At 44.4% G+C, this 72,089-nt stretch overlaps 3 protein-coding genes across 3 annotated transcripts; all 3 read left to right on the top strand.

Moving 5' to 3' along the window:
* The first annotated feature begins 34,237 nt into the window (after positions 1–34,237).
* On the top strand, positions 34,238–36,686 carry LOC125506293 (protein NRT1/ PTR FAMILY 5.7-like). Its single transcript, XM_048671144.2, has 2 exons — positions 34,238–34,782; positions 34,871–36,686. Exons 1-2 carry the CDS (start codon positions 34,635–34,637, stop codon positions 36,451–36,453), a joined length of 1,731 nt encoding a protein of 576 aa, XP_048527101.2. The 5' UTR covers positions 34,238–34,634; the 3' UTR covers positions 36,454–36,686.
* Positions 36,687–40,666: 3,980 nt separating this feature from the next.
* LOC147973559 (MEIOTIC F-BOX protein MOF-like) lies at positions 40,667–41,992 on the top strand. Its single transcript, XM_087524720.1, has 3 exons — positions 40,667–41,446; positions 41,543–41,704; positions 41,786–41,992. The coding sequence occupies exons 1-3, from the start codon at positions 40,667–40,669 to the stop codon at positions 41,990–41,992; spliced, it is 1,149 nt and encodes a 382-aa protein (XP_087380846.1).
* A 4,257-nt stretch (positions 41,993–46,249) lies between these two features.
* Positions 46,250–47,160, top strand: LOC125506292 (NDR1/HIN1-like protein 1). The gene has a single exon (XM_048671143.2). The coding sequence runs from the start codon at positions 46,382–46,384 to the stop codon at positions 47,024–47,026; it is 645 nt and encodes a 214-aa protein (XP_048527100.1). The 5' UTR covers positions 46,250–46,381; the 3' UTR covers positions 47,027–47,160.
* The last annotated feature ends 24,929 nt before the right edge of the window (positions 47,161–72,089 follow it).

Here is a 72,089-nt window from a genome sequence, read left to right as displayed (position 1 = left end):
AAGATGAGTAAAGTTGAGCCTAATTGCCACTTGTTTGTGCGCATTGAGCCCCTTGTATTGTAATAGGGGTATAGCCATCAAACCTGTATCAAGTACATATAGCTACGCCGGACTCGTCTAACCGCGTCCGTGGTCTTAACGACCTAGCAGATGCATTAGTTGGTGAGGCCGTTTAGTGTGCGGCTGCCAAGGCAGCCACACGGTCTTCCGCGCGCAAGGAGCGCTCAATATTTCCATTTACTAAAATGATGCCACGTGGACCGGGCATCTTAAGCATGAGAGAAGCGTAATGCGGTATTGCGTTAAAGCGAGCGAAAGCTTCGCGTCCGAGTAGTGCTTGATAGCCACTTTGCAACAGAGCGATATGGAACGTTAAATTTTCACTGCGGAAGTTATCGAGAAAGCCGAATATAACCTCTAGTAGCAGGGAGCCCGTGCAATGGGCCTCTGGGCCTGGCGTTACTCCTTTAAAGGTAGTATTGCTGCAGCTAATTTTTGTTGGGTCTATCCCCATTTTGCAGACTGTGTCCTGATATATCAGGTTTAGACTGCTGCCGCCGTCCATCAGGACTCGTGTGAAGTGGTATCCGTCAATAATTGGGTCTAATACCAAGGCAGCCCATCCTGCATGCCGGATACTTGCCGAGTAATCCCGATGGTCGAAGGTGATCGGTTGGGACGACTAGTGGCAGAACTCCGCGGTGATAGGCCCTGGGGCATGTGTCTCTAGGAGTGCTGCTTTGTTTCTCCCATTTGTCACGTGTAACACGTTTACTATTTTGACTTCTGGTGGGAATTTCTTCTGTTCCCCCGTGCTTTGCTTGCGAGGCTCGTCCTCGTCTTCGCTTGGTGTATCCTGCCCCTTATGTTCGGCGTTGAGCTTGCCGGACTGCTTGAAGACCCAACATTCTCTATGGGTATGATTTGCAGGCTTATCGGGGGTGCTGTGGATCTGACATATTTGGTCCAGAATCTTGTTTAGGCTGGAGTTCGTCTCTGTTGCCTTTGGAGGGCAGCTTTTGCTAACCTGGCCGAGAGCTTCTGAATCCGGCGTTTACCGTCGTGCTCTTCGGGCTATCTTCTTTATTCCGGCGCTTGTTTTTGCTGCGTCGTGATTTCCCATTTATGTCCCTAACTTCGGATGTACTTGGGTCGCTGGTGCTGCATCGGGCTAACCAGTTGTCCTCACCCGCGCAAAAGCGGGTCATGAGGCTTGTTAATGCTGCCATTGTTCTCGACTTTTCTTGGCCGAGGTGTCTGGCAAGCCATTCGTCTCGAACGCTGTGCTTGAAAGCTGCTAAGGCTTCGGCGTCCGGACAGTCGACTATTTGGTTCTTTTTAGTGAGGAACCTATTCCAAAGCTTTCGGGCTGACTCTCCGGGCTGTTGAGTTATATGACTTAAATCGTCTGCATCCGGTGGTCGGACATAGGTCCCTTGAAAATTTGCCCGAAAGGCGTCTTCGAGATCTTCCCAGCTTCCAATGGAGTTTTCGAGGAGGCTTTTAAGCCAGTGCCGAGCTGGCCCTTTGAGATTGAGGGGTAAGTACTTGATGGCGTGGAGATCGTCTCCTCGAGCCATATGGATATGGAGGATGTAGTCCTCAATCTAGACCCCAGGGTCTGTCGTTCCGTCATACGCCTCTATGTTTACGGGTTTGAATCCCTCTGGAAATTCATGGTCCAGCACCTCATCGGTGAAACATAGGGGGTGTGCGGCACCCCTGTATTTGGGTGTACCATTGTGTTGGGATGTTTGTTGTGTTGCATTGCATGCTGGAGCGCGCTTGTGTGGCCCGTAGATGGATCTGGTTGCGACGTCCTTTTGATGTGAGCCTTCACGCGGATCGCGTACTGGCTTATGTGCGGCGTTGTTTGCCGCTCTATGTTGGCCACGAGGTCGTCTATCCGATCGGATGGCCGTTTTGATTTTTGGTTGCAGGGGATCTAAGGCCTCCTCATTGAATTCAGGTAGCAACTTTCGCTTCGGGTAGCTTTTGGTGTGGCGATTACCGCCGTACTTCGCTGCAGTGTTGAGTACTTCACTCCATCTAATTTTGAGTGTGTCTTGTGCAGCCCTGAGCCTTTGCTTCTGCTTTTTTAGACTCCTCGCAGTGGCAACCAGCCTTTGATGGGCATTCTGTTGCTCCGGGTGCCTGTCCGGTGTGATGTCGTCTGGACTGTTATCTTCGATGGGGTCGGGTTGTTCGGTTTGATTCTTCGTGTTGTCGTGGTCGGGCGATGGTTCACCCTGCTCTATCGCTGGGTCTATATGATCGTTGTTTCTGCCGAGGCGGGATTTGGAGCGGCGCTTACGCCGCCGCTTTGACTGCTTCTCGAGGGAACAACCCTTCACTGCGTCCTTCCGTTCCTCGTCTTCGTTTTCTTTGGGTGTGTCCACCATGTATACATCATATGATGAAGTGGGCGTCCAGTGCCCTGTGGGCAGTGGTTCCTGTTCGTCTCCTGCATCGTCGTCCATACCGTCGATGTCTTCGGAGTCGAAGTCGAGCATGTCAGTCAGATTGTCGACAGTGGCTACTAAGTGGGTGGTGGGTGGGCGGCGAATTCCTTTGTCATCCGCATCCCCATCCTGTCGAACATAGTTTGGCCAGGACTCTCTTCACAGGGAGAGAGACCTTAATGAGTTAGTATGTCGCCGAAGGGCGAGTTCTGAAAGATATCCGCGGAGGTGAACTCCATGATTGGCGCCCAGTCGGATTCGATAGGCACGGGCGCAGGCGGTTCGGAGTCCGTGGCCGGGGAAGAATCCAGCAGTTTGGCGTCACGGCTCTCGTGAAGGGTAAGGTCGATACTCGACTCGATCGCCGATGAGAGTGTGGCCTCCGTGGCGGGGTCTATCCACCCGTCACTGGATGGCGCAATTGGCTCCGATTTGAGGGTCGGAGCGGTCGCCGGTGCGATCTCCCGAACATTGTCCGATGGTAGAGCTAATCATGCTCATCGTGATCGTGCGGCGCACTCGGCAAGGGCTCGAATCTGTCGAAGATCAAGTCTCCGTGGATGTCGGTTGTGTAGTTTAAGTTTCCAAATCTGACCTAATAGCTAGGGGTGTAGCTCTCGATCTGCTCCGAATGGCCAAGCGAGTTGGCCTGTAGTGCGGAGCCGCCGAATATAGAGATCTGTCCGAGGAGAAAAGTCTCACCCTGGACTGCATCGCTATCGATGATTGAAGGAGCCATCAAGCCTAATGGTGACGACACAGAGGAACTCTCAATGAAAGCACCAATGTCGGTGTCAAAACCGGCGGATCTCGGGTAGGGGGTCCCGAACTGTGCGTCTAAGGTGGATGGTAACAGGAGGCAGGGGGCACGATGTTTTACCCAGGTTCGGGCCCTCTTGATGGAGGTAAAACCCTACGTCCTGCTTGATTATTCTTGATAATATGAGTAGTACAAGAGTTGATCTACCACGAGATCAGAGAGGCTAAACCCTAGAAGCTAGCCTATGGTATGACTGTATGTTGTCCTACGGACTTAAACCCTCCGGTTTATATAGACACCGGAGGAGGCTAGGGTTACACAAGGTCGGTTACAAAGGAGGAGACATGTATATCCGTATTGCCTAGCTTGCCTTCCACGCCAAGTAGAGTCCCATCCGGACACGGGATGAAGTCTTCAATCTCGTATCTTCATAGTCCAACAGTCCGGGCAAAGGTTATAGTCCAGCTGTCCGGAGACCCCCTAATCCAGGACTCCCTCGGATACATTGGAGACGTATCACTTCTCATTAGGTTGTTTCTCTCGGAATTGCTCGATCAGAACCCGACACTGTCGAGTGGTATGCTTAGGATAAATAAGATTGCCTTCTTCATCCTTCTTGGTGTGAATGTGACATGGAAAATCCATCACATCATTACTAGCTGCATCTTTTACTTTCTTAGGGGTCCAAGGCCCCTTAGGTTTCCCTTTAAACTTTCCTTGAATCACTGCCGCAGTTTCACCAGGTCCTGCAGGTTCAGCTTTACGCTTTTGTTTCCAATTGGAATTGCCTCCACCGGCGTCTTGACCGACTGGTTTGCTCTTCCCACTGCGGAGTCGATCCTCCTATTCTCCATTAGCATACCGAGTGGCTATTTCGATCATCCGAGTCAGAGACATATCCCCTGTCCGACCGAATTTCAGGACCAGCTCTTGATTTTTAACACCTTCTTTGAAGGCGCAAACTGCTTGGTGGTGGGATACATTTTCCACTGTGTGATGCAAAGTGGTCCACCTCTGAATGTAATCTCTCAGAGTCTCACTCGGTTTTTGCATGCAATGCTACAATTCCGTTAACCCCGCTGGCCGCTTGCAAGTACCCTCAAAAAATTTAACAAACACTCGGGCAAGTTCTTCCCAACTGAATATACTGCTTGGCGCTAATTGAGCCAACCATGCTCTAGCTGAACCTTCTAACATCAGAGGAAGATGCTTCATGGCTACTTCATCATTGCCGCCACAGATCTGTACAGCCACTTGGTAATCTTCAAGCCAAGTGTCAGGCTTAGACTCGCCAGTGAACTTGCTGACTTCAATCGCCAACCTGAAGTTGGGAGGAATCATTGTGGCTCTGATGGCTCTGCTGAAACACTCTGGGCCTGAAACATGAACTCTGCTGCCAGTCGGGTGATCTTTGTCAAGGCCCTCCATGTGTGCTTTGTTCCTGTCAACTCGACCTTGAACAAGAATAGATCTCGCATCAAAGCCTGGCTCCCTTGGGTCGGCCGGTATTCTTCTCTCACCACTGCGAGGGAGTCTGTCATCATATTGCCGAGGCACATGTGATCCACTCCTCGAAGGAGGTGGGCACTCGACGACGGTCATCACGACCGAGTTGGTGATCATACTGCTCGTGGTTTCTGTACTGATCTTGCCGGTATCCACGTCCCTCACGCCGCAAGGGCGATCTTGGGTTGTGGGTCGACTGAACTGTATCTGCCATCATAGATCTGCTATGAATCCTATTCCGCGACTGAGACACTCCTGTGTTCTTCTCTCCTGTTGCTTGGAGTAAGGCCCAGATCTGCATCAAACCCCTGCCAGCCTCCGACTGGGAAGGCTGGATTGACTCGGCTATACGGGCTGCAGCTGCGAGATTTTGAATCGGAGTGCGGTATACCCGAGGTTGAGGCGGAAAAAGTTGTCGTCGAATGGACTCAGGGATCCGTTGTCGTGCACGCTCATCGAGAGCATGCTGAAGGTTCTCCAGTCGAGTGCGCTCAGCCAAGTTGGCCAGGCGCGCCTCCTCCAAGGCCCGGGCCTCGGAGGTTTCCCCAATGATGGGTGTGTGAAGTGCATCCATGTTGTGGCGGCGAAGCTCTTCCCTCTGCTGCGAAGAAAGAGGCTCGGGGCGGTATTCCTTGTGAGCGCGTGACAGATCGCCGCCACCATCGCCGCCGTCATCGCGGCGGAAGCCAAGAGGACTATGTGGTTCGTCGACCATCAAGACTTCAGCCGCAGGATCACTGCTATCGCATTCGGATGCAGTCTTGATGGAACCAGTCGAATAGGCCGTAGAGAGTTTCTTTGGGCTCGATTGCCGCGACTTGTGGGGTGGCCGACCGGCGGGCCACCGCGTGTTTCACCCACCGCTGAAGCCGCGACTGACCGGATCACTTGCGCCAGCGAACAGCGAGGAGCGAAGACACCACGGGAGCCGACCGATACTGGGTCGACGGCTCCCAGAGAAGGACGCCGCAAGCGCACGCGCGAAAGTGCGTCGCCCCGCGGACGAGGAGCGCCTCGACGTCAAGGGGAGCTTCCTGAAGCCAGGCGGAGTCGTTGACAACGAAGACGAGCGCGCCGAGACGGATCTCGCGGCCCTCAGTCAATCCTCCACCGGAAACCATGATGATGTGAATCGGAAAAATCGCAACTTCACCAAAAAAAATCGCTAAGACACCTACCCCAAGGTGGGCGCCAACTGTCGTGGTTCTAAGACTGACAGTAGAATGGGGCTAGGTATGAGGAGGCAAGATCTCAGCTATGGTGAAGTTGTACACACAAGATTTATGAGTACAGGCCCTTCACGGTGGAAGTAATAGCCCTACGTCTCGGTGCCCGGAGGCGGTCGACTGGATTATATGTGTGTGGTGTTACAGGGGGTGCGAACCCTTGTCCCTGAGGAGGGGGTGGCTTATATAGAGTTCGCCAGACCCCTCCCGCCCTCAGTTACAAAGGGTTTAAGGTACATAAAGATGGGGCGTTTCTGGTAACGCTAGTAATAAAGTGACATAAATGACCACTAAGTCAACAGAATAAACGCCCGACCGTTGCTTCTCAGAGTGGCTTTCGATCTTCTGTCTATCGAGTGATCATTGCCATGGTCGAGTGACATTGAGTCTTCCGAGTGGAACGTTTCTGGTCGAGTGGATGATGGTATCCCTTGAATACTTCTGACTTTAGGGTGATTTCCTAGGGGAGGGTGTCTAGGTCAGGCCTATGACCTTACCCTAGGTACATAGCTTTATCAGTACCTACTACACCAATGGTTGAAGAACCACTCAAAATCTATCACACTCCTGAAGCTTTTTACTTGGATCATCTTCGATCCCTTTGTGCTCGTGCTGAAACCCCAACTAGCTTAGTTGAGGGAAAATCTTTAGATGAGCATGCTTGTTATGTGCGACACCGCTTATCTCAAAAAGGGAAACTTTTACTAGATCAAATTCATCGTTTGCAATGCTATGCTTGGAATTTATGTGAAATATATGATTTTACTTGTTGTTCTGAAGACCCTAAGAAACACCTTACCTACCAATGTGAGTTTAGTGATAATGGAATCGTATCTTCGTATGCTAAGGGTGTTTATAATTACTATGATGTTCAACAAATTGAAGAATTTGTTGCTTTTAAGGGTGCTTATGAAATTGCTTCTTTGATTGGAAAGTATGATGCTACTCTTTACAAATCTGAAAATTTTGACATACTTAAATATCGTTATGATAATTATGCTTCTAATGCCTATGTTAAACCATATATTGAGGACTCCTCCCCTGTCCAAGAAGAGACTAATATTTTGCAGGAGTCTATGGAAGAAGGAATTGATGAAACTTGGGGCTCATTGGATGAAAAAGATGATGAGGAGAGCGAAGAACAAAATGAGGAAGAGCGGATTAGCTACCCGTGCCCACCTTCTAATGAGAGTAACTCTTCAACTCATACATTGTTTAATTTCCCTTCATGCTTACCGAAGGATGATTGCTATGATGATTGTTATGATCTCGTTGATTCTTTTGAAATATCCCTTTTTGATGATGCTTGCTATGCTTGTGGCCAAGATGCCAATATGAATTATTCTTATGGAGATGAACTTGCTATAGTTCCTTATGTTAAACATGAAATTGTTGCTATTGCACCCACGCATGATAGTCCTATTATCTTTTTGAATTCTCCCGACTACACTATATCGGAGAAGTTTGCCCTTATTAAGGATTATATTGATGGGTTGCGTTTTACTACTACACATGATGATTTTAATAGATATAATATGCATGTGCTTTCTGATCCTACTTGCAATTATTATGAGAGAGGAACTACATCTCCGCCTCTCCATGCTTCCAATAAGATAAAATTGCAAGAAAATGTTTATACTATGCATTGGCCTTTACTATGCGTGCATGAATTGTTCTTTTATAACATGCCGATGCATACGAAGAGAGTTAGACTTCATTGTTGCATGATATATGTTACTTTGTGCTCACTATTAAATCACAAATCATTGTTAATTAAAATTGGCTTTGATATACCTTGGGATCCGGGTGGATTCATTACTTGAGCATTATATGCCTAGCTTAATGGCTTTAAAGAAAGCGTTGCCAGGGAGACAACCCGGAATTTTTAGAGAGTCATTTTATTTCTTTTGTGTGCTTTTGTAAAGTTTAAAAATAAAAATAATGTGCTAAGATTTGCCTTTAGGATGTTTACATTGCTTGTTGGTTTGTACGGTGCAAAACAGAAACTTTGGCTGTAGTGCGCGATTTTACATTTTTTTACTGGATCGTCAAACGGTTCTGAAACGTTTTGAAGTGTCTTTCTATACAAATTTTTTATTTTTCCTAATTTTTTCAGAATTTTTGGAGTACCATAAGTATGGTGAATGTTCAGATTACTACAGACTGTCCTGTTTAAGATAGATTCTGTTTTGATGCATTGTTTGCTTGTTTTTGATGAAACTATCGATTTATATCAGTGGATTAAGCCATGGAAAAGTTATATTACAGTAGCTACAATGCAAAAACAAAATATCAATTGGTTTTCAATAGTAATTAGAGTGGTGATTTGCTTTATTATACTAACGGATCTTACCAAGCTTTCTGTTGAGTTTTGTGTGGATGAAGTGATCAAAGATCGAGGAGGTCTCGATATGAGGAGAAGGAGGAGAGGCAAGAGCTTAAGCTTGGGGATGCCCAAGGCACCCCAAGTAAATATTTAAGGAGACTCAAGCATCTAAGATTGGGGGTGCCCCAGAAGGCATCCCACCTTTCTTCAACAAGTATTGGTATGTTTTCGGATTCGTTTCGTTCATGTGATATGTGCAAATCTTGGAGCGTCTTTTACATTTAGTTCTCACTTTTATTTTGTGCACCATGCTGGTATGATATAGTCCTTGGTTTATTTATAGAATGCTCATTGCACTTCACTTATATTTTTTGAGTATGGATTTATAGAATGCTTCATGTGCTTCACTTATATCATTTGAAGTTTGGATTGCCTGTTTCTCTTTACTTAGAAAACCGCCATTTGTAGAATGCTCTTTTGCTTCACTTATATTTGTTAGAGCGTGGGCATATCTTTTGTAGAAATAATAAAACTCTCTTGCTTCACTTATATCTATTTAGAGAGATGACAGGAATTGGTCATTCACATGGTTAGTCATTAAATCCTACATAAAACTCCCTTTCTCACATTGGTCATTCCTTGCAATCGTTTTGCGATATAAAGATGGTGATATTCGAGTCATGCTAGTGGGTAGTTGTGGATTGTAGAAATACTTGTGTTGAAGTTTGTGATTCCCATAGCATGCACGTATGGTGAACCGTTATGTAACGAAGTTGGAGCATGAGGTATTTATTGATTGCCTTCCTTATGAGTGGCGGTCGGGGACGAGCGATGGTATTTTCCTACCAATATACCCCCCTAGGAGCATGCGCGTAGTACTTTGTTTCGATGACTAATATATTTTTGCAATAAGTATGTGAGTTCTTTATGACTAATGTTGAGTCCATGGATTATACGCACTCTCACCCTTCCATCATTGCTAGCCTCTTCGGTACCGTGCATTGCCCTTTCTCACCTTGAGAGTCGGTGCAAATTTCGCGGGTGCATCCAAACCCCGTGATATGATATGCTCTATCAGACATAAGCCTCCTTATATCTTCCTCAAAGCAACCACCATACCTACCTATCATGGCATTTCCATAGCCATTCCGAGATATATTGCCATGCAACTTCCATCATCTTCATATACATGACTTGAGCATCATTGTCATATTGCTTTGCATGATCATAAGATAGCTAGCATGATGTTTTCATGGCTTGTCCTTTTCTGATGTCATTGCTACACTAGATCATTGCACATCCCGGTACATCGCCGGAGGCATTCATATAGAGTCATATCTTTGTTCTAGTATCGAGTTGTAATATTGAGTTGTAAGTAAATAAAAGTGTGATGATCATCATTATTAGAACATTGTCCCATGTGAGGTTATCAAAATAAAAGTGGCCAAAGAAGCCCCAAAAGAGAGAGAGAGAGAGAGAGGCCAAAGAAGCCTACAAAAAAGAGAAAAAAAGAGAGAAAAGAAAGAAAAGAGAGAAGGGACAATGTTACTATCCTTTTACCACACTTGTGCTTCAGAGTAGCACCATCTTCTTCATATAGAGAGCCTCTTGAGTTATCACTTTCATATACTAGTGGGAATTTTCATTATAGAACTTGGCTTGTATATTCCAATGATGGGCTTCCTCAAATGCCCTAGGTCTTCATGAGCAAGCAAGTTGGATGCACACCCACTTAGTTTCAGTTTGAGCTTTCATACATTTATAGCTTGATACGTCTCCAACGTATCTATATTTTTTGATTGCTCCATGCTATATTATCTACTGTTTTGGACATTATTGGGCTTTATTATCCACTTTTATATTATTTTTGGGACTAACCTATTAACCGGAGGCCCATCCCAGAATTGTTGTTTTTTGCCTGTTTTAGGGTTTCGAAGAAAAGGAATATCAAACAGAGTCCAAACGGAATAAAACCTTCGGGAACGTGATTTTCTCAACGAACAAGACCCAGGAGACTTGGACCCTATGTCAAGACATGAAAGAGGAGGCCACGAGGTAGGGGGCGCACCTGCCTACCCCAGGCGCGCCCTCCACCCTCGCGGGCCCCCTGTTGCTCCACCGACGTACTCCTTCCTCCTATATATACCTACGTACCCCCAAACGATCAGATACGGAGCCAAAACCCTAATTCCACCGCCGCAACTTTCTATATCCACGAGATCCCATCTTGGGGCCTATTCCGGAGCTCCGCCGGAGGGGGTATCGATCACGGAGGGCTTCTACATCAACACCATAGCCCCTCCGATGAAGTGTGAGTAGTTTACCTCAGACCTACGGGTCCATAGTTAGTAGCTATATGGATTCTTCTCTCTTTTTGGATCTCAATATGTAATCTTATTTTTGAGGTGTGTTTGTTGAGACCGATGAATTGTGGGTTTATGATCAAGTCTATCTATGAACAATATTTGAATCTTCTCTGAACTCTTTTATGTATGATTGGTTATCTTTGCAAGTCTCTTCGAATTATCAGTTTGGTTTGGCCTACTAGATTGATCTTTCTTGCAATGGGAGAAGTGCTTAGCTTTGGGTTCAATCTTGCAGTGTCCTTTCCCTGTGACAGTAGGGGCATCAAGGCACGTATTGTATTGTTGCCATCGAGGATAACAAGATGGGGTTTTCTTCATATGGCATGAGTCTATCCCTCTACATCATGTCATCTTGCTTAAGGCGTTACTCTGTTTTTAACTTAATACTCTAGATGCATGCTGGATAGCGGTCGATGAGTGGAGTAATAGTAGTAGATGCAGGCAGGAGTTGGTCTACTTGTCTCGGACGTGATGCCTATATACATCATCATACCTAGATATTCTCATAACTATGCTCAATTCTGTAAATTGCTCAACAGTAATTTGTTCACCCACCATAGAATACGTATGCTCTCGAGAGAAGCCACTAGTGAAAACTATGGCCCCCGGGTCTATCTTCATCATATTAATCTCCTACTACTTAGTTATTTCCTTTGCTATTTACTTTGCCTTTATTTTACTTTGCATCTTTATCATAAAAATGCCAAAAATATTATCTTATCATATCTATCAGATCTCACTCTCGTAAGTGGCCTTATAGGGATTGACAACCCCTATTTGCGTTGGTTGCAAGGATTTATTTGTTTTGTGCAAGTACGAGGGACTCGCACGTAGCCTCCTACTGGATTGATACCTTCGTTCTCAAAAACTGAGGGAAATACTTACGCTACTTTGCTGCATCATCCCTTCCTCTTCGGGGAAAACCAACGCAGTGCTCAAGAGGTAGCAAGAAGGATTTTCGGCGCTGTTGCCGGGGTGGTCTACGCAAAAGTCAACATACCAAGTACCCATCACATACCCTTATCTCCCGCATTACATTATTTGCCATTTGCCTCTCGTTTTCCTCTCCCCCACTTCACCCTTGCCGTTGTATTCGCCCTCTCTCTCTATCCTCCCTCTCTCTCTCTCTATTTGCCTCTATTTGCCCGCTTGCTTTTTGATTGCTTGTGTGTTAGTTTGCTTGCTTGTCACGATGGCTCTACCTAAATTTGGTGACCTTCACCTTAAAAGGTTAGAAGAGATCGAAAGCAATGTCAGGAGTTTCATGGTCTTGCAATTTGAACATAATAGTTTCTTCAGAAACGAGCTTAAAAATAGAAAAGTTTTATGAGTTATATGAATAAAGAGCTTGATGATATGTCTAAAGAATTCAATGGTTTAAAATCCCAAATTGCTCATCTTGAGAAATTAACTGCTGAAATTTCGGATAGGTAGGCTACCTTAGTTAATAAGATGGCCGCTAAACCGGATTGCTATGAAAATAAAGATGAAGATCTAAAAGTTATTGGTGTGTCCCCTATTAAATCTTTGTTTTGCAATATGAATCTTGATAATTATGGGACTGAATATGATCCACCTTTACCTAGAAGGCGTTCCAAGAATTCGGAATTTGTTGATCTTGATGCTAAAATTGATAAAAGTGGGATTGAAGAAATTAAAACCCTAGATGTTGCTAAACCCACTATTATGGATTTCAAGGAATTTAACTATGAAAATTGCTCTTTGATTGATTGTATTCCCTTGTTGCAATCCGTGCTAAATTCTCCTCATGCTTATAGTCAAAATAAAGCGTCTACTAAACATATCATTGATGCCTTGATGCAATCTTATGAAGAAAAACTTGAATTGGAAGTTTCTATCCCTATAAAACTTTATGATGAGTGGGAACCAACTATTAAAATTAAAATTAAAGATCATGAATGCTATGCTTTATGTGATTTGGGTGCTAGTGATTTGTTAGGTTTCCATGATTTTTATGATTGTTCTCTAAACTTGCACCTTGCGGATTCCACTATTAAGAAACCTATGGGAAGAATTAATGATGTTCTTATTGTTGCAAATAGGAATTATGTACCCATAGATTTTATTGTTCTTGACATAGATTGCAATCCTTCATGTCCTATTATTCTTGGTAGACCTTTCCTTAGAACGATTGGTGCAATTATTGATATGAAGGAAGGAAATATTAGATTCCAATTTCCATTAAGGAAAGGCAAGGAACACTTTCCTATAAAGAAAATTAAATTACCTTATGAATCTATTATGAGAGCCACTTATGGATTGCCTACCAAAGATGGCAATACCTAGATCTATTCTTGCTTGTTATGCCTAGCTAGGGGCGTTAAACGATAGCGCTTGTTGGGAGGCAACCCAATTTTATTTTTATTCCTTGCTTTTTGCTCCTGTTTAGTAATAAATAATTTATCTAGCCTCTATTTTGGTTGTGTTTTTTGTGTTTAATTAGTGTTTGTGCCAAGTAGAACCGTTGGGAAGACTTGGGGAAAGTCTTGTTCAACTTGCTGTAAAAAACAGAAACTTTAGCGCTCACGAGAACTGCTGTCATTTTTATTTGGAAAGTGATATTTAGTTAATTATTTTTGCATATGATTAATATATAAATTCCCCACGTCCAGAAATTTATTTTATAATTTTTGGGGTTCCAGATCTTGCGCTAGCTACAGATTACTACAGACTGTTCTGTTTTTGACAGATTCTGTTTTTCGTGTGTTGTTTGCTTATTTTGATGAATCTATGGCTAGTAAAATAGTTTATAAACCATAGAGAAGTTGGAATACAGTAGGTATAACACCAATATAAATAAAGAATGAGTTCATTACAGTACCTTGAAGTGGTCTTTTATTTCGCTAACGGAGCTCACGAGATTTTCTACGTTAAGTTTTGTGTTGTGAAGTTTTCAAGTTTTGGGTAAATATTTGATGGATTATGGAACAAGGAGTGGCAAGAGCCTAATCTTGGGTATGCCCATGGCACCCCCAAGATAATCTAAGGACACCTAAAAGCCAAAGCTTGGGGATGCCCCGGAAGAAATCCCCTCTTTCGTCTACTTCTATCGGTAACTTTACTTGGAGCTATATTTTTATTCGCCACATGATATGTGTTTTGCTTGGAGTGTCTTGTATTATTTGAGTCTTTGCTTTTTAGTTGACCACAATAATCCTTGCTGTACACACCTTTTGATAGAGCCATACATGATTTGGAATTTGTTAGAATACTCTATGTGCTTCGCTTATATCTTTTGAGTTATATAGTTTTGCTCTAGTACTTCACTTATATCTTTTAGAGCACGGTGGTGACTTTTTTTATAGAAACTATTGATCTCTCATGCTTCACTTAGATTATTTTGAGAGTCTTAATAGCATGGTAATTTGCTTAAAATACTATTATGCTAGGTATTCAAAGTTAGTAAAATTTTCTTAAGAGTGTTTTGAATACTAAGAGAAGTTTGATGCTTGATGATTGTTTTGAGATATGGAGGTAATAATATCAAAGTCGTGCTAGTTGAGTAGTTGTGAAATTGATAAATACTTGTGTTGAAGTTTGCAGGTCCCATACCATGCACGTATGGTAAACGTTATGTAACAAATTTGAAACATGAGGTGTTATTTGATTGTCTTCTTTATGAGTGGCGGTCGGGGACGAGCGATGGTCTTTTCCTACCAATCTATCCCCCTAGGAGCATGCGCGTAGTACCGAGGTTTTTGATGACTTGTAGATTTTTGCAATAAGTATGTGAGTTCTTTATGACTAATGTTGAGTCCATGGATTATACGCACTCTCACCCTTCAATCCTTGCTAGCCTCTTCGGTAACGTGCATTGCCCTTTCTCACATTGAGAGTTGGCGCAAACTTCGCGGGTGCATCCAAACCCCGTGATATGATACGCTCTTTCACACATAAACCTCCTTATATCTTCCTCAAAACAGCCACCATACCTACCTATTATGGCATTTCCATAGTCATTCCGAGATATATTGACATGCAACTTTACACCATTCCGTTCATCATGACACATTCATCATTGTCATATTGCTTAGCATGATCATGTAGTTGACATAGTATTTGTGGCAAAGCCACCGTTCATAATTCTTTCATACATGTCACTCTTGGTCCATTGCATATCCCGGTACACCGCCGGAGGAATTCATATAGAGTCATACTTTGTTCTAGTATCGAGTTGTAATCATTGAGTTGTAAATAAATAGAAGTGTGATGATCATCATTAATAGAGCATTGTCCCAAAAAGAAAAAAAAGAAGGGCCAAATAAAAAAATAAAAGGGACAATGCTACTATCCTTTTTTTCCACACTTGTGCTTCAAAGTAGCACTGTAATCTTCATGATAGAGAGTCTCTTGTTTTGTCACTTTCATTTACTAGTGGGAATTTTTCATTATAGAACTTGGCTTGTATATTCCAACAATGGGCCTCCTCAAGTGCCCTAGGTCTTCGTGAGCAAGCAAGTTGGATGCACGCCCACTTAGTTTCTTTTGTTGAGCTTTCATACATTTATAGCTCTAGTGCATCCGTTGCATGGCAATTCCGTTCACCAAGAAGCGACAAAAGTAAGATCACTATATTAAATCCTGATGAACCATTTATGCCGAGATACATATGGAGCAACACATCGGTTAAATTAAATATAGCAATATAGTACACTTGGCACCGGGTAAACCCCAGATTAAACAATGTGGTAGATAGTTTTTTAACTGAATGACTTGCTAGTGAGCTGCTAGAAATGACTTGTTAGGCTTTGTGAGATTTTTCTCTATATACCGAAGTATATGACATTCCTCTCATAGCAAACAACCGATTTTCCCTTGAAAGCAAACAACCGATCCTTCTCTTCTTACCTTAAAAAAACAATTCACCCTCTCACTGATCGCACGATGCAACGGTCACACTCACATCTCAATTCCCTAGCGTGCTCTGCCCACCACGGCTTCTCCTTGTCGCCTCCCCTCGACGCCGCGTCATTTAGCTCGCACCTTGATCTCAGTGCCACGCCCCCTCCTCTCCCCTCCACGACATCCCAGGCCGATTCCCGGCGCCAAGGACAGCACACCATCGTAGCCGAGGGTGACCACCACGATGACACAACCTGCTGCTCACTGCAACGCTGCACCTTCTCCAACAACATATTCCTCTGGTGTCTGTAGATGATGGATGCTGATTTGTAATTGCCAAAGAAACAACCGGTGTAGCTTCCTGTTTGACAGCATAGTAGTCAGAGAAATAACCTTGCATACCTAGTTCACATGGTCATGATATCATGATTAAAATGGATTTCTTTTTCTATGATAATAAAATTAACCATAGTGGACTCTACAGTTTAGAAAGAAGTGGTTAATTTGGCGCAAGATAGATAACATAATTCTGAAAAAATAGATAGGATCAGTGGTCACGACATTCCCGGATGCACAGTTCCTCCGCTCCTTCCCCGCCACAATCCAGAGCCCTTTGTCATGCGTCGCTGTCACCTAGAGCCCTCCTCCATGCTCCACTCCTTAGCAAAATCAAAGAAGGCAAAACAAACCACACATATAAATTTTGTTGTGAAGTTGCTTGTACGCGTGAACATAATAAAAAGGGGTACCATAAACCAAGGTTGGAAAAGGCGCTAGGCGGTAGGCGGGCGGTGACCCTCTGCCTAGCGCCTTGCCTGCCTAGGCGTAGCCTAGGTGGCCCAAGGCATTTCGTATGGTAGTAGGTTAGGAGGATAATTATTTGGGTAGATTTTGTACCATAGCAGGTTAGAAAGACAATGTGGTGATAAAAAGGATAGACTTTGTCCCATAGTAGGTTAGAAAGACAATGTGGTGATAAAAATAACATACATCAGGCAATGTGAAGAACTAAATATAGTCTATTCAATGGGGCAGCACGCCCATAGAAATATCAAATATTCAAATAGATTAGAGGCAAACATCACACAAACCCAATTGGCATAGCATTATAAATTATGAGTTCAACAGGTCACGCATCAAAATGAAGTTCTTTAATTCCTAGAATCTTATTGGGAAGACTTCTCTCACAAGTCAAAAAGGGAAATTCCACATGGACGCACACACAAACGGTTCGACTCAATGACATAAAGATATAATATATAAAAATTACTTAAGAAAAGACACATGTTCATTTGGGTCTCCTCAATTATCAATAGCCATTCTCCTCATCTGAATGCATCTCCTCCTCATCATCAAACTCCTCTTCTTTAGAATCAAATTCTTCTTCTTCATAAAGTTGTCTTGGTCTCGCACTTCTACATGGCTCAAGAAGTTCATCGCCTCCCATTGCTTCTCCAATGCCATTCCCTGGCATCCCTGTACTATTTTTTTGACTAACTACTGCAAGGCACAGCCCCACAGTCTTTTATTCCAAAGAAAACAAGAGTCCAATACAAGTTAACTATATACAAAAAGAAACTAAAAAGGAAGCCCAGGGAGGGCAAACTTACCTATACCTACCTATACAAAGGGAAACTCAATGTAACCCATCCAACCAGCTTAGAAGGAGGGGTCTGACATGAGCCTTAACTCTATGGGAAAGCAAAGTCAAATCATGTACAAATTTACAACGCCAAGCACTAAACGTAGGTCGTTCCCCTTTGAATGTCCTTCCATTCTGAAGAATCCAAATGTTCCAAGCTGCCGTGAACACCACCTCGAAAAAGAAGCTTTTAGCAAATCTTTGCCTGGCCAAAGAAATGCATTGATGCACAGTAGAGCCACCAGACCAATCAATCTGCAAATAGGTCCAGCTTCTTGTACTGAAGTTGCAAGAGAAGAACAAGTGTTGACGATCCTCATATATATGCTGGTGGCACAAAACACAAAGGTTATCAGCATCCCCAGCCCGCCAGTGCCTCCTCACCAGCAGGTCCTTAGTGTTGAGTCCGTCAAAGAATAATAGCCAAGCAAAAACCTTGATTTTCAGCGTGCATCGACTGCTCCTCAACGGGACGAGTTTGTTCAGTGGTTGTACAACCTTTCTATACCCGCAGATCAAAACTGGCTCCTCCTTGGGGATTTTAATTTCATCCGTTCGTTGGATAATAGGAATAGATCTGGGGGTGATGTTAATGACATTTTTTGTTCAATGAGATCATCGGCCACCTAGGTTTGCTTGAGTTACCTCTGAAAGGCAAAGCCTACACCTGATCTAACATGCAGGAACAGCCTCTCATGGAGCAACTGGACTGGTTTTTTACTACTGCTGACTGGATATATGCCTATCCGAATACAGTAGTTCTTCCATTGGCTAAAACCTCCTCTGATCATGTGCCTTGTGTAGTGTCAATTGATACCACTATTCCAAAGTCGAAGATCTTCCGCTTTGAGAATTTTTGGGTGGAAATGCCAGGTTTTTTTGATTGTGTTAGGACCTCTTGGGAGGAGCCCGTTGCTGTGGGTTTATCTGCACCTGCCACTTTGTCTGTTAAGTTCAAGAGGTTGAGATTTGCACTCAAGAAGTGGAGCACTAATCTTTCCTCCTTAAAGAAATTGGCCACTAAATGTTCTGAGGTGGTTCTGTACTTTGACACCCTTGAGGAACTCAGACCCCTCACCAGACCAGAGTTTAACTTCAGAAAAATCGTCAAGCTTCAGTATGAACGCCTTCTGAAACTGCATCATATATACTGGAAGCAGAGGTGCACTATTAGATATATCATGGTGGGGGATGAAAATTCCAAGTTCTTTCATGCTATGGCCTCGGAGAGGCTTAGACGTAACTCAATCTCCTCGCTGCAGAGAGAGGATGGTTCATCTGTCAGTGATCATGACCAAATGGCAGGAATTTTATGGAACTCCTTCAAGTCTAGAATGGGCCAAGCGCAGGGTATCTCCATGGGTTTTGATCTCGCTTCTCTTATTGATCCAGTCTTGGGGATTGATGTTTTGGATGCTCCCTTTTCTGATCAGGAGATTTCTGCGGTGCTAAAAGATCTGCCTACTGATCGGGCACCTGGGCCTGACGGTTTTAATGGTATGTTTGTCAAAAGGTGTTGGACTATTATTGAGAAAGATTTTAGACAGTTAGTTAAAGACTTTTATGAGGGGAGGATCAGCTTGCAGAACATCAATTCCTTCTTCATCACCCTCATTCCGAAAATGTTGGCGCCAATGGGTCCTAATGATTTCCGGCCTATTTCCTAACCAACACCTGTCTCAAATTCCTAACTAAATTGCTGGCTAATTGATTACAGAAGGTAATCCTCAAGTGCATACACAAGAACCAATATGGATTTCTGAAGCATCGTTCTATTTAGGATTGCTTGGCATGGGCTTTCTAGTACATCTATCAGTGCAAGCAATCAAAGAAGCCAATCATCCTCTTAAAGTTGGATTTTGCTAAGGCCTTTGATACTGTTGAACATGAGGCCATTCTGGCTCTTCTTGTTGCAAAAGGTTTTCCTCCTAAATGGATTGGTTGGGTCAAGGAAATTTTGTCCTCTGGTGATTCTCAGGTTCTACTAAATGGCATCCCTAGCAATCACTTTAAATGTAAGCGTGGGGTTAGGCAAGGGGACCCTTTTTCTCCATTGCTCTTTGTTTTGGCAGCAGACTTGTTACAGTCTGTTGTCAACAAGATGTTGCTTGATGGTATTCTCTCTCTGCCGATTGAATGCAATGACAAGGATTTTCCAATAATCCAATACGCTGATGATACAATCTTGCTAATTCCTATGGATGAGGCCCGGTTAGTGGCCCTCAGGGACATGTTACATGTTTTTTGCAGAATCCACTGGTCTGAGAGTTAATTGTGCTAAATCCATGATGGTACCTATTAATGTCCCTGAAGCTGATGCTCTTCGGCTTTCTCAGGTCTTTCAGTGTACTCTAGGATCTTTGCCCTTCACTTATCTTGATCTCCCTTTGGGAACGACCAAGCCCACGATCCTTGATCTGATGCCTTTGGTGGATTCACTTGAGAGGCGCCTGACTGCAACTTCAGCTATGTTAAACCAAGGTTGCAGGCTCCAGTTGCTGAGATCTGTTCTTTCTTCCATGCCTATATATTTCCTCTGTTCCCTATCTATTCCACCTGGCATCATCAAGCAATTAGAACAGATCATGCGCCAATGTCTTTGGAGAGGGAACTCTGATACACCTAGGAAATCCCTTGCTGCGTGGGATATGGTTTGTAGACCTAAAGAAAAAGGGGGATTGGGGGTTATCAATTTGCAGCTTCAGAACCAAGGGCTTCTCATTAAACACCTACATAAATTCTACAATAAAGCTGATATACCTTGGGTATCCTTGTTATGGGATTCATACTATGATGGAGTTGTCCCTCATGCCACTGTCCTATGTGGATCCTTTTGATGGAAAGATATTTTCAAGTTAGCTGATAATTACAGAGCTGTTGCCTCTATTTCAGTTAATAAAGGGGACTTGGTTCTGTTCTGGTCTGATGCTTGGAATTTGGGTGTTTCTTCGATGCCTTTGAGACAAAGACTGCCTCAGTTGTTCTCTTTTGCTTTGGATGATAAGATTTCAGTGGCAGATTTCCTTGACAGTCAGGATAGGGCCTCCTTTTTCAGCTGCCTATTTCCCAACAGGCTGCTCTTGAAATAGATTCACTTACCTCCTAGGTGAACAATTTGGCTAGGGATCCATTGGAAAATGATGTTTGGTCTTGGGTGGGACCCACAGGAGCTTACACGTCAAGGAGCTACTATACCATCATGCATTCTCATATGCCCACCATTCATCCCTGTACTATTCATCTCCTCCTCATCTTTATCCATATAGATGACTTCTGCATAATCTTCTCCGCCCTCAAAAAGAAAACCTTGAGCTTCAGTAGTTTCAACGGATAAGAGGACATCGGTGATCTTCTTCTCCTTGATCATTTGTTTCTTGGCCATCATTCTCGAGTTGAATTGTATGAACACAAGAGAGTTTAGACGTTCTGTAGTTAGCCTATTTCTTTTCTTCATATGTATCTACAACAGGAAAAAACATAAGGATTAAGAACAGGGAATGTTTTGACATGTGACGGACTAATCAAGATAGATGTGAGATTAGAGAGTCAGGAGACTAACATTTTCGAAGGTACTCCAATTCCTTTCACAGACTGAAGAACTTGATGTCAATGAGAGGATTCTCACAGCCATCCTTTGTAGAGCTGGTGCTTCAGTTCCATAGAGCCTCCACCAAGATGCTATGAATTAAAGCACATAATCAAGTTAACAATGTATTGCATAAATTCTGAATATATATTGAATAAATTAGACTTCACAAAATCAGAATGCATACCTGCATTATAATCAAAATTTTGACAACTCCTCGCAAGCTTCTTTGCAAATGATCCTTCTTTAATTCAAAATTGACAGCTTGATCTTGTTTGTCATCATCACCATAATAAAAGGTCTCCACAAAGCTAATGAACCCTTCGGCATTAAACTACAATTAGGTAAAAATTGTGAGTCTTCTTAATCTCATACCTGAAGCTACAAGGCCGTTGTTATCATCAACCATTGCTGTTGTATGTGTGTATATTGGTATTCAACCTCAATTCCTCACAATTTGTAAATCAAGCACATACCAGTAGCAGCCTCTTGATCGTCTTTGTCACTGTCTGCTCCCACGAGGTCATCACGAGGCAGCCGCTGCTCCTTCCCATCATCATCCATCGTCTCCATCTTTCTCGGGCCCACGGGCTCGAGCAGGATGCCAACGACGGCCAGAGGGGCGGCGACGCGCATGCCAGCAGGGGGAAGGAAGAACAGGGGCGGTGGTGCTCCCTCCTGGAGGAGGGAGGAGCAGGGGCGGTGGCATGTGCGCCGGGAGGAGGCCGGGAGGGCATGGGCGGCCGGGAGCGAGGGAGGAGGTGGGGGCGAGGCGGCACCGGGATCCAGGGAGGTTGGGGGTCGGGCGGCGCCGGGAGTGAGGGAGAAGGTGGGGGCGGGGCGAGCCAGGATCTGGGGAGGAGATGGGGCGGCCGCCGGGGAGGGGGTCGGGGGCTTTTTTTGAGGGATATGGAGGAATCGCTAGGTCAGGAGGAACGGCGGGGAATCGCTAGATTTTTTTCGCGGGAGGGTTGCGAGTTAACGGATGTGGGAGGATGACGAAAAAAACCGGAGGTGGGAGGATGATGAAAAAAACCAACGAAATTAAACCGCGTAGACTATTCACCAAGTCGTCCATTAGGAGTAGAGATACACCTACAAAATACTTCTAGTTTTATACTTGTTCTAGGTAAAGCGAACGTCAAGCGTGCGTAGAGTTGTATCGGTGGTCGATAAAACTTGAGGGAATATTTGTTCTACCTTTAGCTCCTCGTTAGGTTCGACACTCTTACTTATCGAAAGAGGCTACAATTAATCCCATATACTTGTGGGTTATTAATATAGCACACCACTTAGAGTGCATTACGGATCCAGGTACACGATGCCCTGCCCACGGACTCGACCTTGGATTGGTGGTTGAGGGAACGAAAGAACTATCACAAGGCGAACAAGAGGGGCTTCGACACCCTAGTAATAGCAGTAATTTGGGCCTTGTGGAAGCATAGAAATGCGCGAGTCTTCCACGGGGTGGAGCAACAGAAGCGACCCATGGAGCTTGTTGTAAACATTCTAAGCGAGGTTGCAGATTGGCGACAGACGGCGGGTCGTGTTGGAGGTTTACAACGTTTCGTGAGAAGTTAGCTTAGAAGTTTAGGGTCGGTGTTGGTGTTGGTGTTATGTGGACACCCGTGTGTACGCATATGGGCTACACTTCTTGTAAATATGATCTATTTTCTATAAAAATATGGTGTGCCATTGGCGTCCTCTCAAAAAAACGTATTATATGTGTATAAAATATTAATATACAAATGTATGAAAAAAATTATTTTATAAGACAAATACCGCGACGTCATTTATACATGTTCAATCCATGTACTTTGATATATATATATATATATATATATATATATATATATATATAAAGTCATGCATTAATGATCATACAAAATCAATCACACCTTATATTTTGGGGAGAAGGAAGTACTTAATCAAGTCATAACAGCATCGCCGGAGTCTGAATTTTACCGTTCGACATTTTGTGAAGAAAAAATGCATATTTTTGGTGTTTCATTCTCCTCTACGGTGAAGCATTACAGTAGTCTAAACTCTCAACGAGATACGTTTTAAAAGTTTGTTCCTGTGACATATTCATCACGGTTGACAGCCTGAGGTCCGCTAGACGTGACGATCATTTCGAAGAGAGAAAAGAAAATGTACCTGCACGTGACGTGAGTAACACATGTAGAGTAGAGTAGTTTTGACGAGCTCGTGCAGGCGTGGCTCGCTTCGGGAATTGCTTCCGCTGTTTTCTAGCACCGTCGGTTTGTGTCACTGACAAATGGAACTTCCCTTGATTTTCACTCTATCTTACCCAGTGGGGGAGAAATACCGCTCGTGGTAGCGAAAGTGTCCTTCGGTTCCCCAGCTCAAATATTTGAGCTGGGTGAACAGTAAAAATCGAAAAACTTCAAATAAATCTGAAAAACTTTTGTCAATGTTTGTCACAAAATAATTTTAGATTTTTTTTCCAATTCACTGTTCATCTGAACTCATTTGAGCTCGGGCTCAGAAATTATGCATCCTCGTGGTAGCCGCTAACGACCGTGATTGATGACTTCGGGGTCCTGTTGGAATTTTGCTAGTAGGCCTTTGGCCCAAAGTCCAACTAAAATTTTGAAATTCTCTTGGTCCATTCATGCACACATGTGAGTGGAGTGAGTGAGGCTAAAGTTTAGTCCCACCCCGGAAGTTGAGAGAGAGTTGCACCTCTTTATAAGGTGACCTCTTCTACCACTTGTATGAGCATGAGAAGAGGAGACCTACACGCGCGTTCCTCCTCCTCGCTCGCCTCGCCACGCCACGCCTCGTCACGACGCGCCGCGGGTTGCGGGATTGAGCCGAGCCGAGGACAGAGCTATGCACCACCGTTCCAGATCATTGCGCCGCCAAGCAAGTCTTCTCCATCCCTCCTTCCGGCGTGCACCGCGAGAAGGGACAGCAGGCCTCCGGAACCCCGCCTCTCGTGATCCTGTACGGGAGAGGGGCGATCAGGTTTTTGGGGAGCGCACTCATGCGACTGCTGGCAGCGACGACTTCGCGAACGACGACTTCTTCCCCGACCTCGGCAACCTCGTCCTCAACGACATGGGCGACAACGTCAACGCCGGCGGTGCTGCACCCGCTGCACCGTATGTGATTCTATCCTTCCTGTTCGAGATCGTGGTAGAATTCATGCTTCTAATATGTGCCCTAGATGTGATATGTTCATCTGCTATGCTAGTTCGCATGATTAGTTTAATCTCTGCTGCTGTGGTCATGATTTATCTTCTGTTTAGTAATTTGCTCATATTTCCAACAATCCAAAAACCTGATTATAGGAAATTTACTCCGGGTGGTTTTGCTGCGCATCTGAAGCCGTCTGCCTTTAAGGGGGCGCAATATAAGAGGTGGCGCACGAGAGCAGTCTACTGGTTTCAGACCATGGGCTGCTATGATGCCACCAAGGGCAAGCCTGAGGGCGATCTTAATCCAGCACAGCTGGAAGCTTTTGAGAAGATCGATACCCTCTTTAAAGGCGCTTTTCTGAGTGTTCTTGATGACTCCATTGTGGATCCGTATATGACGTTTGACAACGGCAAGGACATGTGGGCTGCGCTCGAGGCCAAGTTTGGTGCCTCGGACGCCGACAGTGAGTTGTACGTCATGGAGCAATTCTATGACTACAAGATGACTGATGAGCGCCCTGTTGTACAACAGGCTCATGAGATACAGTCGCTCGCAAAAGAACTTGAGTACTTCAAGTGTGTGTTGTCGGACAAATTTGTTGCCGGAGGCATCATTGCCAAGCTTCCACCTTCATGGAACAATTTTGCTACCTCCCTGAAACACAAGAGACAGGGGTTTTCCGTTGCGGATCTCATTGGTAATCTTGATGTTGAAGAGAAGGCGAGAGCAAAGGACACACAAGCTCGAGTTGCTGAGGGAGGTTCTAGTGCCCACATGGTACAGAAGAAGAACTCCCAGCCCAACAAGTTCAAAAACAATAAGAACAAAACTCAGGGCAAAGCCAAGTTTGATACAAAGAACAAGCCATCACATTCTAGCAACTTCAAAAAGAATTCTCATAAGAAGGGAAAGGGACTTTGCCATGTCTGCGGTGATCCTAATCACTGGGCTCCGAAGTGTCCTAACCGCTTTGAGGAGCGCGAACATGAGAAGAGCGGCAAGTCCGCTAATGTTGTCATCGGTGATACTGATATGAAGGAATCAGGGTACGGTATTTTTCCTACCATCCTTTCAGTATTTCAATCCCCTGATTAGTTAATTGACACCGGTGCCATTATACATGTTTGTGCTGACGCCTCCATGTTTTCTTCTTACCAGGCAACAGGGACTTCACCCGTGCTGATGGGGAATGGGTCACATGCCATCGTTGGAGGTGTTGGTATGGTCGATCTGAAGTTTAGTTCGGGGAAGACTGTGCGTCTGAAGAACGTTCATCATGTGTCGTCCATCAATAAAAATCTCGTTAGCAGTTCCCGTTTATGTCAAGATGGTTTTAAGTTGGTTTTCGGATCCAATAAAGTTGTAATTTCTAAGTGTGGACAATTTGTTGGAAAAGGCTATGAGTGCGGAGGCTTGTTCCGCCTATCTTTGTCAGATATTTGCACTAAAGTTATTAATAATGTTTGCCACAATAATGAGTCTGATATTTGGCATTCACGACTCTGTCATATTAACTTTGGTTGCATGACGCGGTTAGCCAATATGAATTTAATTCCGAAAATCTCTACTGTCAAAGGCTCCAAGTGCCAAGTATGTGTGCAAGCTAAGCAACCTCGCAAGTCCCATAAGACTGCAGAGGCAAGAGACTTGGCGCCACTTGAGCTTATACATTCTGATCTTTGTGAGATGAATGGCGTGTTGACAAAAGGTGGAAAGAGATACTTCATGACGTTGATTGATGACTCCACTAGATATTGTTATGTGTATCTTCTGAAATCAAAAGATGAGGCTTTGACTTTCTTTAAAAACTATAAAGCTGAGGCAGAGAACCAACTTGATCGAAAAATTAAACGACTTAGGTCCGATCGTGGTGGAGAGTATTTTTCCAATGAATTTGATCTGTTTTGTGCGGAACATGGTATAATCCATGAGAGGACACCTCCCTACTCACCCCAGTCAAATGGGGTAGCCGAAAGAAAGAACCGAACTCTAACTGATATGGTTAACACCATGTTAGACACTTCAGGTCTATCCAAGGAATGGTGGGGGGAGGCGCTAATGACTGCGTGTCATGTCCTAAACCGAGTTCCCACAAAGCATAAGACCATGACTCCATTTGAGGAATGGGAAAGGAAAAGGTTGAAACTCTCTTACCTACGTATTTGGGGTTGTTTGGCGAAAGTCAATATACCAATTCCCAAGAAGCGCAAGCTTGGACCAAAAACCGTGGATTATGTTCTTCTGGGCTATGCTTTTCATAGCATCGGCTATAGATTTTTGATAATAAAATCTGAGGTATCCGACATGCATGTTGGTACGATTATGGAATCAAATGATGCAACTTTCTTTGAGGACATATTTCCTATGAAGGATATGTCAAGTTCATCAAATCAGGAGATACCTACTCCATCTAGTGAGGAATTCACTGTAATTCCTGAACCCACCATTGCGATGGAACACGTTGAGAATCCTATTGAGGGTAACAATGGAACTCCTATGAGGAGTAAGAGACAGAGGACTGCAAAGTCTTTTGGTGATGATTTCATTGTGTACCTCGTGGATGACACACCCAGGACTATTTCAGAAGCCTATGCATCTCCTGATGCTGACTACTGAAAGGAAGTTGTACGTAGCGACATGGATTCCATCTTAGCTAACGGTACCTGGGAGATCACTGACCGTCCTTATGGGTGCAAACCTGTAGGATGTAAGTGGGTGTTCAAGAAGAAGCTTAGACCTGATGGTACGATTGAAAAGTACAAGGCACGGCTTGTGGCCAAGGGTTATACCCAGAAAGAAGGTTAAGACTTCTTTGATACTTACTCACCCGTGGCTAGACTGACCACAATTCAGGTGCTACTATCACTGGCTGCCTCACATGGTCTTCTCGTTCATCAAATGGACGTTAAGACGGCTTTCCTCAAGGGAGAGTTGAAGGAGGAAATTTACATGGATCAGCCAGATGGTTTTGTAGTACCTGGTCAAGAAGGAAAGGTGTGCAAGTTATTAAAGTCTTTGTATGGCCTTAAACAAGCTCCTAAGGAGTGGCATGAGAAGTTCGAAAGAACATTAACTGCTGCCGGCTTTGTAGTAAACGATGGTGACAAGTGCGTGTACTATCGCTATGGTGGGGGCGAAGGAGTTATTCTTTGTCTGTATGTCGACGACATATTGATCTTTGGAACCAAACTTGATTTAATCAAGGAGGTTAAGGATTTCTTATCTCGCTGTTTTGAGATGAAGGATCTAGGAGTAGCTGATGTTATCTTAAACATCAAGCTGTTGAGAGATGAGAATGGTGGGATCACACTGCTTCAGTCTCATTATGTGGAAAGGTCTTGAGTCGTTTTGGGTATAGCGACTCCACGCCTTCTCCAACTCCATATGATGCTAGTGTGTAGCTTCGAAAGAATCTACGAATTGCTAGAGATCAACTGAGGTATTCTCAGATTATTGGCTCGCTTATGTATTTGGCGAGTGCCACGAGGCCTGACATCTCTTTTGCTGTGAGCAAGCTGAGTCGGTTTGTGTCAAAACCGGGAGATGATCATTGGCATGCGCTTGAGAGAGTTATGCGCTATTTGAAAGGCACCGTGAGCTATGGGATTCACTACACCGGGTATCCAAGGGTATTGGAGGGTTATAGTGACTCAAACTGGATATCTGATGCTGATGAGATTAAGGCCACAAGTGGTTATGTTTTTACACTTGCTGGTGGCGCTGTTTTCTGGAAGTCTTGCAAGCAGACCATCTTAACGAGGTCAACTATGGAAGCAGAACTCACAGCATTAGACACTGCCACTGTTGAAGCAAAGTGGCTTCGTGAACTCTTGATGGACTTACCTATGGTTGAAAAACCAATACCCCCTATCCTGATGAACTGTGATAATCAAACTGTGATCGTCAAGATAAACAGTTCTAAGGACAATATGAAGTCCTCAAGGCATGTGAAGAGGAGACTAAAATCTGTCAGAAAATTGAGGAACTCCGGAGTTATTACATCGGATTATATCCAAACATCGAAAAACTTGGCAGATCCCTTCACAAAGGGTCTATCACGTAATGTGATAGATAATGCATCGATGGAGATGGGTTTGAAACCCACCGCATGAGTTGTCCATAGTGGTAAACCACTCTATGTGATCGGAGATCCCGTGAAGTAGAAGTGGGAGACAAGCTGTTGGTCAGCTGGGAGGAGAGTATCCCTATATTAATTATCCCACTCCATGAAGATGCAATACTCTCCTGATCTGCATGGCAGATACTTATCTTAATGTGTTCCAAGTGGCTTATTCGGGTAAGCAGAGATGTTGTCCTGCAGAACATCTTCTGAGGAACACACCTATATGGATTTGACTGTTAACGTCGTAGTCTGTGAGAATTGGGTGTTCTCTAATAAATTCATGAAAAGCCCTGGAGTATGACGTATACGCTCCACCCGCGGGGAAGCCTTGCGGCAGCCCAGTATCAGTCAAGAATTTGTGTGAAACTAGTTTCACAGAAAACTTGTAGTTCAAGGCATAGTCCACTATTCAAGTTGTGATCTAGTGTAGCATAAATTTCTAAGTGGAAGTTCAACTTCACAGTATCCACTAAGCATCGATATATAAAACAATGTTTTGGAACTAAATGATGAGATGTGCCAATGAGACTTTGTGGGGGATTGTTGGAATTTTGCTAGTAGGCCTTTGGCCCAAAGCCCAACTAAAATTCTGAAATTCTCTTGGCCCATTCATTCACACATGTGAGTGGAGTGAGTGAGGCTAAAGTTTAGTCCCACCCCGGAAGTTGAGAGAGAGTTGCACCTCTTTATAATGTGAGCTCTTCTACCACTTGTATGAGCATGAGAAGAGGAGACCTACACGTGCGCTCCTCCTCCTCGCTCGCCTCGCCACACCACGCCTCGTCACGACGCGCCGCGGGTTGCGGGATTGAGCCGAGCCGAGGACAGAGCTATGCACGTTGTCTATATTTTTGCTGCGTGGGAAAATTAATGAGTTATTAATTAATAATTAACGGACGCATTAATTACTGAACCGTTTCCGATTCTTTTGGATCGTGACGACTCGGACGTGGGGTTTACTCCCACGACCTACCCGGCCCGCACTATATAGTCAGGCAGACGTCTACCCTAGCCGCCGCCGCTTCGTATGGTTTCTCACCACCGTTCCAGATCATTGCGCCACCAAGCAAGTCTTCTCCATCCCTCCTTCCGGCGTGCACCGCGAGAAGGGATAGCAGGCCTCCGGAACCCCGCCTCTCGTGATCCTGTACGGGAGAGGGGAGATCAGGTTTTTGGGGAGCGCACTCGCGCGACTGCTGGCAGCGACGACTTCGCGGACGACGACTTCTTCCCCGACCTCGGCAACCTCGTCCTCGACGATATGGGCGACAACGTCAACGCCGACGGTGCTGCACCCGCTGCACCGTATGTGATTCTATCCTTCCTGTTCGAGATCGTGGTAGAATTCATGCTTCTAGTATGTGCCCTAGATGTGATATGTTCATCTGCTATGCTAGTTTGCATGATTAGTTTAATCTCTGCTGCTGTGGTCATGATTTATCTTCTGTTTATTCGGATTAAATCTCGTAGTAATTTGCTCATATTTCCAACAGGTCCCAACTTCAGCGATTAGCAGTTTGGGTTCAGTTCAAAAATCTCTATGCTTTAAAATTAGACTTTACTATTCAATTTTGTGCACAAATTTTATTGTGGTACTTGAGAGTGTACTGTCATCTTTTGAATACAAATTTGTGTGTGTAGCACTTCCTCATATACACATTGATTTTATATCGAACAAGCTTGTTGACACCGAAAAAACTTTCAAAAATCGAGGAATTCATATAGAATGTATAAACATAGTCGTTTAGGTTAGGGTTTTTTAGTCTTCGCAGGTGCAGCGCTCGAATGGATGGTGGTGCTTCTTCTTCGAGTTCATCTTCGGGCTCCGAGCCTCCGACCCTCCTCGAGTTTGTCCGTGTGGATGTAGTCGACGTAGCTCTGGTGTAGATTCCTGTTGTCTTTATGGGGCGATGAGGTTAGGGTTTCTCGTCATGTGGCGAGTTTTGGTGACGGGTGTTTCAAATCTATGCAAGGGTTCAACGGAGACGACTGCGACTCCAGGGTGCTGACCCTTAGGGGCATGTGCACGAAGACTTCCCGGCTGATATCGACAAGGTCAAGCCGGCTCTGGTAGGAAAACGGTGAAAACGGCGCATCGACGACTCGTTCTAGCAGCAGTAGTGGTCGTTCGATGGTCTCTTTTCAGAATCTCGACGTATTTTTTTATTTTCGGTGAACTTTAACAATAAATCTGATTTTTTTCACAAAAAAAAAGAAAAAGAAAATCTTCTTCCCCGGATACATTAGAAACTAACAAAAATATCCTTGCAAAAAAAACTAACCAAAATATGGGAACTTTTTCCAAAAAAGGAGCAGTAAATAATTTAACATAAAAAGTCAATTTTTCAGGAACTTTACAAATAAAATCTATCTCTATATTTACTACTCCTTCTGAATCATACTAATTGTCGCTTAAATGGTGTATCTAGCACTGAAATGTATCTAAATACATCCTTTTCAACGACATCGGTAGGAGTACTTAAAAAAGAAAGTAAGGTTTCATATTTCACTTCCCCACACCACCCCTTGGTTCAACAATCCACCCTTCATCATTTTTTATGATTTTCACCCCCTTCGTATGTTATAGCAATGTAAATTCACAGCCACACATATTTGGTAACCAAATAAATAGTACTTCCTCCGTTTCAGAACGTAGTGCGTATAGATTTTTTGAAAAGTCAAACTTTGTAAACTTTGACTAAGTTTATGAAGAAAACTATTTATATCTACAATATCATATATATATATATATATATATATATATATATATATATATATATATCTTACGGTGAATCTAATAATATATGTATGGCATTCTAGATGTAACTATTTTTCTTCACAAACTTGATCAAAAGTTTGTGATGTTTGACTTCTTAAAAAATCTACATGTACTACATTATGGAATGGAGAAGCAAAAGGTATATAAATTAATCTCTTATATTTGGTAACCTAATAAAGAAGATTAATCATGGGCATATACCTAGTTTATCAGTTAAAAATAGCTCAGAAATCTATACTTTATAACCAAATGTAATCTTATTTTATATATTTGCTTTCCATCAAGATTTTTTTGGTATGATATTCTTATTGTGTTAACCCTCGTGGCAATAAACGGGCACATACCTAGTGTGCATATTCTTATTGGAGGCCTCGCCATGACCATGTGTGGACAGGAATTGACCCTGACAGTGGGTCCAATGACTCACATGTCAGGGAGAGAGAGAGATTATGAGCGAGTTTTTTTTCCTAGTTAGGCACCACCTGTAAGTCACATGTGCATAGAGGGGCAAAAATGTCCGGCAAACATCAGGAAAATGGTCAAAGCACTTTGACCGGACGAAAAACGGTCAAAGCATTTCTATAAGGGCACCTAACGACAGAGTGGCAAATTTGAGTATGCAATGAAATTAGGGGCAAATCTGATTAGTGGGTTCAAGTTAGGGGCATAAATGTTAAAGTCTCTTAGTTTTATTTCTTTTTCTCTTTTTATTTTTAATTCTTTTCATGTTCTAATTCATGAGCGCTTATTAAAATTTGTGTACTTTAAAACATTATCTTATTTTAAAATTCTTCAAATTCACTAATATTGATTAAATTTGTAGATATTTTGAAAGTTCACGGTCATATAAAGTTTGTGCACATTTTTAAAGTTGAAAACTTTTTGTTTTGCTAACATTTTTTAAACCATGAATACATTTAAAATTCATGAACGTTTCTAAAATTCATGGTATTAAACATTGTTTAATTTTTGAAACCATGACATGGTATTTTTAAATTTCATTAAACATCATTTAATTTACCTAGCCTTCTCAAATAAAAAAAGAATTGTGATTTTTCTGAGTTCGTAGTCGGGTGAGCAGAAAAAAAAACTAAATGAGCAAGAGGAGTAGGGAGCCAAGCTAAGCGAGCAAGAGCTTCTTGTGCTAACCCATGTGAGCGTCACACTAGCAATTCTATGGGTTTAGCGTGAAATAAGAACTCCTAAGAGGCTCAAACAATCACCATCGGGCTTAAACCAAGGCCAATGTGTGCAAAGAATGCATGACCACACATCAAATAACTCCTCTCTTCTCTTGAAAAGAAAACTACAACAGCAACCCAACATGATATACGAACAAAAAAACACCCCCAATAAAAAATAAAATACAAAACCAACCCAGATAAGATCAAAACAAAATAACTAATCACAATAATCTATAGATTAAAAAAAGTTAATTTCACGAGTGAAGAACGGCGTGGCGAAGCGCGTGTAATCAACGATTACCCCCCTCAGGGGCTCTCACAAGGGTCACTTTTATGGTTTGGGAATGCGCCAAGTGGTGCATCCAACAACTACCACATGTCGCGTGTTGGGTGCTTCCTCCGGATTGTTATTTTCCGCACGCGTTTTTGGGTTTTAGATGCCTTTTGCCTTTTTTGATTTTTCCTAGGTTTTGGATAAAATTATTGAATTTTTTTCGAAGCGCATATGTGCTTCTTGGAAAAAATATTTCGCCCAGAAGCACAAATTTGCTACCACGAGAAGCAAAAAATTATTTCCGTGTAAGGTGCTTCTACTTGAAAAGGTAAAATCACAATGTGTGCTTCAAAAAGGTAAAAACCGCAGCCGCGCTTTTGGGCTCCGATTTTTCTTCCTTTTTTGGTATTCAGTTTTTTGTTATCGTTTTTTCAATTTTCAATTTTTGATTTTTTTTGTATTCTTTTTTTGGTTGTTTTCTTTTTTTATAAATTTTTTTTTGTCAAAACATACAAACATGGAATCTAGTTTCGAAGATTCCTACGCGAGAGGTCCAGCGGTGAAAACGGTTCGGTATTTAGACGCACGGTTCAAGAGATAAAACAAAAAACATATCTTCGGAAAAGAGGGAAAACTCACATGTTGCAACATGTGGCGCACATGCACACTTGTCAATACCTAAGAAGGTGAGATGACTTCTGCAAGAGGTGACCTTAACTAGTGATTTCGAGTAAATTAGTTTTGACGGGCTCGTTTTGGACCACGCAGGCCGGCCCGTGGCCCCCTAAGTCGGTTTGTGCTTTGGGCCGTCATACCGTCCTACAGGCCCATTGCAGATGAAGACCCAAGAAATATATGAAGCGGTGTGTATTTCTCAAAAAAAAATCTCAGAATTTTGTTTATGAAACGCTGTGCTATCTATCTAGCTCGTCAGAGATTGAAGCAAACCCCGGACCATGCACTCGCCCCGAACCGCCAACTGTACATATGCAGCCAGCCATCCATCTGAATCGCATCACACGCAGCTCCATCGACCACATCACATGACCAAGTGGATGGATGGAGCATCTGCAAAGAGGAGAGGACACACCGTTCATCGGACGGCCGACGGCGCTCGGAGGCGTCACTGCCACGCCCTCCACGCATCACCGGCCGTCCGATGCGGCGTCCGGGCCCGCCCGCAGAAGAAACGCATGCATGGAACACGTGCTTTTCGTGCCGCGCCGCGCATGCAAAAGTCAGAGCCAGCGCAATACTCCTGGTGTGTGCTGTACTGGCGTATTATACTCTACATTGATACTCCCTCCAAATAAATGAACGAATAATACGGTGGCTGGCGTGTGCTTGCAGTGCTGGTGCTAAATGAGAAGAGTGAATGTATATACATTACTGCTATATTTCTGGAATACATATACGTACGCTCCTACTCCTGCTGTCACATGCAAGTCAACACTGACGTTCCTCCTGGCAAAGCATGTCCGTTTCTTCCCCATTCAACGGACACCCGACGACTGGTGCAGGGTCAGCTGTCTCGGACGGGGATCCCTCGGACGGACTAGCCGCTAGCGTACACGCACCGCCTCGGAGTCCCAGTGCATCACACCTTCTGGAAAGCGCACAGTCAAAATTAATTTTCCAACATCAATGCCGTCAGATTTATCCAGATTTTGTTTATTTAGCGTGGGATTTCAGAACTTTCCACGAACCTGCAGGTGCATATCTAGATTTTAGTATGTTTTAATTAACTGCTATATCAATGTATTGCTACTCCTAGGTGCATAGAGAGGTTTGGCCATGATGGATGAGATGGGTTTGCCATCGTGCATTTTCGCCTTGCAACTGCCGTATTAATAACAGGTCAAAGTAACGCCAATGTGTAAAACGTGTGTAAATTACTCCGGGGCCGGAGCATTTACTTACTGCCTAATTTGCTGCGATTACACTTACTAGCTGCCAGTGCAGGTGTGAGACTTCTGCAAATAGACACACACAAAAAACCACGAAACGAAAAACAATCCTCCTCCAGCCGATTCGTTGGCCGTCCGTGGTCTCACAAAGAAGAGAACTTGAGGAGCAAGCCCTCCTTTCGCCGATTCGATCCACGCGTGCGCACACAGACACACACACACAGGCGATGGCGATGCTCCCTCCCTTTCGTCCCGCAGTTTCTGTTGCCTGCTTCGCTCGGGCCATGCCGCACTAGCGGCCGCGCTTCCTGTGCTACCCCACACGCGCGCGCGCGCCTATATAGCGCCACCTTTTCTTCCCAGCCTCACACCGCCAGCGACCACACACCAGTCGACTACGTGCTGGAATTAGAAAGAAAACCAGCCGGCCGCGATTCTGTCGTCTGGAAACGCATTGATTCGGCGATGACCAAGCACCTCCAGCACCTGGGTTTAAGCTTCCGCCATGGCGCCGAGGAGGAGCTGTGGGTGGACGACTCCTCCGTCGACCACCGCGGCCGCCCGCCCCTCCGCGCCGCCACCGGCTCCTGGAAGGCCGCCATGTTCATCATCCGTAAGTTCCTCTGTCAGATCTCTCTGTTCTGTTTCTGTCTCTGTCCGTTTGCTACTTTGGTTAATGGCAGCGTCTATTGTTTTGGCAGTGATCGAGTTCAGCGAGCGGCTGAGCTATTTCGGCATCGCCACCAGCCTCATGATCTACCTCACCAAGGTGCTGCACCAGGACATGAAGGTCGCCGCCGAGAACTCAAACTACTGGATGAGCGTCACCACGCTCATGCCGCTCCTCGGGGGATTCCTCGCCGACTCATACCTCGGCCGCTTCCGCACCGTCCTCTACTCCACCGTCGTCTACCTCCTTGGCCTCGTCCTGCTGGCCGTGGCGCAGCTGACGCCGGGTCTCAGGCCGGCCGGCGGCTCGGTGCCCCGGATCCACGAGACGCTCTTCTTCGTCGGGATCTACCTCGTGTCCGTCGGCACCGGCGGCCACAAGCCGGCGCTCGAGAGCTTCGGCGGTGACCAGTTCGACGACGGCCACACCGGGGAGCGGCTGCAGAAGATGTCTTATTTTAACTGGTGGAACTGCGCGCTCTGCTCCGGGGTCCTGCTCGGGGTCACCGTCGTCGTGTATGTCCAGGAGCGTGTCGGATGGGGCGCCGCCACGGTGCTGCTCGCTGCAGTCATGGGGTGCTCCCTCGTGGTGTACCTCGCGGGGTGGCGGACGTACCGGTACAGGGTGCCGCAGGGCAGCCCGCTCACGCCGATGCTGCGGGTCGTCGTGGCCGCCGTCAGGAAGCGGCGCCTTCGGCTGCCAACCGACGTCGGCGAGCTGCACGAGGAGGACGGCGGCAAGAAGAGGCTGCTCTGCCACACCGACCAGCTCCGGTGTCTCGACAAGGCGGCAATCGTGGAGCATGATGGCGAGGGGCGGCGCGGGGCGTGGCGGCTGGCCACGTTGACGCAGGTGGAGGAGACGAAGCTGGTGGTGTCGATGGTGCCCATCTGGGTGGCCACGCTCCCGTTCGGCATCACGACGGCGCAGGTGTCCACCTTCTTCGTCAAGCAGGGCAGCGTGATGGACCGGCGCATGGGCGCCCACTTCGTGCTCCCGCCGGCGTCCATCTTCGCGCTGGCCGCCGTCGCCATGATCGCCACCGTGGCGCTCTACGACAAGGTGCTGGAGCCGTGCCTGCGCCGCGTGACTGGGATGGAGCGCGGGCTCAGCGTCCTTCGTCGCATCGGCGTCGGCATGGCGCTGGCCGTGGTGGCCATGGCCGTGGCCGCGGTCGTCGAGCGTCGCCGGCTGCACTCCACCGCCACCATGTCGGTGTTCTGGCTGGTGCCGCAGTTCGCGCTGATGGGCGTGGCCGACGGGTTCGCGCTGGTGGGCCTGCAGGAGTACTTCTACGACCAGGTGCCCGACAGCATGCGCAGCCTGGGCATCGGGCTGTACCTGAGCGTGATCGGCGCCGGGAGCTTCCTGAGCAGCCTGGTGATCGCGGCGGCGGACCACGTGAGCTCGCACGGCGGGCGGCGGGACGGGTGGTTCGGCAAGGACCTGAGCCGGAGCAGGCTGGACCTCTTCTACTGGCTGCTGGCCGCCATCTCCGCCGTCAACCTGGGCTTCTACGTGCTCGTCGCCGCCCGGTACTCGTACAAGCAGACCGTCAAGGCCAAGAGGGTGAGCGCCAGCGACGTCGAGTGCGCCACCGCCGTCGCCGCATAGGCATAACCAATTAGTAGTACTAGGCAGGGAAGAATTTCGTTCGTTGGCTGAAATCTAGTACTAGCATCAAGGGATTATTAGGATTTGTGTTGTGCTTTGTGATCGATCGTTGTGTTACGTATTCATTCAAGTCGATGTCTGGTCTGGTCTGGTGTAGCTGTTGTGGAGTCTTGCAACAATGCAGGGGCTTCTACTGTACTAGTACCTGTTGATCATCATCTCTTTTTTCTTTTTTTTTTTGCGGGACTGTCGAACATCATCATCCAGGCGTAGAATGATTCTGTTTGCTCGTAATGCACCGCACAATCTCATGGCTTTAAACGTCAGCACAGGAGCATAAACCCCTGTGAATGTGGATGGAGCCATACTCCATGATTCCAGCACTCTGCTAGTTTTTTTAGGGAAAACATAGTTTTGGTTTTTTTAGCAACAACAACAAAGTTTTGAGTTTTTTTAGGGAACAACAAAGTTTTGGTAGTGCTCTGTTTTTTTTTAAGACAATCTCGCGAAACATTATTAACCCGTCACAATATTTACAGGGACGAAATGAAGATCTCCCGCCTGGCCTAACCAAACATGGCGACCAACCGCGAGGGAGAGAGAATGTTTTATTGTGAGCTTCATAGTTTGAGCTCTTAAATTCATGACCTATATTACATGACAAAAAACTGGACGAGCGGTCCGATATCTCACGAAGAACAGCTCCATAAGTAGCTAGCTTGCCATGATGCAGATCATCAACCACCACCTTGCAGTCAGAGGCAACCTGTATATGTCGTGCATATAGATCATCCGCTAAAGAGAGAGCTTCTCTTATAGCTAGGGCTTCAAGCATTTGAGGATCTGTAATGTGCTTGAAAACGATCGCCGAGGCCCCCAGAAAAGTGCCATGTTAGTCTCTACAGACCGCACCCACTGCACCATGCTTCCTCCTCACGGCCATTGCACCGTCGACATTGATCTTAACACAACCTTGGTTTAGCGGTACCCAGGTTGCACTCCGCATAGCTCTCCGTGGTACAGCTTGCATCTCCCTTTTGTTGACTATCTCCAACTCTGACAAAAATTTATTAACGAACGTAGATGTAGCGTGTGGAGACTGAAAGATATCTTCATAAATTGTCTTCCTCCGTGCAGCCCAAATTGCCCTGGTCATAAGTCAGCCCGAGCCCGCGAGCGGCAAGCTGTCGAGCAAACAGCCCGCAACGGAGCCAGTTGGGCTGGCCCACTACGGGGGTCGCGTGATTGCTTCGTTCGCTGCTGTTTTACTTCTTCCATGTTTTGGTTTTTCTCCTGGTTTTTTTTCTTTCGGTTTTGTTCTGGTTTTCCATTTTTCTGTTTTGGTTCCGTTTTTCCTTTTTGAGTTTTGTTCCGGTTTTATATTTTCCTGCTCCTTTTTGGTTATTTTTCCGTGTGTTATACAAAATGTTCACTGCGTATTATGAAAATGTTCATCATATATTACAAAAATGTTCACCATGTATTATGAAAGAGTTCATCGCGTATTGCAATAATGTTCACCAGGTATTACAAAAAAGTTCAATGTGTATTTCAAAAAATTTCACCGTATATTATGAAAAAGTTCACTGCATATTACAAAAATGTTCACCATATATTACAAAAAAAATTCATTGTGTATTTAAAATATGTTCAACATATATTAAAAATGTTCATTATATTAAAAAATGTTAACCGTATATTATAGAAAATATCCACTATATTCAAAAAGTTCAACAATTATGAAAACAAATTAGTGTATATTCTGAAAACTTCACCATATATTTAAAACGTTTATATATTAGGGATATATATATATATATATATATATAAAGGTGCAAAACGAGGAAAATTAAAATTTGAAAGAAAGTAATAAAAACAAAAAATGGCTCGCTACAGTACCTCTTAATGGGCCAGCTCATTTGCGACCGCCTTGTGCGTCAGCGCGTCAGTTTGACGCCCGTGGGCATCGAAAAGAGAGTCTCAACAAGAAGACGGACAACTTCAAATAAAATTAAGATGAACCAGAGGCCAATCACTTGTAAAACTCAAGGACATATGTCTAAAAAAAAACTCATAGACATCCATGTACAGCTTATGCAAAGATCATGGTTGTCTATGATCGTGGCAATGGAAAAGGGGAGCGGAATATTCCAATGTATCTCAATTTTGAGTTGAACTGAAATGACGCTTGCCTCCTTCTCTTTCTTCTCACCGGCGGAGGAGCTAGGCTTCCTCTTGTTCCACTCCTTGATGGTGTTGGTCTTTGGGCCGCTCCTGCTCCGACCCTGGCCGCGGATTCTATTGCCTCATGCCATCGCAGGTTTGGATGGGTAGGAGATGAAGGAAGAAGGTTGCATTCCTTTTCAATTTCAATTCAAGAGTTTCTATCTGTTTTCCACGCCCTTTTTTTGATACCTCGAAACATGAGAACATATTACTTGTCTTAGGAACACATACAAGAAAAAGGATTAGGGTAGCCCTCACATTAACTACTTCATTTTTATTTATGAATTTCATAGTATAGAAATGCATGTCCTACCAAGATAGATTTTAGAACTTGCTATCCTCTTGCCTAATAGACAAAGGTTGACCTTTGTAGAAAGACTGATTCATTCGGATCGGTATGAGGACCCAACTCCGTTGCATTGCCAGAATCCATGTTCCACATTTGATGCAGGTTGACCTCCGTGCTTCTCTCATGGTACAATCCAATTCTTGCTGAGCTCCCTTTCTCCTTGGTCCACAGAGAAAAAAATGTAGGACTAGTGCCGACAATTCATCATGGAAGAAAGAACTCAAAGAGCCGGAATCGGTAACTAATAGTACTACTAACTAATACTAATATATAGAAATATATATCTAGAAATAGAAACAAAGTAATATATAGATAATCGAAATTGAAAAGAGCTGTCTTTTCTGTATACTTTCCCTGTTCTATTGCTACCGCGGGTCTTATCCAAATGATCGAATCATATAGATATCCCTTCGACACAACATTAGGTTATTGAAAAGATCTCGGGCAACTCACCAAAGCGCGAAAGGTAGTCAGAAAATGGATTCCTATTTGAAGAGTGCCTAACGACATAGATAAGGTCACATTAACACATCAAATTTGGATTCAATTCGGGATTATTCTTAGGAAGTTTCGAGAAGAAGTTGGAAAGGAACAATATAGTTTCATACAGAGAAAAAGGTTTTCTATTGATGCAAAACGCTGTACCTAGAGGATAGGGATAAAGGAAGACGAAAAAATCAAAATGAAATAAATAAATAATAAGCCAAAAAATAAGTCAAAGATAGAAGAGCCCAGATTCCAAATAAAGAAATGGAAACTCGAAAAGGATCCTTGATTCTCAAAACAAATCTTTAGTAAACCAATAAATCAGATCAATCTATAGTATAGCAATAAATTCATGATCCATTCTCATGGTAAAATCCTAATACCGGCCAGACATCTTCAGTAACCAAATAAATAGCAATAATTCACGGTATGTAAACAAATAAATAGCTATTAATCTCTATTTTGTCAAGCAGTAAAAAATCTATGCGCCCCACTCCATGCAACAACGCACGAGCACATGCTTTTTTTTAGACAACACAGGCACATAATAAAGAAAGAAAAATGAGATAGAAAGGGCCGGCCCGTTAGTACATACAGCGTATTTGGTTGGGGGTAATTAGAGTTAGGGAATGGGAATTGAAGGGATACGAGACTTCAAATCTATTGTTTGGTTGGAGGCATCGGGAATTCAAGGGAATATGTATGGGACTTGAGACTTCAACTTCCACCGTTTTATTAACAGGGAAGGGGTGAGAGTTGGATGGAAATTGTTTTAGTGAGCCAATCTTAACCCTTCATCCTAACTTTGCTTGTCTAGTCTCATGTCAATTCCCACGAGCCAAAGGGAGTACAATTTCTTCTCATATTCTCACACATAATTCCTATCACACACCAAACACAGAATTGGAAATAAAATGACTCATCCCATGTCTAGTCTCAATACAACTCCCTCCTCTAAACTCTCATTTTCCTTCCCAAATATCGCCAAACACGTTGTCTAGGGTGCAGCCCACCACTAGGATGTCTCTCTCATCCGTCATTGTCCTCACTCCCGATCCCATCTTTCTCCATAGTCATGGCGGCGGCGCAGAGACACCCAGCAGATTAGTTGTCTCCCCGACCTACTGTGTGCAGCAATCCAGAACAACGGAAATGCTTGGGACCTCCGCCGCGCCGAAGCGTACACGCCATGCAGACGGCGGCGGCGGTGACGCAGGCGATGACCGGCTGAGCGCGCTGCCGGACGACCTCCTCTGCGTCATCCTGTCGCGCCTTAAGGCCCTGCAGACGGTGCGAACGTGCGTGTTGTCCACGAGGTGGAGGCACCTCTGGCGTGCCGTGCCGCGCCTCGACATCGACATCGACGAGCCGGAGTTTTATAGCTACTACAAACTCAACAACTTCACGACCAACCTTCTGCGCAGCCATGACTTCACGCTCCTGGAGGGCTTCCGGCTGCACGGGGGCAATAATGCTGTCGAGGACTGTTGGCTCTGCCGCGACATAGGTCGAGATGCATGGCCTTGCCGGCTCAGTTCGTTGCGTCTTTCCCGCCTGCAAGTGGAATTGGATGATCTCGCGAGCCACGTCTGCTCCATCTTGCCTGCTCGGGAAGATGTCTTGGCCACCGGCTGCAATGTCAAGATCGTCTCCTCCTCGCTGAAGAAATTGGTCGTCGATGGGCAGTACACGGCGTATGATGGTGAGATCTTTGCGTTGATTATAGAGGCTCCTGCTCTTGTTTCTCTCCGCCTTGGCAAGGAGCTCGATCACATTGTTGATCCGGATGAACCACATAACATGCCGTCCCTTGTTGATGCGTCGATTCATCTTTACTGGATTCGGAATGAAGAGGAAGAGAGGCACCAATTGGATATCCTCGGCGCGCTCTCTAATGTGACAACCTTGCACCTGTTGCATTTTGTGGTCACGGTATATCTTCTTCATACCCCCTTTTATTCAGTTTGCATCTCATTTATCAGAGGCCTTTTACAGAACAAACAAAATGACAGTCTATCTGGGTTTCAGCTGTTGCTCTATGAGATTCATGGGTATCTTCTAGTATTTAAGTTTGAGAACCTGAGAATCCTGTTCCTGGACGAGTGTCTTATTAGCGATGACTTCCTCGGGCTGCGTCAATACCTACACAACTCGCCTAACCTAGAGAAGCTCACCTTGCGACATTGCAAGGTGCTACTGCTACTTTTCTCATGAACTATTACCATAACTCAATATTTTCTGTAATGTTGATTGCTTTGTGTTGTTCAATAGGTCCCGGACTTCCATCGTACAAAGGAGGTGATGGAACGCCACCAGTCATATTCTAAGCACCTGGTTCATTTCGAGTGCAAGAACCTCAGGCTTAGTGAAATCATATACCGAGATGGTGATGCTTATGTCCATCTATTGGTCAAGCTTTTCGTGGGCATGTGGAGGAATCTACCAAGCAACAAGATCGAACTCACTCCCCGTAACTGAAAAAAAACATGTTTGAACTCGCTAAAAGTCAATTAGCGAAAACCGAATGGACATGCGCTATGTTGTCTTTTGGTTGCTGATTTCAGGAACCAGGTTGCATGTCTAAGCACATGTGTCATCATTTTTACCTTTTTAATAAATTCATGAGTCCTTGGATGGCGCGATGAGATTGTTTGGATTTCACCAACTCGTAACTTTTACTCCCTCCGTCCCAAAGCTAGTACAAACTTGAGTCACTTATTTTGGGACGGAGGGAGTATATACCACTACTACTATAGACTGGGTTCTTGGTTGAAGTGGAAGTGTCTTGTATCCCCTCGTCTATTTGGATTTTTTTTCATTTGGGATGACATTTTCTCACCTGTTGCTGATCGTGTGTGTCAGTGATGCCTCTAAGATTTTCTGCCGGTGAGATTGTTGTGCACCTACACAATTAGAACCTTTCATGCATTCACTCAATTATCCACCGTCTCCATTTACATTCATTGATTTGAAGTAGCAATGAACTTAACGAGAAGAGACAATCCGGGATTGCTCAATGACTACTATGAAAAGCTTCATCTCTGGCATTAATGACTACATTCAACATCCTACAATGCCACAAATCTACTGCCATGGAAAATGCATGTTGGCACAATCCGATACGTTCCGAGCCCCATCATCTACAACACTTGATGACAACACCTTCAAGAGGGAATTGCTACTCGACAGCCAACGTCGCCTGACCCAACCAAAAAGATAGAGCTCGTGAAGATGGATCCAGTGAGAGACAAGTCAAAGGAAGCAGTACTAATTATCAAAAGAGAATTGACAGGAAAGTAAATTGCCAAATCATGATCCATTTCTTCAATTATCAAATTAACCATGATACATACAGTGCATATGTTACTCTCCCTGTTTCTCTTCAACTTTGGATGCGCCAACTATGCCTACCTAGGAAGCAATCACACATGTATACATGCATTTGGACACCGTCACGCACCCAAACACTGAAACACAAAAGAAGTCTTCTTACAACATCAGAAGACTCGGCGGATCATGCCTAATAACCTTGGAGTTGCACTGGTGTGCTCGGCCAGCACGAGCTCCTGCCAAGAAGCCTCACATGCCACCTTACATCTAAACAAAGAGAAAACATACAGGACAACGCGGCATCCGATCGCCATTAGGAGTAAACAAGGAGGTTCATGCACTTGGCGCTGGCCGACGATGATAGGGCATACGAACCGCTAACGGCCTGCACGTCGATCCCTTTCAAAGATAGACCTATAGAACAAGGATATTTCCGTTTGGAGCAAGACAAGCTTTGTATGCCAAGTCAATGAATAGCCTCTTGATGCTCTTGCTGCGAGGAAACACACACGTACATATGCACATGAACGCACATTTGAGAAACAAGCAAACATGGTTTAGAAGCTTAGAACATCTCAAAGTCACATTTAAGACTAAATCTGAGAAGAAAAAGACGGGATGGACTAACATATGTGGGGGGCAATCTTCTTTTACTCAATTCGCAACTTTTCTTCTCAGATTTAGTCCATCCCGTCTGTCACCAGAACATGCGTCGCCTGCTGTCCACCGCCCCGATGACTGAGAAAATGAAACCGTCCACCATCCCCACAGCTCCGGCGACCCTCACCAGCACCGGAATCCCTTTTCCTGATGGTCTCGATTCACCGAAAATCTCTAACGACCTCCTCTATTACCGCTCCTCTGCCATGGCCGCTAGCGTCTTCCTCTGGCTTCCCCTTGATCTCCGCTGCTCTAGCTCTTCTGACATGGCAGCAATAGGAGGTGCCCTGCCTGGCCCGCACACATTTCGTCCAGAGCTTTGCTACATCTACAGGTAGACCTGGCCATGGGCTGCCCGGCCCGACCCGGCCCGAAAAAGCCCGACCCGGCCCGGCCCGACGCTGCTCCTGGGCCGGGCTTGGGCCTAGATTTTGAGCCCGGTGGCCTGGCCGGGCCGGGCACGGGTCTGTCATTTTTGCAGTTTTCTGAAGGGGCCCGGACTGAGGCCCGCCGGGCTTTTGCATGTTCGGGCCGGGCTTGGGCCCAAAAACTAGGCCTGATGGCCGGGCCGGGCCAGGCTCGGGCCCAGGTTTTTTGGCTCGGGCTTGGCTAGGCCCGGCCCGAAGCCCGGCCCGGCCCGAGGTTTGGCCAGGTATATCTATAGGCGATTTCTCACAGAAAGGGAGTTACGGACTGACATGACCCAGTTAAAATCAAGGGGTGGGGCCAGCTAAAATCAAGGAGGGATGAATTCATGGTGGAGAGGAGGACACATCTCCCCGTGAAACCAGCCTGTAGCACTCATACCGTAAGTGTAGGATTTTCGTTTCGTCCAACACCTCACCTCCTTTGCCATGGCCACCACGTCCCACTTTGGCTTTGGCTCTGACAAAAAAGACTCGATGCCTCTTCCTCCACCTCATAGAGCCCTCCGATCAGACCGCTCCTAATTCTTTGGACCCCGTTGCCTCGAAGCAGCGGACGGTAACCCCCCCCCCCCCCCCCCCGGGGGGGGGGGGGTGGACACACACACACATCACAATTAAAAAAACTAGAGCTACAAAAAACCTTGCTCACCAAACAACCATCAATTCAAATCAGGTACTTGCGTCGTTGACGTACCGAGTTATCTGGTGGATCTGAAAAACTATCTCGTGATCCATCAATCAAAACATAAAAGGCTCATCACACTATCTCCAGGATCACGGTAAAAAAAAACTATCCCCAGGATCAACATGAGTGTTTGACTTGGGTATACTTTTTTCCTATTTCAGGTATTTCACACGCCACAGAAAGGACGACGTACTAGTAGTTCACGGAGCTGGTTGGTTTTGAAAATTTGCATGTGTATAGGTTGTAGGCCTGTTTAGGCGCATAGCGGGGCGAGGGTTGTGGTGTGTGTGGCGTGTGTGTCGTGCATCTGATTGGGTTCTACAACTTTGTATCTGTATAATCCATATCCATACCTCCATACCTAATAATAAAGGAGCTATTGCTTCTGCCGGTACGTTACCGAAATTGCCCTTAAATTTGCAAAATATTACCCTCCGATGCCACTTATAAGTGATTTTATTTTTGAGAAAAACTTAAAAATGATAAAAAAAAACAGTTAACACAGGGGAATCCCGCCTCGATCGGCCCATGTTGTAGGAACCTTCTATACTGCGCTCAATGCGCTGGGAGAAGACACAACGCACCTATTTGGGCTAGCCCATGTCCAGGCGGCCTGGTTTTAAATTTTGTTTTTTGTTTTTCATTTTCGTTCTCCGTCTTCATTTTTTTATACTTTAAATAATTTGGGACTTCAAACAAGTTTCGAAAATTTAAAAAATGAAAAATTTTAAATAAATTTTTTAATAATTCATAAATGTTTGTGGATTCAGAAAATGTGCATGATTTTAAAAAAATGTATGCATATTTAAAAAAAAATAAAAATAAGTATTCGCGAAAGCAAAAAATGTTCATCATGTTTTTTAAAAGTTCGCCTATTAAACAATGTTAATGAAATAGAAAAACAATTCGCCAATTCAAAAAATGTTCGTGAATTAAAAATTATCCCAAAAATTCAAAAACTGTTTGTGACTTACAAAATAGTTCATTGATTCAAAAGAAGTTCGCTGATTCGAAAAATGATCATGCATTTCAAAAAATGTTCGTTAAAGAAAAAAATGTTTGTGAATTTCAAAAATTGTTCCACCAAACAATTTTGAAAAAAATGTTCGTCAAACCTAGAAATATTATCCTATTAAAGAAAAATGATTTAAAAAATGTTTACAAATAGTATAAAATGTTCATGATTTTAGAAAATATTCGAAAATCTGTAAAAAGGTTCACAGATTTGACAAATGCTCATGATTTCAGATATGTTCACGAGATTAAAAAATGTTCATGATTTTCAAAAGCTGTTCACGATTTCATGAAAAGGAGAGTGGTTGTGTATCTAGGTGATGTAGCAAAATGTGGTCATGGCCATTAGAGTTTATGATTTTTTTTCTTCCGTTGTAACGTACGGGCATTTTGCTAATTGGGGCTACAGTGCGTAAAAGGCTCACCAGCACATGGTCAAACAGAAAACACGAATCTCAAAGCGCATGCCGCAAGAACCCAACGGAGGTACGCGCCGGTCGAGTTGGCAGAAGAATCTTCTTCGGTTGAGACGTTGCTTTCCCTGTCCACCTCCCCCATCCCAAGATCCAACCCAGATGCACTGTAATCGTTGGCCACCATCTCCTACCTACCGTTGCTTGATTTCAAAGCGCCCGATCGCTCGCTCGCTCACTCACTCACTCACTGAAGGGAGCTACTCCACTCCACTAGCTAAGCCACACACCCACCCCACAGCCATACCAAGCACGGTACAGAGAGCGGAGCGGAGCCATGAGCAAGGACCGGCACGAGCACCACCTGCGGCGCTGCTGCGGCGGCCTCGCGGCGTGCCTCCTGTTCCTGGTCGTCGCCGTCGCCGTCACCGCGCTCGTCGTCTACCTCGTGCTCCGCCCCGCCAAGCCCTCCTTCTACCTGCAGGACCTGCAGCTCCGCTCCGTCAGCCTCGGGGACCCGTCCCTGTCCGCCACCGCGCAGGTCACGCTCGCCTCCCGCAACCCCAACGACCGCGTCGGCGTCCTCTACCGGCGCCTCGACGTCTTCGTCACCTACCGCGACGAGCCCGTGACGGTGCCGGTCTCGCTGCCGCCCGCGTACCAGGGCCACCGGGACGTCACCATCTGGTCCCCCGTGCTGTCCGGGGAGTCCGTGCCCGTGGCCGGGTTCGTCGCCGACGCCATGAAGCAGGACATCGCCGCCGGGTACGTGGCACTGCAGGTCAAGGTCGACGGCCGCGTCCGGTGGAAGGTCGGCAGCTGGGTCTCCGGCAGTTACCACCTCTTCGTCAGCTGTCCCGCCGTGCTCGCCGCCGGCCCTGGTGGCATGCCGACCGGGGGCGCTGGCCTCAACGGTACAGCCAGCCGCGCCGTCGCGTCGCTCAAGTTCACGCAGCCGACAGGGTGCACCGTCGGCACATGATGGAAATTACGTGCCATACGTGCCTACGTGGAAGAAATTACGTAGCTTTTGATTTTTCTGCTTATGTCTCATGTAACGGGAGAATAAAATGTACTAGTTCAAATTTTGGAATTAATTATTGCAACTTGTATTTCTTCGCCGTCGCATCACGATCTATGCATGGAACAACAACGGGCATATCTAAGTTCTTCTGAATGATTTAAAATCTGAGTGCGGCATAAAAGTGTAGTACGGAGTACTGTGTAGTTTTTCCACGAGGTCGACCTGGTCGACGATCGCACGTACGATCACACAACCGATAGATGGATGGACGATAGCTAGGGAGATCGTGGAGTTGATAGGGAACAACCACCCAACAACACATAACAAAAGTGGCAGGCAACAGGGCGGTCACGTCCTGGTCATTCTAGCCGCTCAATGCAACGTAGTGCAATGGCCGTAGGAAGAGTTTATTGACAAATTAAGAGCAACTTCAATGGGATGACCCAAACAGACGGCGATTTCGTCTGTTTTTTATCTGTTTGGGTCGGCCGCCAACCCGATGTCTGCCCTGTTTCTGATATGGGTCGGCAGCGCGCTCAACGCGCCGACTCATATGTGCCGGCGTAACCGGCTGACCGTTCAATATTACATTGATTTGCATTCAAATATATTGTCAAATAACATAGTTCACCAAATAAAATAGTATAATTTGACAAGCCGGATACAAATAAAAATGTTTCACATAGTTTTGCAAACAAATAAAAGAAGATACATATATTGGTTGCCAACATGAGCCCACATATGCTCAATCAAATCATTTTGCAGTTGCATGTGAGTTTTTCAATCACGCATGTCTTGATGAAGTTGGGTGAACTGTTCAAACATTGCCGCTACTCCATGCTCAGGCACAATATTGTCACCCTGAAACTGAAACCCTTAATCGTAGACGTTCCGGACGCTCGTCTTCTACGATCATATTGTGCATGATCACGCAAGCAGTCATCACCTTCCACAGTTTTTGCGTGCTCTAGGTATTAGCATGATACCGAACGATGCCCCATCGAGATTGCAAAACACCAAATGCACGCTCAACATCCTTCCTAGCACTCTCTTGCTCTTGGACAAATCTTTTCCTCTTCTCTCCATCGGAATTTTTTATGTTTGAACAGCGGGCTTGTTGTATCAAAGTAGTCTTTCCAAAGAAGGAATTGTCTGCTTTTTCGATTGCGATTCAACGCCGGAAGGTGGCTTAGAATGGAGCCACGGAACAACAGTCGATGGCTGTTGAGGTGGTGATGGACCAACACGGCAGCCAATATCTCCTCCTCCTCGTCGGACGACGAATCGTAGGAGTCGCAAAGGAAATTGTGAAAAAAGTACTCGTCGGCGGAGTCCATTTTCGTACCTTGGCAAACTGTCAAACAGCTTGCGGGCATATAGAAGGAGACGACCGACGAGGGGAGTCGCGGCGGGCACGGACCAGCAAGCTGCCTTGCCGGCGTCTACGAGCGTGCCGGTTGGATCTGGCCGGGGCGGCGAGGCGGCTTCTTGCTCACGGGCGGCTGTGCGGTGGGGGGAGCGGTGGCGGGAAGCAGTTTGCTCCCCGACAGCAAAACGGCGATGGCGGGCGACATGGGAGTACGCAGTGTTACTGGGCGGATGTGGAGGCGGCAGCAGCTGGCAGAGTCGCTGGCAAAAATGGGCGGCAGCGTCGGCGACGAAGGAGAAGGGCAGGGGTTGTTGTTGGCTGGGGGTGAGGGGGGAGGCCAATGTGCCACCGACCAGCGGGCCAAGGGAGAGGAGAAGGCGAGTGTGCGCGCGTCCGTCGCGTGTCCGCGCCGACACAAATCCGGCTTAAAAATGGACCGGGAATGGGTCGCCCGCGGACGAAAAGTGGGCACGTGTTCGTTTGGGTCGGCGCATTGAATCGCATTTTGTGTCCGCGCCGACCCAAACGGACGCAGGCGAACGAAATGGTCGCCCCATTGAAGTTGCTCTAAAGGTCGTAGGAAGAGTTTATTGACAAATTTGAGCCCTGAAATGTCCGCGGACAATGACCAGGTGGACCTCAGATTCTACCATTTGCAACCACATACCTTATTGTTAGGGACCGTAGCATGCAATTTTAAAAAAATTCTACGAACATGCAAGATCTATCTAGGAGATGCATAGCAACGAGAGGGGGAGAGTGTGTCCATGTACCCTCGTAGACCGAAAGTGGAAGCATTATGTTAACGCGGTTGATGTAGTCGAACATCTTCGCGATCCAACCGATCAAGTACTGAACGTACGACACCTCCGAGTTCAGCACACGTTCAGCTTGATGACGTCCCTCGAACTCTTGATCCAGCAAAGTGTCGTGGGAGAGTTTCGTCAGCACGACGTCATGGTGACGGTGATGGTGATGTGATCCGCGCAGGATTTCACCTAAGCACTACGACAATATGACCGGAGGAGTAAACTGTGGAGGGGGGCACCACACACGGCTAAGAGAATAACGGATCTGCTTTGAGGTGCCCCCTGCCCCCATATATAAAGGAGGGGAGGGAGGAGCCCGACCACAGGGGGCGCGCCATCGGGGGGGGGGGGAACTAACTAGGACTCCGAGTCCTAGTCGCCCCCCTTTCCTTTCTTTCGGAGGGGGGAAAGGGAAGGAGAGAGAGGGAGAAGGAAAGGGGGCCGCGCCCCCTCTGCCTTGTCCAATTCGGAATCCCATGGGGTGTGCCACCCCTTGCGGGCTCCCCTCTCTCTCCCCTATGGCCCATGTAGGCCCATAACTTCCCCCCCCCCGGGGGGGGGGGGTTCCGGTAACCTCCTGGTACTTCAAAAATACCCGAATCACTCCGGAACCATTCCGGTGTTCGAATACTATCGTCCAATATATCAATCTTTACCTCTTGACCATTTCGAGACTCCTCGTCATGTCCATGATCTCATCCGGGAATCCAAACAATCTTCGGTCACCAAAACACATAACTCATAATACAAATCATCATCGAACGTTAAGCGTGCGGACCCTACGGGTTCGAGAACTATGTAGACATGACCGAGACACATCTCCGGTCAATAACCAACAGCGGAACCTGGATGCTCATATTGGTTCCTACATATTCTATGAAGATCTTTATCGGTCAAACCGCAATGACCATATACGTTGTTCCCTTTCTCATCGGTATGTTACTTGTCCGAGATTCGATCGTCGGTATCATCATACCTAGTTCAATCTCATTACCGGCAAGTCTCTTTACTTGTTCCGTAATGCATCAGCCCACAACTAACTCATTAGTCACATTGCTTGCAAGGCTTATAGTGATGTGCATTACCGAGAGGGCCCAGAGATACCTCTCCGATACATAGAGTAACAAATCCTAATCTCGATCTATGCCAACCCAACAAACACCTTTGGAGACACCTTTAGATCATCTTTATAATCACCTGGTTACGTTGTGACGTTTGATAGCACACTAAGTGTTCCTCTGGTGTTCGGGAGTTGCATAATCTCATAGTCAGAGGAACATGTATAAGTCATGAAGAAATAAATAGCAATAAACTAAACGATCATATTGCTAAGCTAGCGGATGGGTCTTGTCCATCACATCATTCTCTAATGATGTGATCCCGTTCATCAAATGACAACACATGTCTATGGCTAGGAAACTTAACCATCTTTGATAAACAAGCTAGTCAAGTAGAGGCATACTAGGGACATTCTGTTTGTCTATGTATTCACAAATGTACTAAGTTTCTGGTTAATACAATTCTAGCATGAATAACAAACATTTATCATGATATAAGGAAATACAAATAACAATTTAATTATTGCCTCTAGGGCATATTTCCTCCAGTCTCCCACTTGCACTAGAGTCAATAATCTAGATTACATTGTAATGATTCTAACACCCATGGAGTCTTGGTACTGATCATGTTTTGCTCGTGGAAGAGGCTTAGTCAACGGGTCTGCAACATTCAGATCCGTATGTATTTTGAAAATCTCTATGTCTCCCTCCTTGACTTGATCGTGGATGGAGTTGAAGCGTCTCTTGGTGTGTTTGGTTCTCTTATGAAATCTGGATTCCTTCGCTAAGGCAATTGTTCCAGTATTGTCACAAAAGATTTTCATTTGATCCGATGCACTAGGTATTACACCTAGATCGGATATGAACTCCTTCATTTAGACTCCTTCATATGTACTCCGCTTCACACGTAGATCCTGCCACGATGCTCTGCTTGGAACTGCACCAACTGATAGCTCCACCATTCAATATAAATACGTATCTGGTTTGCGACTTAGAGTCATCCGGGTCAGTGTCAAAGCTGGCATCGACGTAACCATTTACTACAAGCTCTTTGTCACCTCCATATATGAGAAACATATCCTTAGTACTTTTCAGGTATTTCAAGATGTTCTTGACCACTGTCCAGTGATCCACTCCTGGATTACTTTGGTACCTCCCTTCCAAACTTATAGCAAGGCACACATCAGGTCTGGTACACAACATTGCATACATGAAAGAACCTATGCCTGAGGCATAGGGAATGGCTTTCATTTTCTCTCTATCTTCTAAAGTGGTCGGGTATTGAGTCAGACTCAACTTCACACCTTGTAACACAGGCAAGAACCCTTTCTTTGACTGATCCATTTTGAACTTCTCCAAAACTTTATCAAGGTATGTGCTTTGTGAAAGTCCAATTAAGCGTCTTGATCTATCTCTATAGATCTTGATGCCCAATATATAAGCAGCTTCACCGAGGTCTTTCATTGAAAAATTCTTATTCAAGTATCCTTTTATGCTATACAAAAGTACTGTATTATTTCCAATCAACAATATGTCATCCACATATAATATTAGAAATGCTACAAAGCTCCCACTCATTTTCTTGTAACTACAGGCTTCTCCAAAAGCCTGTATAAAACCATATGCTTTGATCACACTATCAAAGCGTATATTCCAACTCTGATAGGCTTGCACCAGTCCATAAATGGATCGCTGAAGCTTGCACACTTAGTTAGCACCTTTAGGATCGACAAAACCTTCTGGTTGCATCATATACAACTCTTCTTTAAGAAATCCATTAAGGAATGCAGTTTTGACATCCATTTGAAATTTTTTATAATCATAAAATGCGGCAATTGCTAACATGATTCGTATAGACTTAAGCATCGCTATGGGTGAGAAGGTCTCGTCGTAGTCAACTCCTTGAACTTGTCAAAAAACTTTCGCAACAAGTCAAGCTTTGTAGACAGTAACATTACCATCAGCGTCAGTCTTCTTCTTGAAGATCCATTTATTCTCTATGGTTTGCCGATCATCGGGCAAGTCGACCAAAGTCCATACTTTGTTCTCATACATGGATCCCATCTTAGATTTCATGGCCTCAAGCCATTTTGTGAAATCTGGGCTCATCATCGCTTCCTCATACTTCGTAGGTTCGTCATGGTCTAGTAACAGGACTTCCAGAACGGGATTACCTTACCACTCTGGTGCGGAACGTACTCTGGTTGACCTACGAGGTTCGGTAGTAACTTGATTTGAAGTTTCATGATCATCATCATTAGCTTCCTCACTAATTGGTGTAGGCATCACTGGAACTGATTTATGTGATGAACTACTTTCCAATTCGAGAGAAGGTGCAACTACCTCATCAAGTTACACTTTCCTCCCACTCACTTCTTTCGAGAGAAACTCCTTCTCTAGAAAGGATCTATTCTTAGCAACAAATATCTTGCCTTCGGATCTGTGATAGAAGGTGTACCCAACAGTTTCTTTTGGGTATCCTATGAAGACGCACTTCTTCGATTTTGGTTCGAGCTTATTAGGCTGAAGCTTTTTCACATAAGCATCGCAACCCCGAAGTTTAAGAAACGACAGCTTCGGTTTCTTGCCAAACCAAAGTTCATATGGTGTCGTCTCAATGAATTTAGATGGTGCCCTATTTAACGTGAATGCAGTTGTCTCTAATGCACAACCCAAAAACGATAGTGGTAAATCGGTAAGAGACATCATAGATCACACCATATCTAATAAAGTACGGTTACGACATTCGGACACACCATTACGCTGTGGTGTTCCAAGTGGCGTGAGTTGTGAAACTATTCCACATTGTTTCAAATGAAGACCAAACTCGTAACTCAAATATTCGCCTCCACGATCAGATCGTAGAAACTTTATTTTCTTGTTACGATGATTTTCCACTTCACTGTGAAATTCTTTGAACTTTTCAAATGTTTCAACTTGTGTTTCATTAAGTAGATATACCCATATTTGCTCAAATCATCGGTGAAGGTCGGAAAATAACGATACCTGCCGCGAGCCTCAACACTCATCGGACCGCATACATTAGTATGTATTATTCCCAATAAGTCAGTGGCTCACTCCATTGTTCCGGAGAGCGGAATCTTAGTCATCTTGCCCATGAGGCATGGTTCGCACGCATCAAGGGATTCATAATCAAGTGATTCCAAAAGCCCATCTGCATGGAGTTTCTTCATGCACTTTAAACCAATATGACCTAAACGGCAGTGCCACAAATAAGTTGCACTATCATTATTAACTTTGCATCTTTTGGCATCAATATTATGAATATGTGTATCACCACAATCGGGATTCAACAAAAATAGACCACTCATGAAGGGTGCATGACCATTAAAGATATTACTCATATAAATATAACAACCATTATTCTCTGATTTAAATGAATAACCATCTCGCATTAAACAAGATCCAGATATAATGTTCATGCTCAACGCTAGCACCAAATAACAATTATTCAGGTCTAAAACTAATCCCGAAGGTAGATGTAGAGGTAGCGTGCCGACGGCGATCTCATCGACCTTGGAATCATTTCTGACGCGCATCGTCACCTCGTCCTTAGCCAATCTTCGTTTAATCAGTAGCCCTTGTTTAGAGTTGCAAATATGAGCAACAGAACCAGTATCAAAAACCTAGGCGCTACTACGAGCATTAGTAAGGTACACATCAATAACATGTATATCAAATATACCTTTCACTTTGCCATCCTTCTCATCCGCCAAATACTTGGGGCGGTTCCGCTTCCACTGTCCAGTCCCTTTGCAGCAGAAGCACTCAGTTTCAGGCTTAGGTCCAGACTTGGGTTTCTTCCCAGGAGCAGCAACTTGCTTTGCTATTCTTCTTGAAGTTCCCCTTCTTTCCTTTGCCCTTTTTCTAGAAACTAGTCGTCTTGTTAACCATCAACACTTGATGCTCCTTCTTGATTTCTACCTCCACAGCTTTGAGCATTGCGAAGAGCTCGGGAACAATCTTTTCCATCCCTTGCATATTATAGTTCATCATGAAGCCTTTGTAGCTTGGTGGCAGTGATTGAAGAACTTTGTCAATAACACTATCATCCAGAAGATTAACTTCCAGCTGAGTCAAGTGGTTATGGTACCCAGATATTCTGAGTATGTGTTCACTCACAGAACTGTTCTCCTCCATCTTGTAGCTATAGAACTTGTTGGAGACTTCATATCTCTCAACTCGGGCAATTTCTTGAAATATTAACTTCAACTCCTGGAACATCTCATATGGTCCATGACGTTCAAAACGTCTTTGAAGTCCCGATTCTAAGCCGTAAAGCATGGCACACTGAACGTTCAAGTAGTCATCAGATTTAGCTTGCCAGACGTTCATAACGTCCGGAGTTGCTCCTGCAGCAGGCTGATACGTCTCCATCGTATCTACTTTCCAAACACTTTTGCCCTTGTTTGGACTCTAACTTGCATGATTTGAATGGAACTAACCCGAACTGACGCTGTTTTCCGCAGAATTGCCATGGTGTTATTTTGTGCATAAATAAAAGTTCTCGGAATGACCTGAAAATCAACGGAGAATATTTTTGGAATATATAAAAAATACTGGCGAAAGAATCATGGCCAGGGGGCCCACACCCTGTCCACGAGGGTGGGGGCGCGCCTACCCCCTGGGCATGCCCCCTACCTCATGGGCCCCCTGGTGCTGCACCGAGCTCAACTCCAACTCTATATATTCACGTTCAGGGAGAAAAAACAGAGAGAAGGATTCATTGCGTTTTACTATACGGAGCCGCCGCCAAGCCCTAATCTCTCTCGGGAGGGCTGATCTGGAGTCCGTTCGGGGATCCGGAGAGGGGAATCCGTCGCTATCGTCATCATCAACCTTCCTCCATCACCAATTTCATGATGCTCACCGCCGTGCATGAATAATTCCATCGTAGGCTTGCTGGACGGTGATGGGTTGGATGAGATTTATCATGTAATCGAGTTAGTTTTGTTAGGGTTTGATCCCTAGTATCCACTATGTTCTGAGATTGATGTTGCTATGACTTTGCTATGCTTAATGCTTGTCACTAGGGCCCGAGTGCCATGATTTCAGATCTGAACCTATTATGTTTTCATGAATATATGTGAGTTCTTGATCTTATCTTGCAAGTCTATAGTCACCTATTATGTGTTATGATCCGTTAACCCCGAAGTGACAATAATCGGGATACTTACCGGTGACGACCGTAGTTTGAGGAGTTCATGTATTCACTAAGTGTTAATGCTTTGGTCCGGTACTCTATTAAAAGGAGGCCTTAATATCCCTTAGTTTCCAATAGGACCCCGCTGCCACGAGAGGGTAGGACAAAAGATGTCATGCAAGTTCTTTTCCATAAGCATGTATGGCCATATTCGGAATACATGCCTACATTACATTGATGAACTGGAGCTAGTTCTGTGTCACCCTATGTTATAATTATTGCATGAGGAATCACATCCGACATAATTATCCATCACTGATCCATTGCCTACGAGATTTTCATATATTGATCTTTGCTTATTTACTTTTCCGTTGCTACTGTTACAATCACTATAAAACCAAAACTATTACTTTTGCTACTGTTACCGCTACTATCATACTACTTTGCTATTAAATACTTTGCTGCAGATATTAAGTCTTTCAGGTGCGGTTGAATTGACAACTCAACTGTTAATACTTGGGAATATTCTTTGGCTCCCCTTGTGTCGAATCAATAAATTTGGGTTGAATACTCTTCCCTCAAAAACTGTTGCGATCCCCTATACTTGTGGGTTATCACAGGCCTTGCACCTAGCGGTGCATCAAGGACGTAATTCTTCTGTGCAGCAATGAGGATAATTCTCAAGTTATGGACCCAGTCCATGTAGTTTCTACCATCATCTTTCAACTTAGCTTTCTCTAGGAATGCATTAAAATTCAAGGGAACGGTAGCACGGGCCATTGATCTACAACATAGATATGAAAAAACTATCAGGACTAAGTTCATGATAAATTTAAGTTCAATTAATCATATTACTAAAGAACTACCACTTAGACATCCCTCGAGTCATCTAAATGATCACGTGATCCATATCAACTAAACCATGTCCAATCATCACACGAGATGGAGTAGTTTTCAATGGTGAACATCTCTATGTTGATCATATCTACTATATGATTCATGTTCGACTTGTTGGTTTCAGTGTTCCGAGGCCATGTCTGTACATGCTAGGCTCGTCAAGTTTAATCCAAGTATTCTGCACATGCAAAACTGTCTTGCACCTGCTGTATGTGAACGTAGAGCTTATCACACCCGATCATCACGTGGTGTCTTGGCACGACGAACTGTTGCAACGGTGCATACTCAGGGAGAACACTTATACCTTGAAATTTAGTGAGGGATCATCTTATAATGCTACCGCCGTACTAAGAAAAATAAGATGCATAAAAGATAAAGATCACATGCAATCAAAGTATGTGACATGATATGGTCATCATCATCTTGTGCCTTTGATCTCCATCTCCAAAGCACCGTCATGATCTCCATTGTCACCGGCTTGACACCTTGATCTCCATCGTAGCGTCGACTATTGCTTCTAGGACTATCGCTAACGCATAGTGATAAAGTAAAGCAATTACATGGTGGTTGCATTTCATACAATAAAGTGTCAACCATAAGGCTCCTGCCCGTTGCCGATAACTTTTACAAAACATGATCATCACATACAATAACGTATATCACATCATGTCTTGACCATATCACATCACAACATGCCCTGCAAAAACAAGGTAGACGTCCTCTACTTTGTTGTTGCGAGTTTTACGTGGCTTCTACGGGCTTCTAGTAAGAACCATTCTTACCTACGCATCAAAACCACAACGAGTTTTCATCAAGTGTGCTGTTTTAACCTTCAACAAGGACCGGCCATAGTCAAATTCGATTCAACTAAAGTTGGACAAACAGACACCCGCCAACCACCTTTATGCAAAACAAGTTGCATGTCTGTCGGTGGAACCGGTCTCATGAACATGCTCATGTAAGGTTGGTCCGGGACACTTCATCCAACACTACCGCCGAATCAAAATAAGACGTTGGTGGTAAGCAGTATGACTATGATCGTCCACAACTCTTTGTGTTCTACTCGTGCATAACATCTGCGTATAGACTTGGCTCGTATGCCACTATTAGGGACGTAGCATGCAATTTCAAAAAAATTCATACGAACACGCAAGATCTATCTAGGAGATGCATAGCAACAAGAGGGGAGAGTGTGTCCACGTACCCTCATAGACCGAAAGCGGAAGCGTTAGGTTAAGGCGGTTGATGTAGTCAAACGTCTTCGCGATCCAACCGATCAAGTACAAAATGTACGACACCTCCGAGTTCAGCACACGTTCAGCTCGATGACGTCCCTCGAACTCTTGACCCAGCAAAGTGTCGAGGGATAGTTTCGTCAACACGACGGCGTGGTGACGGTGATGGTGATGTGATCCGCGCAGGGCTTCGCCTAAGCACTACGACAATATGACCGGAGGAGTAAACTATGGAGGGGGGCACCGCACACGGCTAAGAGAATAACTGATGTGCTTTGGGGTGCCCCCTGCCCCCGTATATAAAGGAGGAGAGGGAGGAAGCTGGCCACAGGGGGCGCGCCATGGGGGAAAACCGACTAGGACTCCTAGTCCTACTCGCCCCCCCTTTCCTTTCTCTCAGAGGGGGAAAAGGGAAGGAGAGGAAGAGGGAGAAGGAAAGGGGGCCGCGCCCCTCCCCCTTGTCCAATTCGGACTCCCATGGGGGGGGGGGGCGCACCACCCCTTGCGGGCTCCCCTCTCTCTCCTATGGCCCATCTAGGCCCATAACTTCCCCGGGGAGTTCCGGTAACCTCCCTGTACTCCAAAAAATACCCGAATCACTCCAGAACCATTCTGGTGTCCGAATACTATCGTCCAATATATCATCTTTACCTCTCAACCATTTCGAGACTCCTCGTCATGTCTGTGATCTCATCCGGGACTCTGAACAATCTTCGGTCACCAAAACACATAACTCATAATACAAATCGTCATCGAATTTTAAGCGTGCGGGCCCTACGGGTTCGAGAACTATGTAGACATGACCGAAACACATCTCCGGTAAATAACCAATAGTGGAACCTGGAGGCTCATATTGGTTCCTACATATTCTACGAAGATATTTATCGGTCAAACCGCAATGATCACATACATTATTCCCTTTGTCATCGGTATGTTACTTGCCTAAGATTCGATCATCGTATCTTTATACCTAGTTCAATCTTGTTACGGGCAAGTCTATTTACTCGTTCCATAATACATCATCCCGCAACTAACTCATTAGTCACACTGCTTGCAAGGCTTATCATGATGTGCATTATCGAGAGGGCCCAGAGATACCTCTCCGATACTCGGAGTGACAAATCCTAATCTCGATCTATGCCAACCCAACAAACACCTTCGGAGACACCTATAGAGCATCTTTATAATCACCCAGTTATGTTGTGACGTTTGATAGCACACAAGGTGTTCCTCCGGTATTCGGGAGTTGCATAATCTCATAGTCAAAGGAATATGTATAAGTCATGAAGAAAGCAATAGCAACAAACTTAATGATCATTATGCTAAGCTTGTGGATGGGTCTTGTCTATCACATCATTCTCTAATGATGTGATTGAGGGAGTCCTGGATTATGGGGTCCTCGGGTGTCCGAGTTGTGTGGCGTGGGCCGGACTGATGGGCGATGAAGATACAAGATAGAAGACCTTCCCCCGTGTGTGGGTGGGACTCTCCTTTGCGTGGATGGCAAGCTTAACGCCCATATGTGCAGTTTCCTTTCTCTGTAAACTGACTCTGTACAACCCTAGGTCCCTCCGGTGTCTACATAAACCGAAGGGTTTAGTCCGTAAAGGCTAAGACAAATCATATAAGCTAGACATCTAGGGTTTAGCCATTACGATCTCGAGGTAGATCAAATCTTGTAACCCTTATACTCATCAAATACAATCAAGCAGGACATAGGGTTTTACCTGCATTAAGAGGGCCCGAACCTGGGTAAACATCGTGTCTACCTTGTCTCCGGTTACCCTCGATCCTCAGACGCACAGTTTGGGACCCCCTACTCGAGATCGGTCGGTTTTGACACCGACATTGGTGCTTTCATTGAGAGTTCCACTGTGCCGTCGACGGTGGGATCGATGGATCGCCTTGTCATCAACGACAACATTACCTCTGGAGAGACCCTAGCTCTGGGAGAGATCCTCCAGCTCGGCAGTTTCACCATGGGCACCAGTGCAGCTTTTAAGCCAAGCACATCCCTCGAGATCACTAAACATCGTATTCGCATTGGCCTTGAACACCCCGAAAAGATGGATCCAACAAATGTCTCGTCCTTAAACGAGCTAATTGATCGCATCGCCGCCTTGGGAGTAGCAACAGACTATGACCGGATTGGGCTTAAACCTGATCAGAGGGAAATCAGGTCCCCGACGATCACCCATATGGTAGCGGTCATGGAGGAACAAGCCAATGATGCTTCTCCCCCTAAGTTAAAAACAAGCTATGTTCGGATTTCCGAGTCCTACGAGCCGGATACCAATCTTCGGAAAGAGACCTCATGTCCTCCGAATATAGAACCGGGCGTTGAGCTCGAAGACCGCCAGGATGCTCCGGACCCTAGGTCGGTGATTTCGCAAATTCTTCAAACTCCGGATGCAACAATGGGTCAGGATTCGGATTTTAGCCCGCCCACCCACCACAAGCAATATTCCCCAAACAATTCAGGTCCTCCAGACGTATGCGACCTAATGTACGTGCGGCAGCAACCTAAGGAAACAGTCCACCACTTTTAGGACAGGTTCCTCCTTGTCAAAAACAAGATAAAGCACTGTCGTGACGACGACGCGGTTTCAATATTTTTCCGTAATTGTACGGACGAGGGAATCCTTAACTCCATCAAACATCACCACATACTGCACTTTGCAGATCTGGCACACATCGTACAGAAATACAGTGCAATGGAAAGCACCTGGAGGGCACAAACAGTGCGGTGGGAACCTCCTGCCTTCAAGCAGCCCACCGGACGGACAAAAAGGATGCACCCTTATGGGGAACTTGATCATCATCCCATGGACAAAAAAGTGAATCCCTTTTCGGGACACAGAACAGTCCTTGACGACCTGCTCGATAAACGTTGTCAGATACACACAACGCCGAATACCAAACCAACACATAGCCTTGATACATCCATTTTGCATCATGCTTTTATATAAATATTTATTGCATTATGGGCTGTTATTACACATTATGTCACAATACTTATGCCTATTCTCTCTTATTTTACAAGGTTTACATAAAGAGGGAGAATGCCGGTAGCTGGGATTCTGGCTGGAAAAGGAGCAAATATTAGAGACCTATTCTACACAGCTCCAAAAGTCCTGAAACTTCACGGATGATGTTTTCCAAATATATAGAAAACATTGAGCGCAAGAACTTCACCAGGGGGTCCATACCCTGCCCATGAGGGTGGGGGCGCGCCCTACTCCCCTGGGCGTGCCCCCCTACCTCATGGGCCCCCTGGTGGCCCTCCGGTGACCATCTTCTGCTATATGGACTCTTTCGATGGGAAAAAAATCATGAGCCATCTTCTCGGATGAAACTCCGCCGCCACGAGGCGGAACCTTGGCGGAGCCAATCTAGGGTTCTCGCGGGGCTGTTCTGCCGGGGAAACTTCCCTCCGGAGGGGGAAATCATCTCCATCGTCATGACCAATGCTCCTCTCATCGGGAGAGGGCAATCTCCATCAACATCTTCATCAGCACCATCTCATCTCAAAACCCTGGTTCATCTCTTGTATCCAATTCTTGTCTCCAAGTGCGGGATTGGTGCTAGTAGGTTGCTAGTAGTGTTAATTACTCCTTGTAGTTGATGCTAGTTGGTTTAATTGGTGGAAGATCATATGTTCAGATCCTTTATGCATATTATTACCCCTCTGATTATGAACATGAATATGCTTTGTGAGTAGTTATGTTTGTTCCTGAGGATAAGGGAGAAGTCTTGCTATTAGTAGTCTTGTGAATTTGGTATTCGTTCGATATTTTAATAAGATGTATGTTGTCTAGCCTCTAGTGGTGTTATGTGAACGTCGACTACATAACACTTCACCATTATTTGGGCCTAGAGGAAGGCATTGGGAAGTAATAAGTAGATGATGGGTTGCTAGAGTGACAGAAGCTTAAACCCTAGTTTATGCGTTGCTTCGTAAGGGGCTGATTTGGATCCATATGTTTCATGCTATGGTTAGGTTTACCTTAATACTTTTGTTGTAATTGCGAATTCTTGCAATAGAGGTTAATCATAAGTGGGATTCTTGTTCAAGTAAGAACAACACCCAAGCACCGGTCCACCCACATGTCAAATTATCAAAGTACCGAACGTGAATCATAAGAACGTGATGAAAACTAGCTTGACGATATTCCCATGTGTCCTCGGGAGCGCTTTTCCTTATATAAGAGTTTGTCCAGGCTTGTCCTTTGCTACAAAAAGTATTGGGCCATCTTTTTGCATTTTATTTACTTTTGTTACTTGTTGCTCATTACAAATTATCTTATCACAAAACTATCTTTTACCACTTATTTCAGTACTTGCAGAGAATACCTTGCTGAAAACCGCTTATCATTTCCTTCTGCTCCTCGTTGGGTTCGACACTCTTACTTATCGAAAGGACTACGATAGATCCCCTATACTTGTGGGTCATCAAGACTCTTTTCTGGCGCCGTTGCCGGGGAGTGAAGCGCCTTTGGTAGGTGGAATTTGGTAAGGAAAAATTTATATAGTGTGCTGAAATTTACTGTCACTTGTTACTATGGAAAGTAATCCTCCGAGGGGCTTGTTCAGGGTATCTTCACCCTGACCGGTAGAGCAAAGAGTTGCTCCTCAACCTACCGAACCTATTGAAAATGAAATTCCTTATGAGTATCCTTCGGGTATGATAGAAAAACTGCTAGCTAATCCTTTTACAGGAGATGGAACAAAGCATCCTGATGAATAACTAATATATGTGGATGAAGTTTGTGGATTATTTAAGCTTGCAGGTATCCCCGATGATGTTGCTAAGAAGAAGGTCTTCCCTTTATCTTTGAAGGGAGACACATTGATATGGTATAGGCTATGTGATGATACGAGATCATGGAATTATAGAAGATTGAAATTGGAATTTCATCGAAAGTATTACCCTATGCATCTTGTTCATCGTGATAGCAATTATATATATAATGTTTGGCCTCGCGAAGGAGAAAGCATCGCTCAAGCTTGGGGGAGGCTTAAATCAATGTTATATTCATGTCCCAATCATGAGCTCCCAAGAGAAACAATTCTTCAAAAAATTTATGCTCGGCTTTCTGAAAATAATCGCACCATGCTTGATACTTCTTATGCTGGATCTTTTATGATGAAGACTATTGGATTTAGATGGGATTTATTGGATAGAATTAAACGCAACTCTGAAGATTGGGACCTCGACAAAGGTAAGGAGTCAGATATGACACCTAAGTTTGATTGTGTTAAATCTTTTATGGATACCGATACTTTCAGTAAGTTTAGCACTAAATATGGACTTGATTCTGAGATAGTAGCTTCTTTCTGTGAATCTTTTGCTACTTATGTTGATCTCCCTAATGATAAGTGGTTTAAATATCATCCTCCCATAGAAGTAAAAGTAGTTGCACCTATTAAAGTTGAAGAAAAGACTGTCACTTATAATGATCCTATTGTTCCTACTTGTTATGTTGAGAAACCACCTTTCCCTGTTAGGATAAAGGGTCATGCTAAAGCTTCAACTGTGGTTCGTAAAAGCAATATTAGAACATATACACCTCCTGAGCAAGTTAAAGTTGAACCTAATATTGCTATTGTTAAAGATCTCTTGTCTGATAATATTGATGGGCATGTTATTCAGTTCTGTGGTGAAACTGCTAGAATTGCTAAACCTTGTGCTAAAGCTAAACATAGACCTGTGGTAGGCGTGCCTGTTATTTCTGTTAAAATTGGAGAACATTGTTATCATGGCTTATGTGATATGGGTGCTAGTGCTAGTGTTATACCTTATGACTTGTATAAAGAAATCAAGCATGAAATTGCACCTGCTGAGTTAGAAGATATTGATGTCACAATTAAACTTGCTAATAGAGATACTATTTCAGCAGTGGGAATTGTTAGAGATGTTGAAGTCTTGTGCGGGAAAACTAAATATCCTGCTGATTTTCTTGTTCTTAGTTCCCCACAAGATAGCTTTTGTCCCATTATATTTGGTAGACCCTTCTTGAACACTCTAATGCTAAGATAGACTGCGAAAAGAATGTTGTTACTATTGGCTTGGATGATATGACTCATGAGTTTAATTTCTCTAAATTTAGTAAACAACACCGTGAAGAAGAATTTCCTAGTAAGGATGAAATTATTAGTCTTGCTTCTATTGCCGTACCTCCTAGTGATCCTTTAGAACAATATTTGCTAGACCATGAGAATAATATGTTTATGAATGGAAGAAGGGAAATAGATGAAGTATTCTTTAAACAAGAACCTATTCTGAAACACAATTTGCTTGTTGAAATCCTAGGGGATCCCCATCCACCTAAGGGTGATCCCGTGTTTGAGCTTAAACCGTTGCCTGATAATCTTAAATATGCTTATCTTGATGAAAAGAAGATGTATCATGTTATTATTAGTGCTAACCTTTCAGAGCATGAAGAAGAAAGATTATCGAAAACTCTGAAGAAGCACCGTGCTGCTATTGGATACACTCTTGATGATCTTAAGGGCATTAGTCCCACTCTATGTCAACATAAAATAAATTTGGAAGCAGATGCCAAACCAGTTCATGATCCTCAACGACGTCTGAATCCTAAAATGAAAGAAGTGGTAAGAAAAGAAATACTAAAGCTTCTGGAGGCAGGTATAATTTACCCCGTTGCTGATAGTCAGTGGGTAAGTCCTGTTCATTGTGTCCCTAAGAAGGGAGGTATTACTATTGTTCCTAATGATAAATATGAATTGATTCCACAAAGAATTATTTCAGGTTACAGGATGGTAATTGATTTCCGCAAATTAAATAAGGCTACTAAGAAAGATCATTACCCCTTACCTTTTATCGATCAAATGCTAGAAAGATTATGCAAGCATACACATTACTGCTTTCTAGATGGTTATTCTGGTTTCTCTCAAATACCTGTGTCGGCTAAAGATCAATCAAAGACTACTTTTACATGCCCTTTTGGTATTTTTGCTTATAGACATATGCCTTTTGGTTTATGTAATGCACCTGCTACCTTTCAAAGATGCATGATGGCTATATTCTCTGACTTTTGTGAAAAGATTTGTGAGGTTTTCATGGACGACTTTTCTGTCTATGGATCTTCTTTTGATGGTTGCTTGAGCAATCTTGATCGAGTTTTGCAGAGACGTGAAGAAACTAATCTTGTCTTGAATTGGGAAACGTGCCACTTTATGGTTAATGAAGGTATTGTCTTGGGGCATAAAGTTTCTGAAAGAGGTATTGAAGTTGATAAAGCCAAGGTTGATGCTATTGAAAAGATGCCATGTCCCAAGAACATCAAAGGTATAAGAAGTTTCCTTGGCCACGCCGGATTTTATAGGAGGTTCATTAAGGACTTCCCAAAAATTTCTCGGCCTCTAACTAATTTATTACAAAAAGATATACCATTTGTCTTTGATGATGATTGTGTAGAAGCATTTGAAATACTTAAGAAAGCATTAGTCTCTGCACCTATTTTGTTCAGCCACCTGATTGGAATTTACCCTTTGAAATTATGTGCGATGCTAGCGACTATGCTGTAGGTGCTGTTTTAGGGCAAAGAGTTGATAAGAAATTAAATGTTATCCATTATGCTAGTAAGACCCTAGACAGTGCTCAAAGAAATTATGCTACTACTGAAAAATAACTTTTAGCAGTTGTATTTGCTTGTGATAAGTTCAGACCTTATATTGTTGATTCTAAAGTAACTATCCACACTGATCATGCTGCTATTAAATATCTTATGGAGAAGAAAGATGCTAAACCTAGACTTATTAGATGGGTTCTCTTGCTACAAGAATTTGATTTGCATATTGTTGATAGAAAAGGAGCTGAGAACCCCGTTGCAGACAACTTATCTAGGTTAGAGAATGTTCTTGATGACCCACTACCTATTGATGATAGCTTCCCTGATGAACAATTAAATGTCATAAGTACTTCTCGTAGTACCCCTTGGTATGTTGATTATGCTAATTACATAGTTGCTAAATTTATACCACCTAGCTTCACATACCAACAAAAGAAAAAGTTCTTCTATGATTTGAGACTTTACTTTTGGGATGACCCACATCTTTATAAAGAAGGAGTAGATGGTGTTATTAGACGTTGTGTACCTGAGCATGAACAGGAACAGATCCTACGCAAGTGCCACTTCGAAACTTATGGAGGACACCACACGGGAGATAGAACTGCACATAAGGTATTGCAATCCAGTTTTTATTGGCCTACTCTCTTCAAGGATGCCCGTAAGTTTGTCCTATCTTGTGATGAATGTCAAAGAATTGGTAATATTAGTAGACACCAAGAAATGCCTATGAATTATTCACTTGTTATTGAACCGTTTGATGTTTGGGGCTTTGATTATATGGGACCTTTTCCTGCCTCTAATGATATACACATATTTTAGTTGTTGTTGATTACGTTACTAAGTGGGTAGAAGCTATTCCAACTAGTAGTGCTGATCATAACACTTCTATTAAAATGCTTAAAGAAGTTATTTTTCCAAGGTTTGGAGTCCCTAGATATTTAATGACTGATGGTGGTTCACATTTTATTCATGGTGCTTTCCGTAAAATGCTTGCTAAATATGACGTCAATCATAGAATTGCATCTCCGTATCACCCACAGTCTAGTGGTCAAGTAGAATTGAGTAATAGAGAACTTAAATTAATTTTGCAAAAGACTGTCAATAGATCTAGAAAGAATTGGTCCAAGAAACTTGATGATGCATTATGGGCCTATAGAACTGCATATAAAAATCCTATGGGTATGTCTCCGTATAAAATGGTATATGGAAAAGCATGTCACTTACCTCTAGAACTAGAACGTAAGGCATATTGGGCTATTAAAGAGCTCAACTATGATTTTAAACTTGCCGGTGAAAAGAGGTTATTTGATATTAGCTCACTTGATGAATGGAGAACTCAAGCTTATGAAAATGCCAAGTTGTTTAAAGAAAAGGTTAAAAGATGGCATGACAAAAGGATACAAAAGCATGAGTTTAATGTAGGTGATTATGTATTGCTATACAACTCTCGTTTAAGATTTTTTACAGGAAAACTTCTCTCTAAATGGGAAGGCCCCTATGTTATCGAGGAGGTCTATCGTTCTGGTGCCATAAAAATCAACAACTTCGAAGGCACAAATCCGAAGGTGGTAAACGGTCAGAGAATTAAACATTATATCTCAGGTAATCCCATAAATATTGAAACCAATATTATTGAAACCGTAACCCCGGAGGAATACATAAGGGACACTTTCCAGAACGTTTCAGACTCTGAAAAGGAATAGGTATGTGGTACGGTAAGTAAACCGACTCCAAAACAATTTTTAAGGCCATATTTCTCTGTTTTGGAATATTTAGAAAAATAGAAAATTAAGTAGCAGTCCGGGAAGGACACGAGGGCCCCACGAGGGTGGAGGGCGCGCCCTACCCCCTGGGCGCGCCCCCTACCTCGTGAGCACCTTGTGTGCCTTCCGGACTCCGTTTTCTTGCACGATACGTATTTTGGTCGGTAAAAATTCACTATATATTCTCCTGAAGGTTTTGACTCCTGTATCACGCAATTATCCTCTGTTTTTTGTTTCGAGCTGTCCCGCTGCAGATTAGATCAACATGTCTCCCAGGATTCAGAAGGAGAAAGCTATGTGGATGATTACTTAGCTAATCCTAAGGTCTATGGAGATGTGGAGCACGATGGTTGGACCATGGAGGAAGAAGAGGACTATGAACCCAATGGGAAGGAGGAGACGAGCTCAGATGAAGATGAAGACCCATTACCTCAACCTAGGGATATGCACGTGGAGTTCAAAAAGTCAAGTCTCCCTGATAGGGTAAAGAAACCAAAATTCGAGTTTATCCCTTTTCGTCTCTTGCAAGAAAATAAGCAGGACCTATGCAAAAAGATATTAACCCTGGAGTCAGAAATTGATGATTTGAGGGATCAAAATGCCGTCCTCAAGCGTAAATTAAGGGAGAAGTCTATGCCATCAACTAAGTCAACAACACCTCCACCTTCTTCACCAACCAAGGAGATATAATAACATGGGTATGGGCACTCCCCTTGGCAACCGCCAAGCTTGGGGGAGGTGCCCCGGTATCGTATCACAATCACAACTCCTATCTTTACCGTTTTCCTTAGTTTGATCCTATTAGTAGTATTTTGATCTAGTAGAATAAAGTTTATGGCATGATCTAGTCTTGAGTTTTGCCTTCTGATCTCTCTATGTAACCGAGTCCGTGAGCTATATAATAAAGATTAGTGTTGAGTCAAGGGCTTGATTATCTTTCCATGATCCTAAGTGAATAAAAGAAAAGAGAAAGAAATAAAAAATAAACAAAGAGATCATGTGACTCTTATGGAGAGTAATGAGCTCACATAGAAAGAGTATGATGAATAAAAGTTGTTAAGAGTTGACAAACATAGTTTTGGGCATCGTTGCAATTAATAGGAAGTAATAAAGAAAGAGAGGTCTTCACATATAAATATACTATCTTGGACATCTTTTATGATTGTGAGCACTCATTAAAATATGACATGCTAAAGAGTTGACATTGGACAAGGAAGACAACGTAATGGGTTATGTTTTCTTACATCTGAGATAAATTATATTGTCTTGGATCCTCTAACATGTTGAGCTTACCTTTCTCCCTCATGCTAGCCAAATTCCTTGCACCAAGTAGAAATACTACTTGTGCTTCCAAACACCCTTAAACTAGTTTTGCCATGAGAGTCCACCATACCTACCTATGGGTTGAGTAAGATCCATCAAGTAAGTTGTCATTGGTGCAAGCAATAAAAATTGCTCTCTAAATATGTATGATTGATTGGTGTGATAGAAATAAGCTTTATACAACCGTGTGATATGGAAGTAATAAAAGCGACAGACTGCATAATAAAGGTCCATATCACAAGTGGCAATATAAAGTGACGTTCTCTCGCATTAGGATTTTGTGCATCCAACCATAAAAGCGCATGACAACCTCTGCTTCCCTCTACGAAGGGCCTATCTTTTACTTTTATCTCCTATACTGCAAAGAGTCAAGGTGATCTTCACCCTTCCTTTTTACATTTTATCCTTTGACAAGCGCAATATGTTGGAAAGATCTAGGTATATATGGCTAATTGGATGTGGGTTTTCATGAACTATTACTGTTGACATTACCCTTGAGGTAAAACGTTGGGAGGCAAAACTATAAGCCCCTATCTTTCTCTGTGTCCGATTAAAACTCCATACCCATAAGTATTGCGTGAGTGTCAACAATTGTGAAAGAATATATGATAGTTGAGTATGTGGACTTGCTGAAAAGCTCTTATACATTGACTCTTTCCTATGTTATGATAAATTGCAATTGCTTCAATGACTGAGATTATAGTTTGGTAGTTTTCAATGAAGTTTATGATCCATACTTGATATTGTGATTGAATTATTACTCTAGCATAAGATATCATATGACAAGAATTATATAAGTTGCTGTTCTAAGAGTGATCATGATGCCCTCATGTCCGTATTTTATTTTTATCGACACCTTCATCTCTAAACATGTGGACACATTTTTAGCGAGGTCTAAGATTGGGGGAGTTGATACGTCCATTTTGCATCATGCTTTTATATCAATATTTATTACATTATGGGCTGTTATTACACATTATGTCACAATACTTATGCCTATTCTCTCTTATTTTACAAGGTTTACATAAAGAGGGAGAATGCCGGCAGCTGGGATTCTGGCTGGAAAAGGAGCAAATATTAGAGACCTATTCTGCACAGCTCCAAAAGTCCTAAAACTTCACGGATGATGTTTTCCAAATATATAGAAAACATTGAGCGCAAGAACTTCACCAGGGGGGCACACCCTGCCCACGAGGGTGGGGGCGCGCCCTACCCCCTGGGCGCGCCCCCTACCTCGTGGGCCCCCTGGTGGCCCTCCGGTGACCATCTTCTGCTATATGGACTCTTTCGATGGGGGAAAAAGAATCATAAGCCATCTTCTCGGACGAAACTGCGCCGCCACGAGGCGGAACCTTGGCGGAGCCAATCTAGGGTTCTGGCGGGGCTGTTCTGCCGGGGAAACTTCCCTCCCGGAGGGGGAAATCATCGCCATCATCATCACCAATGCTCCTCTCATCGGGAGAGGGCAATCTCCATCAACATCTTCATCAGCACCATCTAATCTCAAAACCCTAGTTCATCTCTTGTATCCAATTCTTGTCTCCAAGTCCGGGATTGGTGCTAGTAGGTTGCTTGTAGTGTTAATTACTCCTTGTAGTTGATGCTAGTTGGTTTAATTGGTGGAAGATTATATGTTCAGATCCTTTATGCATATTATTACCCCTCTGATTATGAACATGAATATGCTTTGTGAGTAGTTACGTTTGTTCCTGAGGACAAGGGAGTGTTGGAAATATGCCCCAGAGGCAATAATAAATTGGTTATTATTATATCATATTTCATTGTTCATGATAATCGTTTATTATCCATGCTAGAATTGTATTGATAGGAAACTCAGATACATGTGTGGATAAATAGACAACACCATGTCCCCAGTAAGCCTCTAGTTGACTAGCTTGTTGATCAATAGATGGTTACGGTTTCCTGACCATGGACATTGGATGTCGTTGATAACGGGATCACATCATTAGGAGAATGATGTGATGGACAAAACCCAATCCTAAGCCTAGCACAAGATCGTGTAGTTTGTTTGCTAAAGCTTTTCTAATGTCAAGTATCATTTCCTTAGACCATGAGATTGTGCAACTCCCGGATACCGTAGGAGTGCTTTGGGTGTGCCAAACGTCACAACGTAACTGGGTGGCTATAAAGGAACACTACAGGTATCTCCGAAAGTGTCTGTTGGGTTGGCACGAATCGAGACTGGGATTTGTCACTCCGTGTAAATGGAGAGGTATCTCTGGGCCCACTCGGTAGGACATCATCATAATGTACACAATGTGAACAAGGAGTTGATCACGGGATGATGTGTTACGGAACGAGTAAAGAGACTTGCCGGTAACGAGATTGAACAAGGTATCGGGATACCGACGATCGAATCTCGGGCAAGTATCGTACCGATAGACAAAGGGAATTGTATACGGGATTGATTGAATCCTTGACATCGTGGTTCATCCGATGAGATCATCATGGAGCATGTGGGAGCCAACATGGGTATCCAGATCCCGTTGTTGGTTATTGACCGGAGAGTTGTCTCGGCCATGTCTGCATGACTCCCGAACCTGTAGGGTCTACACACTTAAGGTTCGATGACGCTAGGGTTATAGGGAAAGTATGTACGCGGTTACTGAATGTTATTCGGAGTCCCGGATGAGATCCCGGACGTCACGAGGAGTTCGGCAATGGCCCGGAGGTAAAGATTGATATATAGGAAGTATGGTTTTGGCCACCGGAAGTGTTCCGGACATCACCGGTAGTGTACCGGGACCACCAGAGGGGTCCGGGGTCCACCGGGAGGGGACCCGGGCCCCGGAGGCATACATGGGCTAATAGTGGGAAGGCATCAGCCCCTAGGTGGGCTGGGGCGCCTCCCAACAAGGCCCAAGGCGCCTCCAAGAGGGGAAGGGGGCAAACCCTAGGGCAGATGGGCCCTAAGGCCCACCCTAGGTGCGCCTCCCCCTCTCCCCCTTGTGGCCGCCACCCTAGATGGGATCTAGGGCTGCCGCACCCCTTGGGGTGGGAACCCTAGGTGGGGGCACAACCCTCCCTCTCCCCCTATATATAGTGGAGGCAAAGGGGCAGCCAAACACATGATTCGATCTCCCTGTTGGCGCAGCCCTACCCCTCTCCCTCCTCGTCTCTCATAGTGCTTGGCGAAGCCCTGCTGGAGTCCCACGCTCCTCCACCACCACCACGCCGTCGTGCTACTGCTGGACGGAGTCTTCCCAACCTCTCCTTCTCCCCTTGCTGGATCAAGGCGTGGGAGACGTCACCGGGCTGCACGTGTGTTGAACGCGGAGGCGCCGTGGTTCGGCACTTAGATCAGAATCAACCGCGATCTGAATCGCTACGAGTACGACTCCTTCATCCGCGTTCTTGCAACGCTTCCGCTTAGCGATCTACAAGGGTATGTAGATGCACTCTCCTTCCTTTCGTTGCTAGATTACTCCATAGATTGATCTTGGTTATGCGTAGAAAATTTTAAATTTCTGCTACGACCCCCAACAGTGGCATCATGAGCTAGGTCTATGCGTAGTTTCTATGCACGAGTAGAACACAAAGCAGTTGTGGGCGTCGATATTGTCAATTTACTTGCCGTTACTAGTCTTATCTTGATTCGGCGACATCGTGGGATGAAGCGGCCCGGACCGACCTTACACGTACTCTTACGTGAGACTGGTTCCACCGACTGACATGCACTAATTGCATAAGGTGGCTAGTGGGTGTCTGTCTCTCCCACTTTAGTCGGATCGGATTCGATGAAAAGGGTCCTTATGAAGGGTAAATAGAAATTGGCATATCACGTTGT

This window comes from Triticum urartu, chromosome 5A (assembly GCF_056163025.1).
Source record: "Triticum urartu cultivar PI428250 chromosome 5A, HENAU_Tu73, whole genome shotgun sequence".
Taxonomy (NCBI): Eukaryota; Viridiplantae; Streptophyta; class Magnoliopsida; order Poales; family Poaceae; genus Triticum; species Triticum urartu.
Note: the sequence above shows the minus strand (reverse complement) of the source record. Positions and strands in the feature narration are given on the sequence as shown.

What these genes read in the sequence shown, in the direction of transcription:
- LOC125506292 (XM_048671143.2), top strand. Translation starts at nt 46,382, where the DNA reads ATGAGCAAGGACCGGCACGAGCACCACCTGCGGCGCTGCTGCGGCGGC.
- LOC125506293 (XM_048671144.2), top strand. Translation starts at nt 34,635, where the DNA reads ATGACCAAGCACCTCCAGCACCTGGGTTTAAGCTTCCGCCATGGCGCC. An exon ending in GGCCGCCATGTTCATCATCC is followed by an intron (nt 34,783 to 34,870) that starts GTAAGTTCCTCT and finishes TTGTTTTGGCAG; the next exon opens with TGATCGAGTTCAGCGAGCGG.
- LOC147973559 (XM_087524720.1), top strand. Translation starts at nt 40,667, where the DNA reads ATGCTTGGGACCTCCGCCGCGCCGAAGCGTACACGCCATGCAGACGGC. An exon ending in TGTTGCATTTTGTGGTCACG is followed by an intron (nt 41,447 to 41,542) that starts GTATATCTTCTT and finishes TCTGGGTTTCAG; the next exon opens with CTGTTGCTCTATGAGATTCA. An exon ending in TCACCTTGCGACATTGCAAG is followed by an intron (nt 41,705 to 41,785) that starts GTGCTACTGCTA and finishes GTTGTTCAATAG; the next exon opens with GTCCCGGACTTCCATCGTAC.